We start from the raw sequence: 72,089 nt of genomic DNA, 5'->3' as shown, positions 1-72,089 counted from the left end.
GTAAGAATAGAGGTGTAAAATAGACAACACTATTTGTGGAAAGGTAAAGTTGAATCCTATAAAAAAGTGAATCAGAATGAGGACTAACTGGGCCCATAATGGTATATTTTGATAGGCATAATTTGGCCCTCAGAACTGTTTTATAATGGGAATCTGCCATACAGATGAGTTCAGTCACAGGTCATTTTAAATACACTTCAAAATGCCATTACCAGTAGAAATTTATATTACTTTTGATACATCCAATTCCATGGTGTTGCTTTTACACGGGAAGATAATTGGATCCATTCTGAGGAGTTTTGGCAGAATAAATCATGCATTGGATGAACTTCCTATGTGAAGGTGGAAATGGGAGCTCATTATCACACCAGGCAGCATATTGGGCCTTAAAACTTTGTATGCTACATAATGTTGCTTACTCCTCTATCACGGATATATATTCTCTCACTTCAGAAGGATCTGTTGAATGTTATGCTGTCTTCAAGTGTTTTAACGTGCTTTCTGGGCAATCGAGGACTGAGTGTACTCACTTGGCTGCTTTTTAGAAGAGAGATCTTATAGCCAGTTCCTCCAAAGTTCTTACCTGGTCTCCACAGCAATTCTCTGACGCCAATTGGGTGTCCTACGATTCAATCCAATTGTGACACTAACCACCAGAAGTAAGCATTAGGTCCCTCACGTGAAGGATTCAGTCTCACTAGTCTGCCCCCACGTCAGACACCAGTGCAAGCAAGTAGGGCCCCTGGGCCACCTGAACTTCTGCCTGGCTGACTACAAATTTGGGGTTTCTCTACAAATATCAAATCATCGTTTTACAACTGAAACTAATATAATGTTATATGTCAATTACACCTCAATTTTTAAAAAAGTCCCCCCCCAAAATTGGGGGTTTCCGAGACACCTTTCAGGTTTAATAATTTGCCAGAACAACCCACAGAACCCAGCAAAGTCTCCCCTTCCCCATGGTTTTGCTTTCCGCAGTTTCAGTTATCCCTGGTCAACCATCATCTGAAAATATTAAATAGAAAATGCCAGAAATAAACAAGTCCTAAGTTTGAAATCGCAAGCTGTTCTGAGAAGTGTGATGAAATCTCACACCATCCAGCTCTGTCCCACCTGGGACATGACTAGTCCCTTTGTCCATCGTCTCGACATTGCACACCCTCCCCACCTGTTAGTCTTTTAGTAGCCGTATTGGTTATCAGATGAGCTGTCACGGTATCACAGGGCTTGTGCTCAAGTCACCCTTATTTTACTTAATAATGGCCCCAAAGCGCAAGAGTAGTAATGATATTGGCCATTTAGAAATGCCAAAGGGCAGCCATAAAGTGCTTCCTTTAAGTGAAAAGGTATATATATATATATATATATATATATATATATATATATATATATGTAAAGGTATACAAATATATAAAAGGTATATATATTTCATATATATACATATATATGTATGTATATATATATATATATGAAAACGCACAGTACATATAGGGTTCGGTACTATTCATGGTTTCAGGCAACCACTCTAGACCTTGGAACATATCCCTCATGGATTAGGGGGGACTACTGTATTTATAATTACAGTTTTATAGATACAACTCGAGAACAGATAAATGAAAGAGATGAGCAAGGCAAGGCTTGGGGGTGGTCAGGAGGTGGGGCAGGGCCCAGAGGGTCCAGGTCCTCTCCACTGCTCCACCCTCCCAGAACCTCGATGAGGTCACCAACCTGAAAGCTCCTCAGAACTCTGTTTAAGTTTTTATCAAGGTTGCATTACTTAATCATTGGCTATTAGTGACTGAATTCAACCTCCAGGCTGTCTGCTCTCCCTGGAGGTTGGGGGTGAGGCTGAAAGCTCCAGCCTTCTAACCTCTTTCTTGGTCTTTCAGTTGTGACCCTTGAAACTATCTAAGGGTCCAACATGAGTCAACTCATTATTTTAAACTCAGGTTTGGCCAGAAAGGAGCTCATTAGGAAGAACAAAAGATACTTCTATCAGAAAATTCCACGGGTTTTTGAAGCTCTGTGCCAGGAACCTGGGACAAAGACCAAATACACGTTTTATTATCCCACAGGTCTGAAATGTGTTTTCTGGGTAAATCCTTTCACTTCAGTCTTCTCAAACATACCCTGAAATCAACATGTTTAACTTCCTTGACAACCATGACCCAGGTTTCTTCAACTCTGGGTCTACACATGCTTAACACGGTCCCTTGTGCAAAGCATGTACAGCAAAATGTGTGCACTTAGTGTGCTTCTCAATGAATTGATAGTGCTGGTATGTGGCACTTAGGCCAAAATGCTGCTGGTGTTAGTGGGAAAGCACTGCCAGGATCCCAGAAGACTGAGGGCTCTAGGAGAGTTAGACCAATTAGATTAAGCATAGGAATTGACTGTTCTCAAACTAGTGGTGTTTGTCCAGAATTCTTTTGGTATCAAGAGACAGAAACCTGATTTAAATTTTCTTAAAGGATATTTACAGGAAAAAAAAAATGTAGGAGACAACCAAGATGGCACAGTAGGTAAATGCTATGCTTACCTTCTCTCACAACCACATCAAAATTACAACTAATCTACAAAACAACCATCAGAATCACCTAAAATCAAGCCTTTCAACTAAGGACGTGCAGAAGAAGCCACTTCCAGACTGGTAGAAAGGTCAGAGACGCGGGACAGACTGGTCCCACACCCACGTGGGACCTTTAAGGATCAGGAGGGCTATTTCAGTTGTGGGTGTCCCCCTCACCCCCTAGAGGAGCAAGAGATCCCAGCCCCACCCCAGCCCAGGGTTCCAGTGCCAGGGAGAGAAGTCCCCATAAATTTTGATTGTGAAAACCAGCGGACATTGTGACTGAGTGAGACAGGACAGCTGCTCACAGGCGCTCCTCTTAAAGGGACCACACGCAGACTTACCCACCAGCGGAATCACTTGCTCTGAGCTCCAGAGCTGGGGCAGCAGCTGGAAAGGCGACAGGGACAAATGGTAGGGAATTGAGTTGTCTGGCTTGGGACAGGGGCTGGAGAGGCGGCTTTCTCCTGGATGAGGAACTGGCGGAAGCCATTGTTTCATTGCTGAGCACTCTTCCTTTCCGGCAAGCAAACACAGGTGTCTGCCATTTCTGAGTCTCTGCCATTCACGTCCCACCAAGGCGATTTGAAACGTGGTCCCACCCAACTTTCGAGCACACCAAGGCTGCTTTCAGTGTCTCTCTCATGCAGACCACCTGCTTTGGCTCAAGCTGCACTTTCCTAGGGCATCTCAAAGGTTTGCGGAACCCAGACAAGCAGCATCTGGCTTGAGCGTGTCCTGTACCTCTGGCTGAGCAGCCCTAAGCTCAGCACTAGTGGCAGCCGGCCTTGATTCGCAGCTTGGCCTCTCAAGGTGCTTCTAAGCACAGCACGGGCAGCAGATATCTGTGGATTTCTTTCTGGCTCCCGGTGGGTGGCCCTGGATGGGGCACAGGCTGTGGCTGAAGTAGGCCTACAGAGGATCCCCTCCAAGGTGGTCCTGGGGCTAGCACCCCCAGTGGCCAGCTTCAAAATGAGCTGGAGCATCACCCAGCCATCTCCAAGTACGACAAACCCAAGGCGTGGATTGGGCAGGCACCAGAGTCCTGCTGAGGCAGGTCCTACTCTGTAGGATGAGCCTCTGCACAACATCCCTTCCACTGTAGTCGAGGCCAGTCCTTACAACCAGTGAGCCCAAGGGTCAGTCCCTCACACTGATGTGCAATTATCAAACAAGGCTCAACTACAAGAGGAGGGCACACACAGCCCACACAAGGGACACACCTGGAGTGTGTGGCTCTGGTGACCAGAAAGAATGCGCCACTGAACCCCACAGCACACCTACTACATAAGGCCACTCTACTAAGACCAGAAGACATAGCAGCCCTACCTAATACATAGAAACAAACACAGGGAGGCAGCCAAAATGGGGAGACAAAGAAACATGTCCCAAATAAAAGAAAAGAACAAAGCTCCAGAAAAAGAACTAAGTGAAACAGAGATAAGCAATCTGTCAGATGCAGAGTTCCAAACACTGGCAATAAGAATGATCAATGATCTCAGGGAGAACTTCAACAGAGAGATGAAAACCATTAAAAAGAACCAGTCAGAAATAAAGGATACAATAATGGAAATGAAGAATATTACAGGGAATCAACAGTAAATTAGATGAAGCAGAGGATCCACCCAGTGATGTAGAAGATAAGGTAGCGGAAAACACCCAACCAGAACAGCAAAAAGAAAAAAGAATCCAAAATATTGAGGAGAGTTTAATGGGCCTCTGGGACAATATCAAGCATAACAATATTCACATCATAGGGGTACCAGAAGGAGAAGAGAGAGAGCAAGGAATTGAAAACGTAGTTGAAGAAATAATGACAGAAAACTTCCCTAACCTGGTGAAGGAAATAGACATATAAGCCCAGGAAGCACAGAGAGTCTCAAACAAGATAAACCCAAAGAGGTCAACACCAAGACACATCATAATTAAAATGCCAAAGCTTAAATACAAAGAGAGAATCTTAAACGTAGCAAGAGAAAAGCAGTTAGTTATCTACAAGGGAGCCCCAATAGGACTGTCAGTTGATTTCGCAACAGAAACTTGATAGGAAAGAAGGGAGTAGGAGGAAATATTACAAGTGATTAAAAGCAATGACATATAATCAAGATTGCTCTACCCAGCAAGGCTGTCATTTAGAATTGAAGAACAGATAAGGATCTTCCCAGACAAGAAAAAGCTAAAGGAGTTCATCACCACCAAACCAGTATTACAAGGAATCTTAGAGGGACCTCTTTAAGATGGGAGGGGGGTAAAGGATGGGTGGAAGGGGAAGGGATTAAGAAGTACAAATTGGTTGTTACACAGCAGTCATGGGGATGTAGGGTATAGCATAAGGAATACAGTCAACAATATGGTAATAACTAGGTATGGTGTCAGATAGGTACTAGATCTATCAAGGTGATAAATGGGAGTGGGGTTTGGGGGCAGGGTAAAAAAAGGTGAAGTAGAGTCATGGGATATGGAGTATAGCACAAGGAAGACAGTCAATGGTATTGTAAGAGCTATATAAGATGTCAGAGGGGTAGTAGCTTGGGGGGTGGGTTATCACTTTATGAGGGGTTTAAATTTCTAACTATTACATTGCTTTGCACACCTGAAACTAATAAAAAAATTATATATATACAAATTATATATATATATATATATATATATATATATATATATATATATATATATATATATCACAGAGTAAAAATAAAAAGAAGAGCCCTTTCTTCATCCATGATCAGAAAGACAAGAAATGAAACCAAGAAACTCTGGGACTCCAGACAGGAGAACCGTGACTCCAGCACTACTAGGCCTCTGCCATTTGGTCTCTCACTGTCTGTCTCCGTCTCTCTCTGCTCCCATTCTCTCAAATATTGTTTAATTTTGTATGTTAGCTTTCTTCTTTCCTACTACCACTATAGCAATAGCTTTGGTACTAGAGGGAAAAAGGGTTTCCCCACACCCCATCCTAAGACTTCAGTTAGAAACATCCAAAGCTTGGGCTCGGATCCTTACTCCTTAATCAATCACTATAGTTGGGGAGACAGAGGGAGAAGGGTCACATAAGCAGCAAATAATTAAAATGTCTAACATTTATTGAAATTTGCTATATACCATGCATCATTCTAAACGCTAGTTAGCAAGCATAAAGCACTCCATATGTGCCCCATTTTAGGTGCACTGTAGATATTAATCATTTAAACCTCACAATCCTTAGGCAGGTGCTATATTATTCCCATTTCACAGGTTAGCCAACTGAGACATGAAGAGCTAAAACATATTTTCAAGACCATATGGCTAGTAAGTGGTCGAGCTGGAATGTGAACCCAGGCAGTCTTGTTCCTGAGTTTATGTTTTCAATCACGATGCCATATAGTCTCCCCACTTTACATGTTTTAACCGACATGGGAAGTAAGTAGTACCTATAATTAACTCCATTTTACAGAGGAAGAAATGAGACTCAAAATGTGTCTGTTATGTGGTAGAATCAGGATTAAAACCCAGAGTGTGAACCCATGTTTTCAACCATTCTGCTGTACTGCAGAGTTGGGGGACAAGGGGTGCAGTGCCTTGGAGAAGTCAGAGAGGCATAAGAAAACACTGCATCTATTGCATTCACTACAGTTTGCTGAGCCAGCCACTCTTAGGAATCCTTAGTAGCCCCAACCCTAAGCCGGAGAGTCAGGCAGGCTCAACAGTAGGTGATGAGCTGTGATCAAGGCCAAGTCAAGGTCAAGATCAAAGAAAAGAAAGCCAACAGAGCCATGGCAGATGAGCAGGGTAAGGGTCCAAGGAAACCCTCCACGAAGAGTGAGTCGGCCTGGGACACTAATGGACATTACATACAAGAGTACAGAAGGCTGCATCCAAGAAACAACTGGAATTCTTTCAGAGCTCACACAGCACTGGTGTGTCCTTGCCCTAGAAAGCCACAGGACTGTGTCAGCTTAGATTTCTTCAGAAATGCGTTCACTGAGCTATGATGTACTGTCATGCTCTCAGCTTTTATCAAGAATTCAGATAAGAAATGGCCATTTAAGGAACATTTTGTGGTCTTCAGAAAATCTGCAACTGAATACATTGTTCTTACATCTTATATAATGACCTCAATATTCTGCCCATGATTTAGAGCCAGAGAAATATTTGCCTGTCAGGCAAATGTGTGTGCTTATTTTCATCAGACAATATGAACTATACAGCACATTTCTCTTTTTCACATTGGCTCCTATGAACCGTAATTTAAATTTAATTGTTCCAATATCATCCTAGGTTCTTGGATGCCGCCTAATGAGTTCTGATTTTCCTTTTTGTCTTAAACTATCTTAGTGGTGCTTTTCCTAATTTTTTAATTGTGAAGTAGAGCATATATACAAAGGAGTGTACAGAATAAAAACACAGCATGATTACCTCAAGATAAATATCCATGTAACCACTACCTGGGCCAGTGAACAGGAATGGCCAGCACCCAAAAACGCTTTCATCCTCCTCCCAAACACCACGCATCTCTCTTCACTACCCCTCCCTTGTTATTCTGACTGTTTTGCTTTTCTATATTCCTACTACCTAGGACTGTATCCTTCAACACCATAGCTTAGTGTTGCATTTTTTCTTTTAATTTCACATAATTAGAATCATGCACTATGTAGACTTCTGTGACTGGCTAACTCCACACAATATTACATTTGAGAATGTACACAATCCACGCTATTGTTTATATTTGCAGTTCATTTTTTCGTATCTGTATAGTACGCCATTATATGCCTAGATCCCAATTTATCTATTTTACTGTTGATAGTCATTGTGTTTTTTCATTTCATTTTCTTGGGTTACTAATACGGCTGAGCACCCATATAAATGTGGGTCATTTGGAAATCCTCTTGTTGACCACCTTTTCGAATTCCTCTTTTTGAACCAAGGAAACAGATTCTCTGGTACAGCCTGCAGAAGGATACAGAATGTGTCCTGCTAACACCTTGAGTTTAAACCAGTGAGACCCATTTTAGACCTCTGACCTCCACAACTGTGAGAAAATAAATTTATGTTGTTTTAAGCCACTAAGTGTGTGGTAATTTGTTACAGTAGCAACAGGAAATTAATACACAAGGAAAGGGAAGATATCTGCTTAATTAAAATAGCTTATATTTTAAAATAATGTAATGATAATTTGCATTACTAAATGATAGAAAATGGACATTATAGCATTGCCCATTTTCCATCATTTAATATTTAATATCCCATCATTTGAAGTAAAAAGACGATTTTTAAAATTGAGGTATAATTCACCCGTAGTGATATGTACAGATCTTAAGTGCATACACAGTTCGATAAGTTTTGACAAATGCCTACATCTGAGTAACCAACACCCAAATGAACATTTCCACTACTCCAGAAATTCCTCATGTCCCTTCCTAGTCATTCCCCAATGCCTCCCTGCTCCTGCCACCCCAGCAATCACTGATCTGATTTCTATTCCCATAGATTAGTTTTCATTCTTGTAGAATTTCAAATAAAAGAAACACACAATATCTATTCTGTGTCTAGTAAGAATGCTGAGTTAGAAGTTAAAGACTCCAATACAAATCCTGGTTCTTCCACTAACCAATTCTGTGAACTTGACTAAGTATCAGCCTTTAAGGGGCTGTTTCCATTTAGAATATAGATTGCCCACCTCAGAGCTGCTGTGAAGATCATAGGAGATCATATGATAAAAATGCTTTGTCATTTCTTAAATAGTATACATCTGTAAACACTTATTTCCACCTCAAAACAGAAACTGGATGCTAACAACCTTTGGGTAATGGCATAAGTGATTTCTTAAATACATACATACATACATATATACATACGTATATACATACATATATATACACATATATATGTATATATATATATATAGTACATTAACACATATTCCTTTTAAAATAGGAAAAGTCATTTTAAAATAACATGGGGATTGAACCAGCAATCTTGGTGTTATTAGCGCCATATACTCTAACCAACTGAGCTAACCGGCCACCCTCAATTCCTATTTTATATCACAACTTCCTTGTTAGATTTTTATTTGAATATACTGTTTCAATTAATAATTACAATCCTCAAATATGTATTTGTGCAAATCATGGATTGAGTTTTATTCATCATTACAGCAGAAAATAAGGATATAAGGATCCTAGATTATTATTTTCTAATTTTATAAATCTAAGGAACGCCTCACAACATGAAATATGTTGCTGCAATGCTGTACTTAAGAACAAGCCACATTACTGTACAGCACGTCCAGCTGTTCAGATGCAAAGTGCAGGCACAAGGCCTATGACCATTTCTTGTTTGTACCCTCTGAGCCTCCATCAGGAGCTAGCACATAGGAGGAGCTCAATGTTTGTGGATAAATCGGTTATAGAAATAATGACGCTATACTTCTAACCCGACCATCCTGTCATCAGCTAGCCCAAAATGTCCCTGTTCTAACAGCAGAACTTTCGAGCAACCTCTATTTCTCTAATTATCAAATACTACTTAGAATTGTGTCTAGATATGGGTACTAATCATTTCATTTTTACAAAACATGATTCAGCTTCAACAAACAGCACAAATAACTGAATGTTAATGATAGCAATCAAATATCAACTATTTTATTAGACCTTTATTCTTCACAACTTACAAAATGCTATTGCAGACTATCCATACGGATGTGGGTAACAAAATGACAGAATTGCCAGTGGCTGCAACCATTAGGTGGACTGGGAGGAAAGAGGAAAGATATTTAGTATTATGAATCAAGAAGCAATGACTTCCTAGAATTAGTCTACGTAATCCTTCTCATTGCTGCTGTGAAGAGAGGAAGAAAGGAGAGGGAGAGAGAGAAAGAGAGAGAAAGAGAGAGAGAGAGAGAGAGAGAGAGAGAGAGAGAGAGAGAGAGAGAGAGAGAGAGAGAGAATGTAACAGGGAGTAGTTGGAATTCATAGAAATTGCCCCGTAGAACAAGCCTCTAGTTTCAGAATTGCACAGATCAGAGTAATAGCTAACACAAACAGGGTCAATACAATAATGGTTAACATTTATTGAGTGGTTACTCTTTGCTAGGCACTATATTAAGCACTTTATCAACATTAATTCTTTCATTTCTCACCACAACCCTATGAGATCATGGCTATTGTGCCCCATTTAACAGAGGGAGGCCACTTGTTTGGTGACACAGCATGGCCTCAGAGCCCATGCTCTCAGTCATTACACTAGCTCACTTTCTAACAATGGCTGGAAAATGACTCTGCATTTAAAGTTTGAATTATAAGCAATTACAGTCAAAAAGACTGAACATTCTCATGAAGTAGTGCATGAGCTCTGAGAAAAAGAAGTGATTAGTCAAACACATACTCGTGGAGAATGTGTAATTACATGGGACACTTAAGAAGATCAAAATATACAAACTCAGGACAACCATAGAAGCAGTCAGTTGTAGGCAGGATGAAGAGGAAGACAGTTATCACGCTTCTTAAAAATAACGCCAATTCCCTATGGGAACGTAGTATAGTTAATACGGGAAGTAACAGCTATGCTGTCTGCTTACCATAAGAATTTAGCCAATAATACGTAGTTCATCCCATTGTCCACGTTTTGTTACTCTCAATTAATCCTTTCTGCTGTCATTTTAAACTCCTGAATAAAGGATCTACTTCCAAGGATTACTGAAGTTCAGTATCAGAACCAGGTGAACCAGACCAAAGCAATGAGCCCGCTTAAAGAATCACACCTTGACAAAGCTGATTTCCACCTGAGTGTGCACCTGTGAGTCAGTCACTTTTGCACCATTGTCTCTTCAATCCCCACAACAGGAGAACAGGAAACATACTACCATCAACCTCATTGTAAAAGGAAGAAATAAAGCGGTCCAGAGAGGCGAAGGGCTATACCTAAATGCACACGGCTCACAAGTCCTAAACCTGTGACTAGAATCCAGATTTCTCCATTCCTTCTCTAATCCTGACCCATTTTAGTGACAATTTCCCAGGTGTATTAATAAGCAACAAAACTGGCTGATTTGGCCTGCCCTCTGGTGAGTTACCAGTGAGCAGTGAAATGTTCTAAAAATGGACTGAGATAAGAAGGTAGAGCTTCTATAACAGACTAAAAATGCAACAGTCACATAATACTAAACACAGTTAGTTTTTAGCATTAGAATGTACTGGAAGTATGCAAAGTCATATATATATATATATATATATATATATATATATATATATATATATATATATATATATATATATATGTGTGTGTGTGTGTCTGTGTGTGTGTGTGTAACCTCTGTGTTTAAAATATCCCTGTGAAGTTATATGATTAGCTGTTTTAGAGACAAGGTTAAACAGGTTAACTTACCAAGGTAACTTAGAATCCTGTGTTGCGGGGAGTTGTGTGCTCAGGTTCAGAACTCAGCCCAGCCTAATGATTCCACCGAGACGGGTGCTCGAAAGCTGCCCTCAGGGACACGGGCTGGCTGACATCTCGCATTTAGCATACCCTCTCCGTGCACTGTTTTCCACTCTGCCTCTCTCTCTTCTCACCTGCCGGCTCTGAACGACAAGGTTATTTTTTGTTCAAGTCTTCACTTTGATGCAGGAAATCCCGTCAGGCGCTGGGAGGCTAGTATTTTTCTGATGCTTCTGTGATATTGCCCTCTCTCAGCTCAGAAGGATCTGAGCCAACTGTCAGAAGGATCTTTAGTCCCCTTGCGGAAAAGTTTACTGGGACTCGTGGTGGGACCCAAAATTTAAGAATAATGCTGTAATGTAATGTTTTTGAAAATCAAACTTAATGCAAAAAATCCATTTTAAATAAAGATGGGAGACCCGACCTCACACCTGGACCACTCACCCCACTCCCCTCACCTAGCCACAACGCTGTTGGATCCTGTCTACATTTAAATTCTTGACACTGTTTACCCTGGATGTTCTCTGCATTGATTTCTATTTTTTTAAATACACTAAAACGTTATTTATCTTGATGAGAGAATTTGGGGGGTTTGGGGGAGGAGGTGGGGCACAGTCCGCCTAAATGTTGTGCCTGAGGCCTCACTCCCTCAGCCTATCCTGGTTCTGGACTGAGTACATAACAGACAGAATCGCAGACGGTGGGCCCCAATTTCCAATTTCCAGTTTTCCCACGTCCTTCTCTGTCTCCTCTCCATGTTAGCTGTTCTCCATGTAACTCTTGCCAAATAAGTGACCACCACGTGCACTCAAATTCATACCTGAGCCACGGGGGAGAAGGAGGAAAGCAAGTCTTTACCTTGCACCAGAGCTATAGTTTTGCTCTGTTTCTCTTTCTTACAGGACATGTTTTATACCATCAGCTGAGTAATTTGCCGTGAGGGAAATTCCTATCTTTGACACCCTCAAATCAGTGTTGACATGTAATTTTAATTATTGAATTCCTATCACTGTTTCCTTAATGCAAGTGGTTCTCAATCTTTAAAAAACAAATCCCCGTGCCCAGGCTGCTTCCCAGATCCATTCAATTAGTTATCTCTGAGGGTGAGAGCCTGGTATGAGTAAGCTTTAAAGCTTCCTAGGTGAACCTGGTGTGCAGGCAAGGTTGAGAATGATTGCTTTATGAAAGGCTGGCTTTGTTTTCCTCCATCAGATAGGTTTCCCTGTGGTCCTTCCCACAGGACAATATCAGTCAGGGCTCCAGGGTCAGAGGGAGCTGGATTCAATTCCTGGCTTTCCCGCATAGTAGCGTTGTGACCTTGGAACAGATACTTGACTTTTGTTTCCTCCAGTGGATTATGGATTTAATATCAGAATCTACCTCTTGGAATTGTTTGAAGGAATCAAGTTGAGGCTAAAACACCCAACACAGCGTTTGGTGTGTGTGTGCCTGCACATACTCATGCACCCACACACTCTCTAGGAACTATTAGTATTGATAGTTATGAATCCATTTTGCAAACAAAATGGCGAGAAGCCCAATGGATAAGTAAAGGTGAAAGTGCTCTGTTGGAAGCCAGGGGTGGGGAGAGACTCAGACATCTCTCCTTTTCCAGGGTGCTCTGCAGAACCCTTAAGGGTTCTGAGAAATAATTGTAAGACCACTAGGATGGGACATAATGACATTATGGATGCAATTTTACTGTTTTGAGTGGCTTTTTCTGCCCCCAAACTGCTGTGGCCCATTTCTAATCTCTTGTCTGGTGGCAGGCATTCAGCTGGCTGGGTTCAGGGGCCACTCTGTGGCCATACCCAGCACAGCAGGGCTGCTTGGCCCAAGTGGCCTCAGGCTTATTAGTGGAGTAAGCAGCCACTGAGTTCACCCACCCACCCGAACGACGCTGCTCTACATTCCCAGTCCCCTGGCTGGATGAACGTCTCTGGTTTTTAGGTGTGTGGTAGTGGCCAGGAAGCTTGAACGTGTTTCCTGTTCAAAAGTAGAAGAGCAGTTAAGTGCTCTGTGCAGGAAAACCTTGAGGGCATCCTGGCTTGGCAAAGACTGCTCCCTTTGGGAAAGAGTAGCCTGCCTGTGTTCCCATCCGAGAACAGCTATGCTCTCTATTTGTTTCTTGGGCCGTGTTGTTTCAACCCAACCAGTCAAAAATCTCGGCCCAGTTCAGAGACCTCGGCCAGCCTCACGCTGATTCAGGGGGTGAGGCAGAAGGTACAGACTGGGACCAGTGTAACAGGTCGGCTTGGCCCCACATGGTCTGAGCCATAAAATCGGCTCCTCTGTGGTTCCTCTTCCCGTAGCGAGGCCCATCTGGGCCCTGCCGGTTCATGTGTGGCTTCCATTGCTTCCTTTCTTCCAATCAATAGAGTGTCTTTTTCTCATTTCATAAAGGAGTACTCCTTGTACCAAGCTAATAGCTGAACAAACTACTCGATAGTAAGAGTGTTTTGTTTTTTTCCTCCCCTGAGCCCATTTCCAGACTTGTTTGGGAAGAAAGTTGATATTTCACACCATCATGAGTTTAAAGTGTATGCCTTGATTGTTCTTTAGAGAAGCTATTTTAGTTAGGCTCGTAGTAGTTGGGCTCTTTAATTGCAGGTAACAGAAACCAACTTGTGCTGGCTTTAGCCACAGAAGGGAATTTATTATAAGGATAAAGGAACATCTCATAGAAGCAAAGACAGGAGTGTGGCCAGGCTTCAGGAAGGAACTGAGAACTGGAAAGCTGCCAGGACACCTCCACTGTGTCTCATCTCTGAAGCTTTGCATGTGTGCTGCTTTTGTCTCTCTCTGCTAACTGGTTTTTACTGCCTGTCTACAAGGAGAAATGTTGCTGTCACTCAGAGGGTAGCACTCATCGCTTCCACTCGGGACTCATGCTCAGAATGACTAGTGTCTTTCAGTATCGATTCACAGTAAAAAGCATCTAATTGGTCAGATTCAGCGGCGATGGTCAGTGGGCAGAGAGCCCAGGGGCTGTCTTCTCAGCCAAGGCTCCCAGATCAGGCTAATTAGAGACACTGGTGGGAGATTTTTGTTTTTTATTTTAAAATACAGATCCAGGCTCTACCTTAGAATCTCTAGTTTAGGGATTGGGACTCTCCATTAAAAATTCCTCAAGAAATTCTGATGATAAATGAGATTTGGGAGCCACTGAAACACAAGTCTTCAGTATCCATTAATCTTTTCACTAAGGTCTAACGAGAGACAGCCTTTTAAGCTGTCTACTACTTGTGGAGCCCATTACTGTAGGGCTGGAGTAAGCAACTCATTTCCGTGCAAATATACGTGAGTGGGAGGGGAACATCCTACCTTACAGAGCAATTGCTGTAGAACCTGTCTAGTGGAAATCTGAGAAGCCAGCTCAGAGCTGGACCTAATATCACTGTTCGTAGAGGCCTCACGGTCAGGACGTTAGACAGGATTTCAGGAATAGTTCTTACCAGGGCAAATCTGGCTCACTGTTAGCCAAGCAGGTGATGCAGGTATTGTGGGTCCGTGTGAGAGTCAAGAATAGGTGTCCAATCTAGGTCTTCACACTGAGGACACATAGTGCTCTCTTGGGAAAATAGCATCTCAGAGAATCAAGTGGTGTTTTATGTGCCCATGCTTTTATTTCTTACACATGCTGTTACTGCTGCTTGGTAAACTACCATGTTTCCCTGAAAATAAGACCTAGCTGGACAATCAGCTCTAATGCGTCTTTTGGAGCAAAAATTAATGTAAGACCGGGTATATTATATTATATTATTATATTATATTATAAAGACCAGTATTATATATGTTATATTATATTATTATTTTATTATATCACATATTAAAGACCCAGTCTTATACTATAGTAAAATAAGACCAGGTCTTATATTAATTTTTGCCCCAAAAGACGCCTTAAAGTTGATTGTCCGGCCACCTCTTATTTTCGTGGAAATGCTGTATTACCTCTCCTAACTTCTATTGGCTTGTTCTTTAAGACTTGTGTTTCCATGGAGAGAAAGCCTTCTGTGACTCCCTAGTCCATTAATCTTTGCTTTTGATCCTATAACATCCTTTGTATACCTTGACCACACCATGGACTGTAATCATTTTACTTCTCCCCCAACTCTACTTGATGATGGGTAGCTGGCACTTTGGTAACCGTGTCTTCTTAGATGGGGATTGGTGTGAACTGGCCTTCTACCGAATTGATGTAGTGATATGTCTGCTAATCTGGCCCCTGGCTTCCTTTCTGTCCCTCACATTCCCCTTATTCCCACAGACAAAGCCACTTTTCCTTTGCCCACAATCTCAGTGGCATTTCAGGTTCTGAGATCACTTGTCCCTTAATGATGGAAAATTTAAGGAGCCCTAGACCTGCAGCCCTGCGTCCACGATGCCATGCTAGTTGCGCCACCCTTTAACACCATGATGAAGACGTTTTATCTGTGTTTTACTCTACGGTACTCTAGCTAAATCAGCCATAATTCACTAGGCACAAGTCAGATAGTACTTGAACTCCTACATGAAGCCTAAAAAGAAAGCTTTACAGGGAAAACTGGGAGTCAGAAAGGTTAAGTAACCTGCCTAGGCCACACCACCAGTACATGTCAGAACCACGATCAAAACCTAGATCTGACCCCAAACCCTTAGGTTCTTAAACACCGGGCTGTACTTGAGGCCCCTTTTAAAACTTACTTACATAGTAAGCAACTTAGTCAGCTTACATTACGTAGTTAGCCATCTTTCCTTGTGTATGCCTTATTCTCTCCCTTAGAATTAAATAGTGTTTGTTGTTTGAATATAAACAATATAATTATGATGGTATGTCACTGATTTGAACTTTAAAAAAAAGTGACTAACCTTCTCTTAACAGTTATCAAGTTACAGAATGATTTTCTAGAAGTATCCATTTGAAAGTTTCCAACAGAATGTGGACTAGACCTATTTGTATCTCATTTACTTACCAGAGCTAAGGCAAAGATTTCTCCATTGTTGTCCTCATTTTCCATAGACATTCCTGAACTCCGAGGAAGCCCTACGTCCACGGTGCTGTTTGTTTTAGGCATGGCCCTGACATGGTACATGGCAGGGTCTGAGAATTACAAGACTGCATGTACCAAGACAGGGCAATGCAGCCAGCCACAGCTCTCAGCGTATTCATAACTGAGTCGCACAAGAGTCACACAAACTAAGCCTGAAATTGGGCAGTTAGGGGAGGACACGGCATACACAGGTGTCCCAAATACCCCACCTATATATCTGACAGCTCGCCACAAAAACACACTCATCACCTGTCTTAAAGGAGGGATGTTTAAGAGGACACAAGAGTTCTAGGAGATATCAGAAATGGTTTTCATCAGTTATAAGTGAAGTAGAAAAAAAATTGAAGTAAATCATAATTATGCAGCCCCTCCACACTCAAACATGGTTCAAAGGCTAGAAACCTAAAGAGATGCTCTTAGACATAAGAAGAGAGTCAAACCCCACCTATTCCAACAGAAGCCATGAAACTTAGACTGCAAGGAGAGAGTAGCCACGCCTTTTCTCCCCAGAAGCTAGAGGAGACTAGTGCAGAGCCTTGCAGAGATGACACACACACCAGGCAGGTAAGACCCACCATTTGGGAGCAATAGAGGGAAGGGCTGATTCAGGTATCGCCTCCTGAAAGCGTAACATTTTCCTCCAGTTTCATTACCAAACTTTTCATTCTAGAAGCAAAGGGTAATACATCGAGGCTTCTTCCAAGGGCAGAAAGCCACAGGATAGCTGCGGTGGACAAATGAAGCATCCCCATAAGCATAAAGGAAAGAGAATCAGCAGCTTTGCCACGGACTTTGAATGTGAGTGAGGAGCAGGTGACAGGCTGGGGGAGGGAATAACCACGTTTGTTTCTCAAAGTATTAAAGATACTTGTGGCGCTCTTGAAATATCCAGTAAGTTGGTAGAGAAGAACTTCTGGAACTCAAAAGAGAGGTCAAAGCAATAGATTTTAGGAACCATTTGCAGGAAGGTGATAAAATCTTACTCATCACAGGGAGACAACAAAGCAAGGTGAAGACCAATGACACGAGCTTAGGGAAACATACACTGGATGAGGCACTATGGCCATATAGTCCTCAAGTTCTCCCTCTTCTTTGTACAGAGATTCCTCTTAGCCCTGAGATGTCCTAATGCTTACCTTCTTTTATTCCCTTCTACCTTGAACATAAGTAGTAAATTTTCTCCCCAAAGCTGACGGTCAAATAGAGCCTGGAATAAATGGCTTTACTTAGCAAGGCCATCAACGATGTAGTAGGGGTGAGGTCTTTGAATGGATGAATAGCCTTTCTCAAGAATAAAGAACTGTGGCATTGTCGTGCGGGGCGGCCTGCGGGGTCTCTGCTCCCGCTCCCCTCATAACGCAGGATATGATGAGGCCAAAAAGGAACACCCACGGAGCCATAGGTAGGGGAGTCATACCACTATATTCTCTCTGGCGGCACTATACTCTCACTGGAGGCTGGATCCACACTGTCCGCAAACCGCCATCCACGCTTGCCAGCCCAGCCGCCATCTTCTTGCTAGCCCCCATTCTTTCTCCTCTCTCTCTCCCTCTCTAGCGTAGCCACAGCAGTTATATTAGTGGCCAATGGCTCACTGGTTACAGCTGACGGCCAACTAGCCACAGCTGATGGCCATGCAATCACAGTTGGCCATTTACTACCTGAGCCAGCACCTGTCTATGTGAGGCCGAGAGCCTGGAAACTACTTTTTGGGGCTCTGCCCCCACAGGCATCCAAACCAACTTAAGACGCTTATAGTGCCCCATTAATCCATACTTGAACAACAGCAATAAAAAATCACTTATAAGAAAGGTTTAAATTGTTAAGTTGGAAATTTATCACATCTCATTTTTAAAAGTTCCCCTTCCTTCTGTCCTGCCAACACTAATTTTAGAAGGAAGTTGCTTGGATGAGAAATGTAGTATTTTATGCACGCTTTATGACTTACGGCTTATTTATTATATTTTACCCATGTTTCCTGAATTGCCTGAATGATCACGTTATTGTTTGCAGTTCCCACATTTTCCCCACTATACACACAGAAAGAACAAAAAGCCATGGCCATTGTTCTCTGCGGCACTTTTTATATATTTGGAGCAAGCCAGCAGAAGTGCAGTGTAATCGCTGGAACACTCAGCAGAGCAAGTGACTGGGTCTCAGCTGTCTGCACTGAAAACTGTTTCCTAACATCATGCCTCGTATGCATTCAGTTTCAACACGGCTCAAGACTGAATAAGCACTAGACTGAGGTGGGAAGAATGCTAACCCAGGTGTTCCTGACATTATCAGATAAAGGGAACTCAAGAGGCTTGGTGTTGGCTGGTTGACAGATAAGCTTTGTGACGTGAATGAGGCAGGGGCAGGTTCCTTTGGTTCACACCCCTCCTACAAAAGATTAACCCAGTTTTCTCAGTCCTCGCTAAGGAAGTCCTGAATGAGAGCTTTTATCAAATGTGAACTCAAAAGAAAAAAATAAAGGCACAAATCACTGACGAAAACATTTTACAAACACACAGAAATTTTCAACACCCTGGACCAGGGATGTGGGGTACTCTAAGCCTATGAAGGGAACCTCAAAACCTTTCAGAGGGTCCCCAACAAGGGTAATTTTAAAGGACTCTTTCTCCACATTCTCGCCGTTATACGTATTCTTCTTCCCTTATACTAAGCAATGTGAAAAACCACATGCACAGTATTTCGTCCATTCTACAAACCAAAGGCACACAGTCCACGGTGCACACAAGCGTTAGTCCTTGGGGCTTCCTGACCTTCCCTGTTCTATGTTTCTGTTAAGGGAGATTTAGAGATGCTGTATTCGGGGAATTGTTAGGATTTCAAAATTTGGATTATGTGGTAAAGTGGAGTCCAGTGAAAGTAACGATGATTTTTTTCCTTAACAAATGGGCCACTTCCGTCTCCAGATTCCTGCCAGGGAAGAAATGCATCACTCCTGATGAAAGCCCCACCGGCAAAGCAGCAAGTACCTGTAAGAAATATTGAATGCTACAAATAGCTTTTCTCATAAGCAATTTTTTTTACTTAATTATTCATCTTTAGAACACTCACTGACTGGAAAGAAAAGGACTTTTGAACAGTCAAAACAAGAATAGTTCAGTGATGCTGAGTATTTTAAATGTAATTTGGAACATCTTTCAGGACTACCAGATTTTTCGTGATGCACTGAATAAAACCTACAGACAAAAGTTTTTATATTATCATGAAATAGTTGTTCCAAATACAGTCAAATCTCAATTTATGCAATCTTATGAAATGATTAATACTTCCTACCACCTATTAACAAAAAATAATTAGATTTTAGCTGCCATACCAGTTAGCTCTTAATAACATTCTACAGGAAAAGTCTGATCCTAACTAATAGTTATTTTTTGATTCTTAATTCTACTAAAAGCCAAACACCCTAGTTCAATATATGCACAAACCTTTATTGAAAGAACATCTTGCCTAATCAACTTATTTGCTTTGTAAATAACTTATAATTTTAGCTTACAGATGACTCTGATGACTTGTTACAAGTTAAATAATGAAATAGTATATTGATTTATCTTGTTTTCAAAAAAATTACGTTAAATCTATGTGATTTTAAACCCTGATTGCTTTTAGTAATCTCTTACAAGAAGTGTCATAAATAGAATGATTAAATCTGTAGCTCCAAAGTTTTGATGAATTACACATTTAATAAAATATGACGAAAATATATTTAAAGCACTAAGTGTATCAAAAAGTATATCTGAAAAGCTGTTTGAAAGTAAAGGTTGGATTTTCCAGCTGGATTAAGTATACTGGATTAAATAAAGTTTTTCTAAGTGAAAGAATAATGGGTACAATTAATAATCTCTTGACAGTCTTGGCTTTTGGGGTTTATGTTCCCCAAATCTAATTAAGGAACAATTCTAAGTAAAAAACTCTTCTAAAAGTTAGGCAGCTACCAATTCTGTTTTCAACAAAAAATACACAATAATCATATCAGCTGAAGGATGAGTAAAAACACAATGTGATGTTTGGCATCAAATTTTAAAAATTACGTAAAATTGTTTTACTAAAGCTACTTCCATTTCCACCTCTTTATTTAGGGGTTGTTTTTCAGCATTTACATAGATAGAAATGAAAGAAATAGAATAGATGCTGAATCCACTTTCATTCTAGCAATGCCATATTTATCCAAGGATACATAACTAATCATAAAAATTAATCTCAATAAAAGAGGACTTTCAAAAATTTTACATTTCATTTAATAAGTATCAACATTTTAAACATATTTATATCTTGATCAATCATGTAAAATAATTTTAAGAACAATGTAGAAGAAATTTAGCACAGTCTTACAGTGACAATAAATTTAAAAATTTAAATGTATATATTTACTTTTGTTGCAAAAAAATGTATGATAGTGTGATCAATATGACTTTCAGGCATAAAAATAAACAGTAAAATCCTATGACAACAAACTTCAAGAATATGAAATTCTGATTCGATGGAATTGGCCCCCATCCTCCAGCCCAGCCCCCTATTCCCAATATTCTAAGTTTCTCTGGAGAAGGTCTGTGGTGGCGGTTAGAAAGTGACTTACTCGTGATCAGTGGGGACATTCTCAGTTTAGTAAATTGTCAGTTTGTACATTAGGTTTCACTACTTTTATTTTATTTTTGTCCTTTGTGTGACAGTACAGACTAAAGCATACTCTTTTTTTCATTATTATTGCAATAATATGAGCCTGCATTTTCATAATTCAATTTTCTGGGTCCTCTCTAGGCCATTACGTTGTGTTACATTAGGATGAAATCTTGTGCAGAAATTGCAATGAAAATACAAGTTCAAGAAAAGGAAAGATGTAAAATTTTAAATATCTTTATGTATTTTCTATACGGTTGGTGGTACTAAATTTCTATGGTATTTGGACTCCACTGGATATATCTGAAAGAGTGATGAACATCTTGTTTTAAAATGTCAATATTTATACTATTTATACGCTGGAAATTATATCCTTTGCCAATATTTAAAGTTCGCTTTAAATGTGCAAAGGAACAGAGTTTCCTTTTACAACTCTTTTTAAAAACTATTTGTATAAGGGAGTGCTTGTGAAAAAAGTCTGAAAATCACTGCTCTAGACAGAGGAAAGGTTAAGCAATGACCTTTTTCAAGGCCAAAGATACTTGGAGCAAATTTTTTTTATCAGCAGTGCACAGACTGAACAAGCAGGAGGGAGAGCTTAACATTCGTTTGCTTTTCCTGGCACCTAGAGGGAAAGCCAAGCATAGACAGGATTAGACATTTCTGCTATTGAGTCGGAGCCTCTAAAAAGTTACTTACGGTGCATGGTAACAGGGAAGGGAACAGCTCATATCTAAAACTCGGCCCATGCAGCAACTCCTTCTTTATCATAGTCAAGACTTAAGCTCTCTACCCTTTGCAATTTCAGGAAAAGGTACTCATCTCATGGAATATATTTTACCACCACTAATAATTTTCAACTGAGCAGCCCTTAAGTGTTTGGTTCTAGGAATACAACATGGAGGAACCCACACTTGAGGAATTTACAATCTTGTTGGAGACAAAGAGAAAAAAACACTGAGATAAATACGAATCTATGTAGCACAAATTAAGGGTCCTGTGAGTATCACAAAAATGTAATGAGTGAATGGAGTTATTGCCTAAGGTCAGGATGGTCTGGGAAGGGGAAGGCTGGACTCAAAGTAGGTTTTTGAAACACTACAATCAACAGAGCAAGACAGATGGGCTAATGTGCTGGGGACAGAAGTAGGATGGTGTAGGTGTGATGCAGGTCTGACTGCCCAGAGCACTCAGATGCTATAAAACTTGGAAGGTAGCTAGAAACCAGACTGTGCAGGGTCTTAAATGCCAGTGGACAGCTGTGATTTATCCTGAGAAATGTGACAGTTTCTGAGCTCGATATGTAACATTTTAGGAAGTTTTTTAAAAATGACAATAGTATATAGAGATAGCGAGAGAGATGAGTTTGTTCAATTTTAGCAACTGTCTAGGTAGCTAGGATGGAAGCAGTGTGGGGTAAGGGTACTGTGACTGGAAAACAATCAAAGCAAATCAAACATTGTGCTAAAAGAGGAGGTGAAACTACAAGTAATTCCCAGGTTTCAAGCCTACGTGACCATGCTAATCACAGTCCCACGACAACAATAAACCCAAAGGGAAAGCAGGTAGGTTTATGCTCGAGGGAGCAGGGTCAGCAAGCCAGAAGGGACATGCGAAGGGCAAGGTTCAATGTCTGACTCACCTGCCATCACCAACTAAACAGAAAATCATATGCTTTTTCATATTTTGTTCTCTTGCTCAATAGGGGGGTAAAGCGTTCGTATTCCTTGAGCACACCCATTTAGAAGTATAAAAACAGGTCTAGCTAATGCCTCAGACTCCTCAGCCTCTTACTTACGTCCTGCTGCAGGAACTGGCAAAACATTTACCTCCATCCACCCCTCTGCCCCTCCTCAGCCAAGCTTAAGCCCTTCGGCCTCTATGTCTCATTACAGACTCATTACAGTCCTCACCTCCAGAACACAGAAAAATTTAAAACATAAGTCCCTTCCTTTCCCACTGACCCCTACGCCCAACAAGCCTTGCAAGCTTGTTACCTATGAAGCGAACAGTGTTTGCACGTTTCTTCCATTCCAAGAATGAACATCAAGCTCCTTCCTGATATGTACAGTACAATCAGACACTGAAAATCTCTAGTTGACACCACAGCAGGAAGATGTTCCGACTATGTAGGACAACCTATCTGTTCACAGAATATCAAACGCGCTGAAGTCCCTAAGGCGAGGTGGCATACATAGCAAAGGGGAAAAGTGCAAAGGCTCACGTCAGACTGCTTGTTTCAAACTCCCACTGCTTAAACTTTGGCAAGTTATCCTCTCTGTACCTCAGTTTTTCCATCTGTAAAATGGAGATGAAAATCCTGCAGGGTTCTCGTTAAACAATGGATTAAGTGTATTCACAGTATTCAATGTTAACGTGCAATTCTTCCTGTACCTTCACATTCAGCTCTAGGTTATCGTGTTACCACTGTTGATTTCTTACTTATTGATGGAACTTTTATATTGCTCTAGATCAAGGAAGCAGGGGGTAGGCAAACCTTGTCTGCGAAGGGCAAGACAGTGATATTTTTGGCCTTGCTGACCTGATGGTCTCTGTTGCAACTATTCAACTCTGCTATTATAGCACAAAAGCAGCCGAAGATAACACGCAAACAAATGAGCATGGTAGCTGTGTTCCAATAAAACTTCATTCATAAAAACTGAAATTTAATTTTATGTAATTTTCATGGTACAAAGTACAGGCTTCCCCTGCTATCCAAAAGTCTGGTGTCCCTACGACACCTGTGGTAAACCGAAATGGCATAAAGCAAAAGAGAATCCCTGCTTTCTGAAAATTCGAATTATGTCCCTTCGCTTTTACAAAAGACCTACACTGGTACCTGTTTTTTGCTAGCCAAAAGAAATCCGAAGAGGACTTTTGCTTTTATGAAAAAAGTCATTACCGTACTAACAGAGGTCTTTCATAAAACGTGGGCATAACATGGACTTTTGAAAAGCGAGGGATACCTATATGATTATTCTTTTGATGTTCTTCAACTATTTAAAAAATGTAAACACCAAACTTCTAAGTATAATTTTAAAAAGGGATTATTTAATTCTGTCATTTATTAACACTGGACTCAGCCATGTGCAGGACACTTTTGGAATCACACACTGTTGGAATCAAAGATGGAGAAGTCACAGTTCTTGCTCTCAAGAAGTTTATACATCTCCACATTAGTTAAAGATGCTGAAAGCCTTCCTTCATGATAAAATACATCCTCTCAGGCCTGTACGGCACATAGAGGTCAGCTCATACAAGAGAAAGGCCGTTTCTCTGGTGACCCCACCTACGGCCCAGGCCAAATGTGCAGCTATCTTGACCACCCTGCTTTTTCCTCTCCTCAATTTTACTATCAGCTCTTTTCCTCTCCTTCAAATCAATGTTTTGCACGTTCATATTGGGGGTAATATTCATGATGATGTACTAAAGAGAGCAAGGCAACTGGTGCCACCTTTAAAAAAAATGACAATTTAAACTACTCTTCAAAGATACCATAGCCCTTTTAATAGACAACAGGTTAGTAACTCCTATGGTTTTTAATTTCAATCCAGGTAGAAACTTCTCCCTAAGAGGCAGTTAAACAGATCTGTTTTTATGCAAAAAAAGACACTTCAGAAAAACATTTTTTTCATGGCAAGTAATTTGAAGTATTTCATCCAAAATAAAACAAAACAAAACATGGACAAAATACAGTGCCTGGAAAATACCTCAGTTTGGTACTACAGATTGTGGATTTGAAATACTACAACAAAAATCCAGTATGTCAATATAGCATAACAAGTTAAAAGCAGAAACAAAGAAATTAACATAGTTAATGGTTAAGGAAAACACAAAGGGTTGTTTGTAAGTAATAAATAATTATTAATAAATATTACCATTATACTATACAGTATATAACATTAATAATAAAAATTGACAAGAGTAAAAGATTACTAATACTGTTGATTTTCTGGAATACTAAATGGCATTCATCTCTTAAGCATTTTTCCTTGCAAGAATTAGCAGTACTGAATACCTTAAAGACAACAGAACATAACAAAAATCAAAAGGTAGAAAGCAATACTCCCAGCGTTTAAGTTCCTCTCATCAGAACAAGCATAACTGACAGTCTCAGCAGAATCCAATAAAAAGTCCCTGATACAAGATATCCCAAATTGGAGGGGAGGAGGGAGACTCAACAGAGCAATTGAAAATGAGTTAGGAAGAGGGTAAGGTCAGCAAAACGGACTATAATGAAGTAGCAACCCCTCCTCCCCCCCAGCTCAAAAACCAAGGATGGCGCATAGAAAAGCATAGGAAACGTTTTAACTGTATTACATCATCTCCTAGTCCAGAGCAGCATGGCACTAGGGGGAACCCCTCAGAGAATTTCACCCCATGGGGAAAAGGAGAATAGGAGAACCCCGGCAAGCTTTGCTGCTGTGGAGGTTTGAAGCCTTTGCTTCCGAGGAACCCCGTCTTCACCAATGCTGAACTCTGCTGACAAAACTGCCCAGAGCCCCCACTGCTCCTTAGCGCTGGCACCGTCTGCTCCTAGCCATGTTTGAGTTGCTGCTGTGCCCACTTTCTGAGATCAGGATGCCACAGCGCGTTGCCATATACAGGACCAAAGCTGCCATTGCTCTGCAACCTTCCCCCTGCTCCTAACATGGGGCTCTCATGGGCTTCCACCAAGGACGTGCTGCTGCTATTCTGAGATTGTCCCCTGGGGCCAGAGTTGGGATTCTGACCCACCATCCCCAGGCTGTGCTGCTACCGCACTCTGCCCCCAGCCTGAGCTATCATTGCACCTGTCATCCCAGGGCGGTGCTGCTGCCGTATCTCCCTTTGCCCCACCCCACCTGAGTCACTGCAGTGTGCTCCGAGAACCCAAACCCTGGTTCCACAGATCTGCACATGCCCACAACTAGACACCAGTGCCATTAAGGCTGCAAGTGCACCTGTGCTCAAGAACACAGGCACTGTGGTAGTTCCACAAGCACCTGATTCCAGGACCCCACCCCACTACTGCTGCTCTGAGTGCCAGCATGCTAGACTAAGTGCCAAGAAGGATCCCCTTGGCTAGAACTTTCTTCCATGGGCAAAAAAAAAAAAAGGAGGATTCCAGCAGCCTTCGCCTCTAAGGGATCTCAACAGCCCAAGCCACCACTACCACCTGCAGGACCTCGGCTTTGGTCACAGAAGATCCCTCAGTCTGCACCAACACTGACCTCAGCTAACAGAGCTGCATGGAGACGAGGCCACTGTGCTCTCCCAGCAGCAAAGACGCTGCTTCCCACTCAGCCAGTGGCCGCACAGCCACCTTCAGGGAAAGTCTTTCCCACCGAAACCAGGACGAAAAGGCTAGAAGAGGTGACTGCTCCTTCAAATGCACAAAGATCAATGAAATGCCATCAGGAAAGTGAAAAAGCAAAGAAAAATGATATCACCAAAGGAACACAATAATTTTTCATTAACTGTCCCCCCAAACATGAAGATCTGTGAATTACCTGAAAAACAATTCAAAACAAACAATGCATAAACAAAACAAGACATTCAACAAAGAGATAGAAATCATTAAAAAGAACCAAACGAAATTCTGGAGTTGAATACAATAAATAAAATTAAAACACACACACACACACACACAAATGCAAGAGCTGCAATAGCAGGCTAAATCAGGAAGAAAAAAGAATCTGCAAACTTGAAGACAGATCTCTTATTATTACCCAGAGAAAAGAAAAAAAACGATACAGATTAAAGCTTACATGAATTATGGGACACCATCAAGTGAAACAATATAGTCATCTCTTCATATCCATAGGTTCTGCATCCACAAATTTAAGCCACAGATCAAAAATATTTGAGAACAAAAAATTCCAGCAAGTTCCAAAAAGCAAAAATTTGACACATGCTGAGCAGTATGCTGAATCCACACGAAGTGAGATGTAGGGACACCTTGCTGCAGCCTCCTGCCACTTCACAGATCACCAGTCTCTCTCCAGCACTCTTGCCTGAGCCCCATATGCCTTTCATCTCATTTGTTTGCTAGTCGCATTTTCTCACATCCTGTGGGAATGTTCAAGTTAGCCTGGTGTCTCACTCCTTACCAACAGTGCCATGCATCTTGTCACCTCACCACTTCAGCACTGTAGGCACCACACAGCAAATCAGCATCAGCACCATCACACAGGGGTTATCAAGAGACAAGAACCAGGGTTTTGGTGAGTGTTAATACAGTGTAAGAGACAGAATCAATTTATATTTTCTTTATGTACTTGTATTTTAAATAGTCTGTGCTTTATTCTGTGTATTTCTCTTTCAGGTCATGAAACGAAAGCAATCTGTAAATGTTGAAAGAAATGTTATGTTGTTGCTGACATGCAGTTAGTCCTATAATGGTTGTGTCTGTACTGAACATGTACAGGCTTTTATTATTATTATTCCCTAAACAATACAGTACGTTGTATTAGGTATTATAAGTAACCTAGAGATGATTTAAAGTATACGGAAGGATGTGTGTAAGTTACATACAAGCCACCTTATTTAAGGACTTAAATATATGCAGATTTTAGTATCTACGGGGATTCCTGGAACCAATCTCCCACGGATACTGAGGGACAACGGTATTTGCATTATAGGAGTCCCAGAAAGAAGAGAAAGGGATAGAAAACTTACTCAATGGCTGAAAACTTCTGGGAAGAGATATGGCTATCCAGGTATATGAAGCTCAAAGACTCCCCAGATTCAACCCAAAGGGATCGTCACCGAGACACATTATAATCAAAATCTCAAAAATTAAAGGAAAAAAAGAATTCTGAAAGCAGCAAGAATAAAAAGATTCATTATATTCAAGGGAATCCTGATAAGGCTATCAGCAAATTTCTCAGTAGGTGTCTTGCCAGATAGGATAGAGTGGGATGATATATATAAAATGCTAAAAGAAGAAATTCTGAACCAAGAATACTTTACCCAGCAAAGCTGTCCTTCGGAAATGAAAGATAGACTTTACCAGACAAACAAAGACTGAGGGAATTTATCATCACTAGATCTGCTTTACAAGAAATGCTAAAGGGAGTTCTTCAAGCTGCGATGAAAGGATGCTAATAACATGAAAACATATTGATAATATAAAATTCACTGGTAAAGGTAAATATACAGAGGGTGACCAAAAAATGTACACAGATTTTAAGAAAGGAAAACTGTATTAAATTGCAATACTCAACATATTCCAATAACAGAAGATGATTACAAGTTACATTTGACTTCTGCAATCACAAGAGGTGCTCAAAGTGGTTACCATCAGCGTCCAGACACCTGATTATATCCAACTACTGCTTGAGCAACACTGACCAAAGTGTCCACTTGTATACATTTTTTTGGCATCCCCAGTATATTCAAATTCAAAATACTCACATATTGCAATGATGGTGTATAAATCACTCTGAACTCTAGTAAACAGGTTAAAAGACAAAAGTGTTAAATATAACTATAGCTGTATTTTGTTAATGGATACACAATATAAAATGATGTCAACTGGGACATCAAAAACATAAAATGTGGGGGGGCAAGTAAATGTGTAGAACTTTTTTATGCAATTGAAGTTAAGTTGTTAGCAGCTTGCTGAAAATAGACTGTTATAACTAAAAGATGTACTATGAAAGCTTCATGGTAATCCAGAGCAAACACCTATAATATTAGATTGGTGCAAAAGTAATAGATACACAAATGATAAGAAAACAATCAAAGTATACCACTACAAAAAAAAAATCATCAACTCACAAAGAAATACAGAAAAGAAAGGAAGAAACTACAAAGCAATCAGACAGCAATTAACAAAATAGAGATAATAAGTCTTTACCTATCAAAAATTACTCTGAATGTAAATGGTTTAAATTCTCCAATTAAAAGACATAGAGTGGCTGAATAGATACAAAAAGAAAACTTGTATGCTGCCTACAACAGACTCACTTAAGCTTTAAGGATACACACAAGCTGAAAATAAAGGGATAGAAAAAGATATTCCATGCAAATGGAAAACAAAAGAGAGCAGGGATATCTATACTTAGATCAGACAAAATAGACTTTAACTCAAAAGCTGTAACAAGAGACAAAGATTATTACAAAACGATAAAGAAGTAAATTCATCAAGTGGATATAACAAATGTAAATACACATGTACCCAATATCAGAGCACCTAAATATATTATTATAAATAATTACTAACAGATCTGTAGGCAAAAATAGATAGCATTGCAATAATAGTAAAGGACTTCAATACACCACTTTCAACAACTGATACATCATCCAGACAGAAAATCAATCAGGAAATAATAGACTTGAATGGCACTTTAAACCAAGTAAACCTAACAGACATATAAAGAATAGTCCATCGAATAACAGCAGAATACATATTCTTCTCAAGCATAAACAGAACATTCTCTAGGATAGATCATATATTAGGTCATAAAATAAGTCTCAGACTGAATCATATCAAGTTATCAAGTATCTCTTCTGACCACAATGGTATGAAATTAGAAATCAGTAATAGGAGGAAAACTTAGAAAGTTCACAAATATATAGAAATTAAACAACATACTTCTGAGCAACCAATGAATCTAAGAAATCAAAAGGGAACTCAAAAAATATCTTGAAACAAAAATTATATATATATATAATATACATTCTCTCTATATATATAATATATTATATATATATATATATATATATACATATATATATATATATAATATATATTAGACGATTATTCAGCCACAATAAAGAAGGATATCCTACCATTTGCAACAACTTGGATGAACCTAGAGGGCTAAATGAAATAAGCCAGATGGAGAAAAACAAACACTGTAGGGTCACATATGTGGAACCTAAAAATAAAACGAAACACAGAAAGGCCGGTATCATTGAAACAGAGAATAGAATGGGGTTGCCAAGGGCTGGGGATTGGGGAAGTGGGGTGATATAGGACAAAGGGTACAAATTTTCAGTTATAAAAAGGGTAAGTTCTGAGGATCTAATGTACAGCAGAATGACTATGGTTAATTATCTGGTATCATATACTTGAAAGTTACTGAGACTGCTCGTAAAGCATTCTCAGCACCAAAAAAAAAAAAAAAAGTTAACTATATGAGTTAATTATCTTGATCTTGGTGATCATTTTACATTGAATAGCAAATCATCACTTTTACACTTTAAATGTATAAAATTATAGTTGTCAATTATATCTCAATAAAGTCTTTTAAAAAATGAGTTAGATAGCAAAGCATCAGCAGATAAAATATTTGGTTGAGCCAAAGGATATTGAGAGCTTAAAATGTTAAGGATCTCAACAAGAAATACAAAATGAGCTTTTTGGTACTTGGCAAAAAGAAAAATGGGAAAAGAAATCAGCAGCTTGACTTAAAAACAAACGAAAGAGGAAGGCAATGTAATACTTCTTTGCCATTCTCAGATTTGCCACTTGGAATTTTAGCTACTGATGAGCAACTTGTAAACTGGTGAGATAATTACAGCTTTGCTATGGCATGAATGTGGCTATGTGGGAAACACTCACCTGAGGAACGTACCTAGAACTCCTGGCATCCACCTTTCAGCAGTGATTTCCTATTCTCTACTCCTCTGCCCTGGCACAGTAACTCAATAGGATTTGAAGGAAGTTCTTTAAAACTTTCAGTAATACTTTATGGTATATTATATGGTGCTATTTCGGATTCACAAAAATAGCATATACCCATTTCACCTCAAGAATTTACTGTATAAACCTAAAACATCTAGATTTCCTCGTTTTACTATAATCAATATCAGTCTGTCTAAGGGCATCATATACCCTTGTGCTTTCTGTTATCCACTTATTCTTTATTATGCTGATTCTACAACTACTGCCCAAGAGCAGAATTCATTTTTCAAGTAAGAAACCTACAGCACTGTGTATTCTCATACCAAAAAAAATACCTATTTTTCTCCTATGCATCAGGTTTGGAAAAACCTCTATAAAACTCATTTGATTACAATATATAAATCATTAAAATAAAGTAGCATCACAATTATTATTAGAAAAGAAAAGAAGCAATGTCAATGAAATTGCCCCATGAAAGCTGTGGGAAATTCAATTCCGAAAATATGTATTTTTCGCTTCTAGATAAAAAAGTTTTGTTTTCTCAACCCACATAGTGGCCACTCACTATGTAAAATCAGTTTTTAATAATAAAAACATAAGATATTGTAGAAAGCATTATTTAACTTTATTAACCTTACTCATAACGTTGAATACAAATGCAAAATTAAGTGTTAATCCTTAATTTTAAGTCTACTTCAAAGCATGGTCTCTTAGATTTAAGAATAAGGGCAGATATGTCACAAAGAGGAGGGAAACTAAAATGCCAAGTCCCAAAACCCCACTAATTTACCTATGCATTATAAAGTTTGAGCTACAGCCTTTGTACTCCTTTACAGGTATTTTCTTCTGACTTTCCATTAATCTCATTTGAATTTTTAACCAGACCCTATAATCTATCACAAGCCTTCCAATTATGAATTGAAAAGAAACATAGGTAGATTATGTGTATGTACCAAGTACTTCATGAAATTCACCACCACATACAGCTGCACTTCACATATAAACTTCAAAAATCAAAAGGACTATAATATTCTTAAAACCCAAAGGCCTATCTTCCAATTTTTTCTTCATTTTAAGAAAGGATTTGATCTAATGATGTTAATGTAGAAATACACCATATATTTTAACATCAATAAGAGATGACATTCAAAGTGAGAGCCAATAAATTTTTGCATTTAAAACCAAATGGAACATATCTTGGACACCTTAAATTATAAAATTCAGTTCTAAGCAGGAACTGTTACTGTGTAACAAATACTGCTCATATCAAAAGTGCTGGTGACAACTAATTCAATATGCCCTCCCCACAGAATCTGTTCACACACATATATGTATCTATAACTGTTAATAAGATTTCAAATGTTTAAGGTGCTTAAATTTTACACCGCAAGACTAATTCAATAAGCATTCATCTGCTACCTTTGTAGCAGTTAGAGTGAATGATCCATGGGCAAAAGGGCAAAAATGCTGTCATTTTCTAGAATGTGGCATTTGTGGAGGTGGAGTGCCCTCTATTGGTAGTGAGGAGGACACACTCATTAGCTGTCCTGCATGCATTTTCTCATTAATTCGGAGTTCACATCCATCCTGAAGCATTCGAATTGCTATTCGGGCAATATTCTTAGAGTCGTCAAGGCCACTGTGAGGCCGCCCATCATAATCCATTCCTAGTTTTTCAAGCATGATTGTTAGTTTGGTTTGGCTTCTAGGAACCTAAAAAATAAACAGTAAATATTCTTTAGTATTCTATAAGTCACTGTGAAGTAGCAAAATATAAACTGAAAATTAATAGTAACAGCTAAATAAAGTTAGGCAAAGGGCAAATACTTCTATCAACTGAACCAAATAAATAAACATTCAGAGCTTTAAAAAAAGTGATCTTAGAGTTTTAGACAAAAATATGTATCAAGAGATGGAATCCTCAAGGCATCTGAAAAGTTTGCAGTTTTGTAATTTAACAAATCATTTATGAAAGAAAATGTGTTGTTTTGAACATTTAAATTGAAGCGCTACCATTTTAACCCAAACTAATGCTTTTTTGCATGGTATTTTTCTGTACTGTATTATTTTATCTGAACGACTCTTTTGACAGATACACCAAAAAAATATTTAGCCTGTCTAGATGACTAAAGATAATGAAGATCAAGAATGAAAGACAATGTGATGTGGTATTTTTCCACCTACTTAACAAATACCCACTCCCTTTTGATAAATATAAAAATCTCACACATTCTCTAAATTTCAATATGCCCCTCTACTTTTGAGAACCACTATTCTATCTTCAGTATATCCCTATCAGGAAGAAGGTTTATTAAGTTTTACATTATGTATCTTGTACAGCTATGTCGACTCCGCTTCTTCATCTGTACATGAGAATAACAGTTGTACTTTTTACTCATTGGGTTAATGGAAGAATCACAAAGCAAATGACATAAACTCACCATGACAAACATCAATAATTACCCTAAGCTGTAATACCGCAATGCATTCTGGGCCTTCCATTAAATATCACCTAAAAAATGCGCTTCTGAAAATAACTTTTCCAACATATTGAATAACTTAGGTGAAATAGACTATTTCTAGAAACACACAACTTACCAAGGCTGAATCGTGAAGAAAACAAAATATAAATAGACCTACAATAAGGAAGACTGAATCAGTAATCAAAACCATCCCACCAAAGAAAAGCCCAGGACCAACTGAGTTCATTGGTGAATTCTACAAAACATTTAAATTTAAAGAAGGGGGCGGCTGGGTGGCTCAGTTGGTAAGAGCGCAAACTCTCAACAACAAGGTTGCCGGTTCAATTACCATATGGGATGGTGAGCTGCGCCCCCTGCAACTAAAGATTGAAAATGGCAACTAGACTTGGAGTTGAGCTGCGCCCTCCACAACTAGATTGAAGGACAACAACTTGGAGCTGATGGGCCCTGGAGAAACACACTGTTCCCCAATATTCCCCAATAAAAAATATTGAATAAAAAAAAAACATTTAAAGAAGAATTAACACCAATCCTTGCCAAATTCTTGACAAAACAGAAGAGGAGGGAACACTTTGTAACTCATTCAATGAGGTCAACATTACCCTGATACTAAAGCCAGACAAAGACACTACAAGGAAACTACAGACCAATATTCTGTATGAATACTGATGCAAAAATCCTCAACAATACTAGCAAACTGAATTCTGCTGTATGTTAAATGATTTATCCACCATGACCAAGTGGGATTTAGTTCTGGAAAGCAAAGATTGTTCAACATATGAAAAACAATCAATGTAACATACCATATTAATATAATGAAGGGAAAAAACAAACGATCATCTCAGTTAATGCAAAAAACGCACTGGACAAAACTAAACACACTTTCATGAAAAAACACCCAACAATCTAGGAATAGAGGAAACGAACTTAAAATAATAAAGGCCGCATATGAAAAGCCCACAGCATATTCAATGGTGGAAGACTGAAAACTTTTTCTCTAAGATCAGGAACAAAATAAGGATGCCCACATTCACCACTTCTATTCAAAACAGAAAACCCATGTTCACTGAAGCATTATGCACAACAGCCAAGAGACAGAAGCAATCCAAGTGTCCATCAACAGATGGATGAATAAACAAAATGTGGTGTATACATACAATGGAATATTATTCAACCTTAAAAAGTAAAGAAATGCTCAAACAATAGAATATTATTTAGCCTCACAAAGGAAGGAAATGCTGACATGTGCTACAATACATATGAACCCTGAAGATACCATACAAAGTGAAATAAGCCAGTCACAAAGGGACAAATACTGTATGATTCCACTTACATGAGGTACTTAGAGTAGTACAATTTATAGAGACAGAAAGTAGAAGGGTGGTTGCCTGGGGCTGGAGTAAGGGGGAATAGGGAGTTTTTGTTTCATGGTTAGAGTTTCAGTTTTGGAAGATGTAGAAGTTCTGGACATGGACGGTGGTGATAGAGGCAGATAATGTGAATGTACCTGATGACACTGAACAATACACTTAAAAATGGTTAAATGGTCAATTTTGTTACATATGTTTTACCACAATAAAAGCAATCTCAGAGATAAAGTGAAAAGTCCTGGACAGTGCTAGAAAAATGGTTAACTCTTAAACAGAGGCCAGTTCTCTCACTCAATATTTAAAATCTGAAACCTGTATGAAAACCTGGATAAAGAACACATAAACCTCATGCTTCCTAGGGCCTAGCAAGAAAAAGTTCTGAGAGGTGTCTGACCTGAAAAGTGAATGGTAGAAAAATAGGAGGTCAGATTTTACTGAGTGGCTTGAAGAAGAACTGCCAACAACAGTCTACTTAGCAGACATTTTCATCTCATAAACCAAATGAACAAGTGCTTATTATAAGACCACAGAGAAAACATTTGACTTCAAGTGACAAGAGTCTTGGATTTTCAAAGGAAACTGAGTCTTTGTAAAAATCACATTGCAGAAGGAAATCTTAAATGTTCATGCATTGAACTGAAAGCCATCTGGAAAAACTGTAGAAAACTAGACAGTATTTTTCCTCCCGTTCAACACCACGACATGACTAAGGCTAGGACCCTTTCTCTGAATCTTCTGCTCAGCCAGAGAATTTGACTTTGAGAAAAGAGCTTTGTAAAGTACAGTCCAACTACATACTAGAGATGAGATTTACTGATCTGCCTCTAGAGAAGTTATGGATTTCTGTAAAAGAAGAAGGTTCTGTCATTCATAGGAAAGCAATGAATATTTCACTGTCATTTTCAACTTTTTATGTATATAAACAAGTCTTTCCTTGTTTAATAATATGAAGGGCAAGGGCACAAGTTGTCTAATTTCAGTGGGAAATGATACCCTCGTGAGCTTATCTCAAATTCATCCCAAAATTGAGTGTTTATACAGGAAAAAACAAAAACACAGGTTTCACTTTAAGATGTATATTTCATTCTTTACTTTTACTTCAAAAATGACGTTCTAATGCATATGTAGAACCATAAAAGAAATAAACTAATACATTTGTATAATTTTGTACATGCTAAACCTACTTCTAAGTCTTATTAGTCACACAGAAAGAAAGCTTTTATTTTCTAAAATCTTGTTTAAAATTGTTTCAGGCTGTCCTTTTATTCATATTGTTTCAGCCTACTTATAAAAAAAAAAAATCAAACTCCGTTTTAAGTTAAAGCCCGTTATTTAACAGAACTGTATTGTTTGCCTTTTAAGTTTTTTACATTTATGAAAAGGAAAGAAAGAATAATTTAAAGTTTAATTATCCATCGCCACCCTCCACTCCCAAAAAAGGTTGGTTAAAAAGTCATTTTCAGTTTTAAAAAGGAGGAAAGAATACTTTGTACATACCACCTACGAAAGACGTTACATTGTTAGCATTGTATATAGCAGAAATTTGTGATAAGACTTTTTAAGTGTACTTGGATAAGACAAATAAAAAACAAAACAAAAAAAGAGGAAACATTCTAAAGAAAACGTAACTAGAAAACGTAAGTTTCCTCAATTTACACTAATTGACATTATAGTTGGTATCTATTATGAAGAGGGGAAAACAAGAAGAAAAGAGCAGTCTAAGGAATTGGTCAACATAAACAGATACACAGAAAAATATTCTCTCCTCAAAAGAGCACTGGCAATTGCGTTAACGTATCTACAACTTTCTGATCACTCTAATGTACTGTGAGCTGTAGGTATTTTTATGCAGACCTTGAAAATTATGGTTTTATTACCCTTAGAATAAACAAGTTATTCCTCTAAGTTAAAGGTTTGAAAAAGACACCCTAATGTAAGAATTCATTACAACTTGGTAGTTGTTGGAAAAAAAAATAAGAAACTAAATATGATCAAGCCCTTCAAATTTACAGGAAATACAGAGGACAGCGGCACATGTGAAACTATATCACAGGATACAATTAGCAAACTCTAGACTATGGGAAACTATAGAACAAATGGCTCAGTTTCTTGAAAACACATAAAAGGTAAAAGAAACAAAATGTCTATGAAATTTATGATGATTAGATGACATTAGGACTTTTCAAAACTTTAATTTTTTAGGTGTGATAATGGTATGGTGGTTATATTTTTCTAAAGGAGTTCTTATCTTTTGGAGTTATTATATAGAGAAATGTTTACAACATCAAATGAAATAATGTTTGAGATCTGCTTCAAAAGAATATAGATGAAACAAGGTTGGACATGAGTTTAACTGATGAAATGGGCAATGAGGGTTCATTGTATCTACTCTAGTATGTTTATAATTTTTCAGAATTTGTTTTTTAAGAACGCATTTTTCATAACATGTTTAAGGAATCACAAAATGAGTAAGATGATAAATCCACAAGAAAGAAATATTTACCAAATATAATCAAAGGACTGATATCCAAACTAAGGATCTACAAACCAACTACAAAAGGAAAGACTACCCAATTTTTAAAAAATGGGTAGAAGATTTAAACAGACTTTGCAAAAGAAGAAATCCAAATGGCTAATAATCAGAAAAAGAAGCTCAACCTCATTAGTAATCAGGCAAATGCAAATCAGAACCTCAGTGAGATGACATCAAACATCTATCAGAATTACAAATATTTTAAGTATCTAGTAATACCAGATACTGACAAAGACAGGGAGCAATTGTCAGTTCACACATTCTTTTTGTGAGCGTGCAAACTGATGCAACCCCTTTGGAAAACTCTTTTGAATTACCTAATAATGCCAATGATGCACATATCCTGTAAGGCAGCAATTCCACTCATAGGTTTACACCCTGGAGAACTGGGTCTACACGGCACTAGAAGACACGCACAGGAAGGCTCATAGCACTTCTGTTCATACAAGCCTCACACCAAAAACCGCCCCAATGGCCAGCCAGAATAGACTAGATAAGCAAACTGGTATAGTCACACAATGGAATGCTACACAGCAATAAAATAAATTAACTTTTATTAATTTATAAAGGTAATAAATTAACAGCTACATATACAACATGGATAAATCTCAACTATAATGTTGGAAAAAAAGCTCAAAATAACACAGCCAGTATGACACTAATTATATCATGTTTAAAAATAGGCAAAACCTAACTACATGGAGTAAGGATAAACATATAAACATTAAAGCTATAAGGAAAAACAAGAAAATGATTCCCATGAAAAGTATGGATTATGAGAGTTCTGGGAGGAAGGAAGGGGGTTGAGTAAGTGGAAGTTACAAGGGATTTCACTTTAAAACAATCTGTCAAACTCCACTTTTCTGTATGCATAGTTAAGAAACATTAAAACCACACACACAAAAACATTTTAAAGAAAAAACATCTTTTCTCATGAATCTACCGTGTTTTCCCGAAAAAAAGACTAGCCAGACAATCAGCTCTAATGCATCTTTTGGAGCAAAACTTAATACAAGACCGGGTCTTATATTATACAGATCTTATATTAATATTATATGAATATTATAATATATTAATTATAACATTATATAAATATTATAATATAATATTAGATTAGATAAATATTATATTACATAAGACCCGGTCTTAGAGTAAAATAAGACCGGGTATTGTATTATATTATATTATATTATATTATATTATATTATATTATACCCGGTCTTATAAGACCGGGTCTTATATTAATTTTTGCTCCAAAAGACGCATTAGAGCTGATTGTCCAGCTAGGTCTTATTTTCGGGGAAACACGATACTTCAGGATGTGCGTCACCAAAATGAAGTTGTAAAGAGAGAAGATGACACAAGATCTAACACATGATAGAGTAGCAAAGGAAATCGCCTAGATGATTTTAGAAGAAGCCTGAAGAACAAATAGTTCAGATTAGAACAGGATTAAAGGCTCTAGGAAGGTAGATCCCAAAGGGGGAAAGAGAAAAAAAAAAAAACCTGACAGACTACCTGAATGTTTTGAGTACAGATACTGAGAAGTGATTTACAGTTTGAATGGAAAGGAACAGGATAAGAAAACAACTAAAGAAATCTATTGTTGTATTTGGGGAAAAGTTATGAACCTTCTCCATTGTTATAGGAATGTAAACACTGGATAATGACTTGATTATAAAGGTAATAAAACTATATTAGAAAAATGCAGGGAGGGGAAAGATGTGCAGGAATGGTGGCTTTATAACAGAGCTAAACTTTCATCTTCTGTTGCAGGAATTTAATAGATATCTCAAACTGAAATTCAAGAAATATGTAATTTAGAAATGTTAAGGTCATTATTAGAAGAAATAGCTTTAAAAAGTTGAAAATGTTTGCCTCGGGAGAACAGGAGCCAATACTGGTGAGGGCCATGATGGAAGGCTGCCAACTGTTACAAACTTTGCACTGTATTTTAAAAATTTACACTACACACAGAAATTTACGTTGATAAAAGTAAAATTCAGTGTGGAGCAGTTGTTCCATAAACAACCCACATACTGAATACCCCTATAGTTCCAAACCTGTTATTGAAAATTGTATTAACGTACTTAAGCAACAGGATGAATGAGAAAAATAGCTTATCTTTCTAAACTCAGATGAACATAAACCAATTTGGAATCTGAAAAACAACAACTAATCATGTGGCCTTTTTTCTGTGAAAAGCACCTTGTAAATCACAACTTAATGTACATACGAAATATGATAATTTATCATTAACAGCATTAGAGTATAATCAATAAAATGTAGAAATTTTACCTTGTAAAAGTTTCCATATGACTTTCGAATATTGATCCACTTTTTAGCAAAAGGAGGATATTTGAGCCTGTTTAGCTGGCACTGAATGTTCAGGAACTTACTCATATCCCATGAACTTATAAATCAAAAACAGGAAAAAAAAAAAAAATGGATAAAATACATGCTATAATATTCTCACAAATGAGTATTTAAGTCATTCTTATTTGTTTTTTTATTTACACATATCTTTCTTTTTTATATTCACACATAACATCAAGCTTAGACAATAACTTCTCTTCCTCCAAAATAGTAATTCAAAAATAAACTTTAAAAAACAAACAGAAAGTCTGGTATATTAAATCTTTTCACAAACTAATTCTTATTAGGCTCATCTTGATCATTTTTATGATTCTGATTATCTGGGCAGACCTCTATCTTGTAGAGAATTTTTTTATAATTCTAAAATAACTCTGCTAACTTTCAACATCAGGCTTATCATATAGGAAGTTATTTGAGGGTGTAATGGAAATAAAACAAAAAACAAAAACAAATGAACAAAATACTTGAAAGGGACAAAAGGAGTTGGTATCAAGTAGTCAGAATATAATTTGTTCTGCCAAAGTATGTTTCTACAACACTAATCAACCAAGTAGTTAAGGAAATTATTGACTGTATAATGTGGAAATTGTATCGGTTCATACATGGGTTTTCCTGGGCAGAGGGAGTCAGAATAGCAATCAGATTTATAACCTTCAGCAGGAAAAGAAAAAAAGCTCTCAACTCAGCTGCTGTACTGACAACAGGAGTATTTTAAGAAAATTAGATACAGTGGCCTGTCACCAGTATCCTATTGCTTCTGTGTATTTGTAATATCCTCTGAGGCAATTTCACCTACCCTGAGCTGCTTGCCTGGGCTATCCAAATTATTTCTAGATGTATCGATTTTGTTTTTGTTAGTGCTCTGCTTACAAAATTGCACAGGTTTTGAATGGTCTGTCCCAAAATGGGAAGATATTGCAGAATCGCACAGACTCTGTTATGACAGAAACTCCTGTATACTTTAGCAGGGACACGCTCATTCATGCTGCAATCAATAAGAGATTTCTAAAAAGGCCCATCAACATTTTCCCAAACTTCTACTTTTAAACACAATTATGATGTGATTAAGTTCAATGCTCTTTTTCCTCTTGTATGTGAGGGTCTCTAAACCTTTTACGTAGGTGACACTGTAGCTTTAGTGTACAGTCTGTCCATAGTTTGAAACAGAAATTGATCAGGACTTTCAACCTTAACAGCACTATGGGAGAGGAGCTGCCTTGGCACAATGCCTGTAACCCTTGTTTTGATCTTTCTCATCTTTCTTCTTATTTTTCCATTTCACAATAAGCATACTTTTTGAACTCAGCACTACAGCAAGCATAATGAAGACTACAAAGTAGCAAAAGTCCTTGCTCTAAAAGAATTTTAATCTCCTTGCAAACATAAATCTTACACACCTAAAGTTTAGATATCAGACTATTTAGTCAGATGCCAACAGGAATGGTACATATCTCAGAGGCTACAAGATTTTAAGCCAAAACACACACACACACACACACACACACACACACACACACACACACCAGAGCAATGTGAATTGTAGTGTCTGTAATAAAACATGAAGTTGGCTTTGAATGATAAAGAAGTTGTCAAGGAAGACAGTCTTCCAGTAGAGAGGAAACCATGAATAAGTACAAAGAGAAAGGATAAACCATGTGATTCATGGGCCAGCCTAACTAGAGTAAAAAAGAATGGCAAGGTGAATTAGGCTACACAGGTAGGGTGAGATTAGATGAAAGAAACTCGAAAGCCAGACTGAAGTTTGTACTTTTCTGAGCAAGGAAGTGTCCTGGTAAAAACAGTTTTAATAAAGACATTTTAGTTTTACATATTAATATTCATCTTTCTCTAGTCTTCTTATCCTGGATTAGTTATCATTGCTTTCGTTCCTCTCTTTGATCCCTAGGATTCAAATTTAACTAGGAACAAGAATATGAAAGGAAATATACTGTCTCCTTTATTTAGTAAGTAATATTTTTGTGGTTATTCTAAAAGTTAAATAAGGACATCTGTAATCTTAAAAAGTATATAAAAAAGATAATTTTCCTAAATACTTACCCATCTGTTAATATGCAATATTTATACTTTGTTCCTAATTCCTTCACTTTCATCCAGTCAATTACTTTCTTCAGTACCTGAGGGAAGGTATCAGCTCCGTCTACCTGATCCTGAAGATATAAAAGTAAAATATATAAAAATCTGAGTAGCTACTTAGAGTTCTACAAAATACCCAGACATAAACATTATAGGGTAAGTAACAGTAAGAGAAAGTCTTATCTATGATTTTTTTAAACTCTTCATGATTTCCTTGGCTGAGCTCTATCTAACAGTTCACTTTTAAAACAATTAAGAATTATTTATAGCGAAGTATTAGGGACTGCTCTCAAGTGAAGTACATAATCCTCCCAAAATTAAGATTTAAGATCAACCCCAGTGGTTCTCTTTTTGTTGTTTTTTTTGCAATTCTATTCTTAATTTTTTCTTATTAGTTTCAGGTACACAAAATATATACAACTATATATATATATATTATATAACACATATATATTATATGTTAAAGTACAGCTGACATTATTATTCAGCTCCAGCTTCAGGTGTACACTGCAGTGGTCGGTTACCTACACCGTCCATGAAGTGGTCTCCCTAATGAGACAAGTGCCATCTGACCCCCTACAAAATCTTTACATTATTGATTATATTCCCCAAACTGTCCTTTGTATCCCCGTGGCAATACTGTGACTACTAACATGGGCTTTCTAATCTCCTCACCTTCTCCCTCATCCCCACCCCCCTCCCAACTACAACCGTCAGTTTTACCTCTATATCCCTGAGATTATTTCTGTTTACTTTGCTCATTTATTCAGTTCTTTCGATTCCACATATAAGTGAGAACATATGATACGTGTCTTTCTCCGTCTGACTTATTTCACTTATGTAGTATGTGGTAGAAAGATGTGAGCTTTGAGATAGGGAGACCACTTTAAAGGGCTATAGCTCAGTGAGAAGAGATTTCCCTTTTCTCCACTCTAGAGAATCTGTGAGCAGCAAGGTTGAGGCCTAAAAAAAGAAGAACCATGTCATTGCAAAAAGAGCCAAAGCCCTTTAAAGTGGTCTCCCTATAGACTCACCTCCCCCTAAAATGTAAATCTGTTCCATCACATCCCTTTCATTCATACTTAAAATCCTCCAAACACTCCCCCGGGCTTTCAAGATATAAAGACACACAAAGCTCTTCATGATCTGGCTTGCCTTGGCCTACCACTTTGGCTTTATTTGTACTCATTTCCTTACCAGCCCATCTGCATTTGAACCATCCTGAACTACTTACAGTTCTGCCACTCACACCCATTCAGGACCATTCTTTTCCACCTATTTACCTATGTGACTCAGCCCAAGTTCACTAACTTGAGGAAGGTTTTCCCAGGACAGCCCTCCATCCCTTCTGTCATAGGAAGCCCTTTTTACAGATGCCTATAATACCCTGATGAAACAGACTTACTTGTCAGCCTTCCTAACCATACTGAGACCACGGTTTATTCTGTGTCCTCCTGAATAAGACTGTTAACTGAGCGGAGGAGACTGACTTGACCATCTCTGTATCCCTTAGTACACTGGCAAATACTATAGTAGGCACTCAAATATTTGTTGAGTGAATGAATGAATAAAGGAACTAAGTAAATGAACAAAGGGTCTGCCACATTACAATACACCCAAAAATCAGAGACTTAAAAAAATTAAGCTATACTATATATTAAGTCAAGTTGTAAACAGATACATTTTAAAACTTTAGCTCCAAGTTCAGCATGGTTAAGACTTAACTTTACTAATGTTCCAAACAAATGAACCTTTAGATTCATCATTACAACCCCTTGAAAGGAAAAGCTGAGAAAAATTTTATCAAATGTAAAGTTTGCTTTTCTATTTCTTAACTACTACAATATGAAAGATCTTTACCAAGCATGGAAAGTATCACATTAATTTAAATTGTTTACAGCAATAATTTTTTAAAACTATGAAATAAATCCCTAATTTCAAAACTTCTTTCAAATTCCCGAAAAAGGAACATAGAATTATAACCTGAGTAATTCCAGTTAGACTGATGCAGAAATCAGAAAGTTGTGTGTTAATCTCTGGTCTCACATACTGCTGAAATGTATCTTCCTACAAGGGAAGGACAACAAGTTAAAAATATTTTCTATGACTTAAGATATATGACACATGATACATGACAAATTCAGCCACACAAAGTTGTAATCTTATTGGTGCTCACTGCATAGACCTTTCCAGATTTTTAACAATTTAAAGGTAATTCCCTACTCCCAAAGCACTGATTTTTTTTAATTAAAAAATTGTATTTCATAGTTCAAAATTTAAGATAAAGCAAGTATCTGAAAGCAAGCCTTCAAACCGAAGTTTAAACATATTCCTGAGGAGCAAAGTGTTGATAATTTTGTTTGTAATATTTTGAAACTATAAAGCCTATTAATGCAACCGCTACTTCCAGATAACAAATACTTTTCAAATAACTTTTTTTGAATACCAGTCTTCAGTTATAATGAATTAGCTCCAGTGTACTGCTCTCTCATTTACTCATGAATAGCCCTTTTTATTAGACTAAGATTCCATTAAACTGAATTCTGAATAGTCAAAATTTGACTATATGGTATCTTGTAGTTTAAAGGGAGACACTACTGTATTTTTTTAAGTAATTTTTAACATCTTCAAGCCTTCAGGTTTGCCTTCTTATTTTATGCTGACAACTCTGTGAACTCAGAAAGGCCAGTATTGCTATCATCAGGCTCAGACCTCTAAGTGCTTTTTTTCTCTAGCCCAATACTGCCTTCCTAAACCAGATCACACTCAGTCACTTGTGAAAAATTAGCAACAATTTCAAAGCCTAAAGATTTATAGGCAGCAACTGTTAATACTAGGTAGATATGGAGAAAAAGACAAAGAATAGTCTTTGTTATAGAAGACTTAAAAATTAGGAATTAAAAATAATTGTTCATATTTCCTACAAATAATTTTTACATGCTAGCATTAAGCAGATGAATTACAGTTATTAATATATTGTAAAAGAGCAAAAGTAAAGAACAGCAGAGAACATTGGAACTTTAAAAATTAGATGCTCTTTACTGACTAGACATATAAAAGAGAAAAAAATTCTACTTAATTGAATTTCAGAGATAAATGAAGTCTATATTCTTTTAAGTATTTTGTTCTATAATTTTAAATGAAAAATTTTCAAAACTATGCTGCAACTTCTAAAAAAAGGAAGTTGCCATTACAAGCAGGTGATAAAATGTTATTTATTAAATGTTTTAATACTTTCAACAGAATAATGCTATAGAGAACTATGCATTCATTGATCAAATATTTAATAATTATTTAAATAAATTACATAGTAAGTTAAAAGGTAACGAAGGTTATCAGAAAATAGAGTAGGTAAGAGCGATGAGAAACACTGGGTGCAGCGGTGTTTAAGCTACACTGTTAAACAGGTAACCAGTTAGGCTTTATTCAAAAGCTGAGAGCTAAGGAAGGACTGGAAGGAAGGAAGGGAGAATGGGAGAAAGGGACAGGAAGGAGGGAGGGAGGGAATTAGCAGCAAGACCTCTGGGGGAAAGGAATTGAGAGATAAAGCCCTGGGAAGTGACGAGGTCTGACATTTTTGAGAAACAGCAAGTAGGTCAATATGGCACAAACTGAAGTAACAAGAGGCCGGATCATATTAGAAATGCAACTTTTACTGAGTTAAATGGGGAGCCACTGAGGATTTTGAGCAGAGTGATATGATCAGCTTGTATTTTATAAGGATCACTCTGGCCCCTATGTTGAGAACTGGCTGGAGGGGACAAGGATAGAAATACAGAAAATGGTTAGCTGGTGAGTACAGCAAACCCAGACAAGAAATGACAGGGGCTCAGACGAGTCACTGCAGTGCAGTTATGTGGCTGGATTCTGGACATATTTTGAAGACAAAGTAAATAAGGGTTGCTGTCAGTCTGTACATGTAGAACAAGTGTCAAGGATGAACTGAGCATTAGGAAGACAGAGCTGCCCTCACTCAAGCTAGGGAATGATGCACATAAAATAGGTAATTCAGGGTAAATTCAATTTGGGACATGTTGAGATGTCTGTTTAGATGCCCAAGTAGAGATAGATGTTAAGTAAGCAGTCTGGCAACAGACGTCCAGGTTGGAAACATGTATTTGAAAGTCATCAACACTTAGTTTCTAAAAGCCACTAAACTGGATGACAGATGTGATCATTAGGGGAGAATCTATATGGAGATGAGACCTGGGATTGAACCTGGGGCATCTGATAGTAGGAAGCTGGGAAGAATGTATACATTTTTTGGCACCCTCTGTATATATCCTAAACCTACACCCTCTGTATAATCTTAAACCTGAAAGAGAAATGGAGGAAACAGATGTATAAATAAGTAACTTTTTCAAAGAAATTTGCCATAGAGAAACAAAGAAACATGGTAACTGGAGAGGAAGTGGGATCAAGCGAAGGCTTTTCATGGTGTGAAAATAACATGCTTGAATGTGATGGGAACAATATAGTAGAAGCAATAAATCATCAATATCTAAATGAGGGAGAATTACTAGAGCAATCTCCTTGAGTAAGAGAGAGGAAGTGGAATCTAGTGAGCTATGCAAGATTACATGCCTTCGGAGCTATCATTTTTACTTTTGATTTATTGACCTTTAATTTGCTTTGGACAAGGAAATTATGTAAATAGGCTGATTAAAAATATAACTAAGAGAGGTTCTGAACAACAAACACTAAGAAAAAAACTATGCATTTTAATGCATAAAGCCTTTTTATACTTATTCCCAGTGCGTTGGTGACAACTAGGGATACTACAGAAGTAACTATGGATAGATGAGATGTTAATACGTCCTCACTCAAATTTTACAAGGCACAGTAATAGTTTGGAGAATTCCTGTTGACTTCCAACTAGCAATGCAATGAAAACAAACATCTAAAGCATACATGTTATATGGACTAGAAGCAAAAATTATGAGAGTTGTTTCCCCCATAACTTTTCACCAGAAAGATGGCCAGTTCTAAGTTGAAAGGTGATTTCTATAAATTATCATTTTCAGAGATCAGAGCATACATTCATTTATAGCAGTTATTCTCAACCCTGACTGCATATAAAATGAGAAGCTTTTTAAAAATGCTGATGCCAGGGGCCCCAGCACAGAACAACTAAATCAGAATCTCTGGGATGAGGGCCAGGCATCTGTTTGTTTGTTTTTTACCACCCCAGGAGATTTTGAGACCCAGCCAGAATCTTAGCAAATAGTAAAGAACACTATAATTTTAGCTACTGAAAAAGGAGAGAAGCAGACACTGAAATTATTTTATTATAGCTTTTCTATTAATCAAGCTGATACAAAGCATACAGCAAGAGCAAAAAGCTCACTTTAGAACTAATTCTAGCTGAAACAAATGAGATCCTCTGCTTTACTCACCAACCCCAGAATAGTTGCTGCTAAAAATAAAATTAAAATATAACAATTCACTTACTATTTCTAAGGTATGAGTATTCAGTAAAACAACAGGAAATTCAATTATTTCATGTATGAATTCAGGTGGGTTACCCTCTTCACAAGTGGCTTCAAAGTCAATAATACAAATGTAGTCATAATAACTGTCGGCACAATTGCTTTCTTTCAACATCAGCTTCTGCTTCTTATAGTAGTTTTTCAGCCTCTTCTTTAGTACGTCCTTTACTCCTCTAAGGAAAGTAAGAATAAAATTAACTCTTAGGTGAATTTCAGTCAAGGTCTGAATTCTTACCTGCTTGCACTGGGTTGAACATTGACAAGCAAAGCATAATTTAGCAGGTGTTAACTAAAATAAATATAAACAAAGCAAGACTCAAAGCTAATTTAGCAAAGAATTAATTAAAATGTAATGTCAATACAGCATCAATTATTTTCCTTCACAAGTAACTTTTCGTTTTTGTAGTTTATTATGAGCACTTTCTCCCATCTATACTGATACTTCACACCATGAGCTTTGTTGGCACACACCACCTACACGACGACACTACCTTAAGTACCAAGATGACATACATGGTACAAAAACTGAAGTTTACACTGAATTATCCTATGGGCAAATAAAAATTTCAGAGTATGAAAATTCAGGTAAATTTAACATATTGTGCTTTTTTCTTTCTTTTGGCTTCCACAGGTTAAACAACTAAGTCCATACGAATATGAAAACATTATGAGACTGGTACATAAAGTTGAATGTCTGTTAGCTATTTAACGAGGAAAACTCATTCAGAAGACACCTTCTGTGTCCAGAAAAACATAGCAATATTCAGTAAGTTTTTAATTGTAGACTTCTAATTACCATGAGTAGATATGATGTTGGAGATTTCAGTATTACAGGTATTTTAAAAATACATGTTCCACAAATGGGGGGTTGGGAATTGGTGGTTCTAAATAGAAACAATGGCTGGTAATGGTGGTTACATTCTTCAAATACTATGTATTTCTTCAAAAAAATTAAAAGCAATAGCCAATGCTCAGACTTCCTTCAGAACATATTTAGCTGAGTCTATAATTGTTTGCAAATACATATGACAGTAAAAATAAGATCTAAGTTGTAATTAATGTGCAGTGACAAGCAAGGCATTTTGGTCACATCACCTATTAGTGACTATTAAAAAATTTGTTTTAACCTTTTGTTTTCCTTTCTAAACTACCACTGAAAATGAATCCTATCCACGCCAATACTAATAATTCATCAGTTCATTGTTTTAAGACAAAATGTCTTAACATACTTATTTGCTTGAGATTTTCCAAATTACCAAACCTAGCAAGGAAACCCTTTACCTCCTTTCATATTAAGGTATTGAGTGACCTCTGTCATGTGACAGCTTTGGACTACTTTGTCTTAATTTCTCTCCTCTCTCTCTTTTTTTGGAGAAGCCGTATTTTACTAATGGGTTGTCAGTAAACCAAATGGCAACACAAACATATAACCAGTTGCTCCAGAGAGACTTGCATCTTTAACATCTCCCTTGCCCGTCCACATCCAAATCCTCACCATGTTTGCCTGTGCAAACTTAGTAAGACATTCAGACTCTGTTTCTCCTTAATTCTCTTTGGTATGGCTCTCAGTAGCGTCCTGGACTCTGGCAAATGCCTCCACTCCCACAGCCCTCCTTGTCACTCTGTGCCTTACTTGAGAATGAAGCACTAATGTCAATTCCCTGCTGCAAATGCCTTCAGTGGCTTCCTTCTGCTTACAAAGTAAAACGCAGACTTTCGCGCAGGGTTCTCTCACAACTTGGCTATGACTTACCCTCCTCAGGCGCTCCCACCCCCGATGCATGGGGCGCACTGCAGACAAAACCTGGGGGCAAGTCATCACCTGAACCTGCAGTACGCTGTCATGGCCTATAACTTTGGTTAGACAACAGCTGACGAAAAAGCAAGCTCATGTAGCAGTAAACATACCCACAGAAATTAGGATTTTTGAGTTCTTACGCCTGAAATACGGTCTCCCTTTTCTGCCTGGCACATCAATTCAAATGTCATCCCTGAATTCCTAAGATAGACTGTCTACTGTATTCTCATGCTATACTTGGCCATACCTCCAATATAGCATTGGTTACTCTGTATTGTGATTTGTTTGTGTGCTTTCTCAAAAGACCATGAGTTTTTCAAAGTGGAGAATATATTTGTTTTACCTTTATAACTTTAAGGCCTAGTAATGCTTAGAATTCAGTAAATGCTTATTGAATAAAGTATAGACATGCCTCTAGATCACTAGCTCCCCTGCAAGTCAGGAGTAAGCGATTGGTCTTCACACCCGGGAAGAACAAATATGTTGCTCAAAAAATCTTCTGTAGGCTACAGGTTGTATCTTCCTAATGGAAAGAGTTGGGAGAAATGAAGTAAAGCTTTTCTCCACAAATTAAAATGTAGAAAATCTAGGAGAAAAAAATATGTATGTGCTCTTTTGAAAAGTAGTGAAGCTCTACTTTAAAGCAAAGAGGAGGAATATTCCTTATAAGAAGGATTCAGGGGTACCCAGAAACAATAACAATTTTCATCTATTGTATATAGTCAATTTTTTCTTGATGCCTAGAAGTTCTATTGTTTATCAAAAATCTTCACGTTTTTCTGGATTCCTCAAGTCATTCCTGCCCATGGTCAAAGTCAAAATAAAGTGATTTGCTTTACAAAAAAATTATCAAAAACCTAAGTGTGTATATATCTCACTGAAGACACACAGACACACACACACACACACAATTGGCTAAGCTGCATTCATTTCTCATTCAATATACAGTTAAACATAAAGCATACTATTCTGCATTTTTAGAAACAAAAACGGGAAAAAAAAAATACTTCCTGATAGGTGAATGACTTTTTTAAATTACCTGGTTACAAAGAAATCCTCTTCATAAAAATAATACAAATGGACAAAAGAAAATAAAAAAATTGAAAATATTCAATCTCATTAATAAAATATTATCCAACAATGAAATGAGCAACTAAAAAAAATGTTTAAACATATTTGGTGTAATAAATACTCCTATGCATTGCTGGTAGATTGTCAAAATAGTCATAGGCTTTAACTCAGCGATCCTGGTCTATCACCTAAAAGACTAACAGAAATAATTTCTCATTCAAAGTACACACAAAGATTAACGTACAAGAATGCAAATTACAGTTGTTACTTGAATTGTTAATAATGGTTATTTCTTTATAGCAGCATAATTACAGAGTGTTTTTAATTTTTCCAGTGTTTTCAAGATTTTCTAGGATGAGCATGTACTACCTTTATAATTTTAAAAAATTATTTTTATTTACCTGGTTTCAAGCTTGAATTCTGAAAGTTTAGCTCTGAGTTCTTCCTTACTCATTCTATTAATGCAACCATTCGTAATAGCAATCTCTTTATAAACTGGGTCACTGAAATCACTGGAATTGGAGGTAATGAACTTAGATCCTTTTGTTTCTTGGCCATCAAATCTACATCGTTGCTTTTTCTACAAAAAACCAAAAACCATATAGTTTATGATTAGTACCAACATCTTAAAGATTCAAACTCCTGAGGGAAGTTCAATGAAAAATGCCCACTGCAGCTACTGGAGGGAGGGCAGGACAGGAAGAAGAGATACTTGTTTCCAATACCATTGACCCTGCTCTCCTCTGAGTCATGAAGTTCCTTATAGGCAATGAAGCTAAGTTAAAAGAACACTGATGTTGGGAATCAAAACCACCTCACAACAGAGCCCCAGCTGACCATTTACTAGCAGCATTACCTTAGGTAGTTATTCATTAGTCTCTGATGTCTGTTTCCTTATCTATAAAATAAGCATAATAATTGTCTCAATGGCATTTAGTTTGTGATGATAGTAATGGTAAATAGTATTTAGACAAGATTATTATTATAAGGGTTAAATGAGATTATGTATATCAGACTCCCATACTCACCGTAGCTATTAATAAATGGCAACTTTACTTACTACCATCACAGACTATAGAACAGACATTTTAAAATTTACAAATGAATTAATTTTTTAAATTAATCTTTACAACATTATGCACGTATAAATCAGTGACTGCCCAATAATTTTTCATCTGATTACATTGCACAAAGTTAACAGAAATTGCCCAATGTAAAGCGGAAAAGGACTAGAAATCTACTTCAAAACTTCCTAGTACCTAAGACAAAGGAGGAAATGTATTCAGTTTCAAAACACAAAATCGCCAAAAGTTATACATACAACAGTTATTCAGGATAACTAGTTACTACATTATAAACCTTTTCTCTTTTCTTAAATCAAAATCTGTGTTAAAAAAAAGACTCAATTTTAATCACTCTACAGGTAGTCCCAAAATATGTTAAATTTCAAAGATTCATTTGTAAGTCAATTACTTTCTACATGCAATGTAATAAATATCAGGTATGTTCCAGAATTTTCAAAAATACTTTGCTACTTACTATTAATCCATATTAAATCTTGCTAACTTAGTTATAATTTACCACATTGTCCCCACGTGAACTTTACAGATTTAAAGAGGGTTATAACCATAAACAGGCCATAATCTTTGTCTTAGGATGGATCCTAATGGTTCAGGGACTATTTCTCACTCTAAGTTCTCAATTTAATGCAACATGCACTTACTGGAAATATAATGCTAGGCACTGTACTGGAGCACTCAAGAATGACTCACTCCCATTTCCTCTGAGGAAGAGGTCAGCAATTCTAATGTGTGAATTGTCCATAAATTGAAACATAACTGCACTGAAGTTCCTTGTTGACAAATGTTTAAAAAGCTTTATTACACTGATCTTTGACTAAAACTGAGAAAACATTAGCTTTCAATACTATATTAAATTTACGTTACCTGGTTACTTTATCATTAGAACTTAATCAGGATAATTTATCCTTTGTCTTTAAATTTACATTGCATTTTAAACTTCATGTTCAATCAGGTTAAAATTTAGGTCAACAGTGAGTAAACAGTTTGACTACCAAAACAAATGTTTCAGTTAATTTAAGTCAATTTTCTTTTTGGCTAAATCCTCTCTCTCATTCACTTGCTTAATTCGTATCTAAAACTGTAGCTACAAACATTACCCACAAGTAACACTCAGGCCTCTTCTAGATACGCTATAAAGCATGATTTCTATAAAGAAAGATCTGTGTCCTCTCTTAGGTTCCACTTGAGCCCTTTTCCTTCAGGGAAGTTTAGGGCACAGTCAAGATCCAGTACTCAGTGATCAGTGTCTCTTCCCAAATTTCAGGTCTACACTAAGTTTCCAAAGAAGGATGTTCAAGTCACTCCACTAAGGAGCAGAAAGAAAATATTAAAAGTCCTACATTGATCATTAATCTACAATAACAAAATTAGTTTACTAAATAATACATAGATTGACAATGGCATCCTCCCCACTATCTGCGTCCACCAGTCTGTCACATGTCACACACAGTACTAGCCACATGAGGAAGTAGGGCAGACTCCACAGTATGGAGAAGAATATTCACCTTCACAGTACTGTGACATTTTGCAATTTTCATGTCCAAGTAAGTGGTTTTATGGTTTATATTATCCCAAATAAGAGAATCTTTACATTAGGGAGAGTGACTACAAAAATCTTTTATACCAAACAGAAGCTTACCAACGATCTTGTGGCAAAGTACTTATTTAAGTGCTGTTGAACTTAAAAAAATGTTACGTATTTTCTTTTACAAAGATAGGTAATCCAAAATCGTTGTCCTTTTCCATGATAAGAAAGGGATTGACAGCTTGATCCTTAGAAGTTTTGGGTCTTTTTTAATGAACATAATTTGTTATTTCAAGGTGAAATAAAGTGTTTTAACAAGTAAGTTACACAGTAACTGCTTATCAAAAGAAAATTTTTTTCTGTGGCAGTAACATTTGAAAATAGATATTTTCGAAATGTTTCCATTATCTTACTGCCAAAAAATTGTTCATTATCTAATTAAAAAAAAAAACACAAAAAAAACCCTCTCCGTCTGCTCACCAAAAAAAGAGAAAACTTAGAAGCAGAATTTAACTTGATTAAAATTATACCAAAGGAAGAGTTCTGATGATATTTGAATTGTTAAAAATATAAAAATGAGACATCTATTAGTTTACAAACACAACTGACATTAGAGAGAATGGAAATGTACTTCGCTAAATTCCAACAAAAATCCTGCTTAATTGAAGTTGAAAAAAAAAACTGTATCATCGTTTATGAGCATCCAACAAAAGATTTTTAACAAATATGAGTCACTAAAACCAATTTGGAACACAGTCCCAGGCCTTGTATCACCATATTTCAAAGTTTTCAGACTCAAATATAATGAAGTATATTCAGTCACACTTCTCTTATTCAAAATAAACTTTAAAAACTATTTTTTAACTGCCTTAACATGATCTTATTGACAGTATCTCAGATTGAAGAGGGAGATGAGGTGGAAGAGTGCTTCATTAGACGGGACACGGAAGGCCCTTTTCAAAGCAGTATCATAAGGACAATGAGATAACTATGCAAAAACCCCGAGGAAGCTCTTGCAGGGCAAAAGGAGCGTACAAAGGAAAAACTTGACACCATAAAAGAAAGCAAGGAAGCCAGAGGCGCTGGGAGCAAAAGGGGAGAACTGTGTGGGATGCAGTGAGCTAGGGAAGTAGGAGCCAGGTCCTGCGGGACAGCAAATTGAAGACTAAGGAGTGGAGCAAACCAATCAGATTCGTGTTATTAAAAGACCAATCTAGCTGCTTCGTGGAGAACTGGCTGTAGATGGAAGGAGCAGTAACTAGGCAGCCTCTTGCAAATACCCACTCTAAGGGGTGCTCAAAATTTGCTTGTTGTTGATAGAAAAATGACCAATTTTAGTCTTAGATTGTTTACAACCTTCAGCGTTGGTCAAAATAACTATATTCATTAAATGAGTAAATAAGCTCATTTTGCCACTGTAACTAGGATCTACCAGTGAACCGTAAAAATCATTAATAAAATTAGCCATGTATCTATATGAAATAGTGGTAAATGGACAAAAATCAGGGACGAGGTTACAACAGGCACAATCACCTTTTGTTAAGGCTGGAAGAAGATGGGCTTCATGATCTTAAGTGACAGACCTGGAGCACATTACGCGATGGAAAAACAACAGCCCACCAATGACCGATAAGGACTAGACAGAACGGCAATAGCAACAGTGTGCACAGAATGTTTAGATCAGAATTCTCACTCATTACTTACAAAACCACAGTTCACACTTCTCTTGACTATTTACTTTCATCCAGAAGTTAATTCTGACCAGAGGGGGCTCAATGACAACCACTCCGAGTAAAGACTCCCAGAGCTTGGGACAGGGAAAGCGGCAGGGGCTGGGATCCAAGGACACGCAGGCTGCGGTTTCCGCGAACACTGCAGAAGAAAGGGGCGCGCGGACAGGCGCCTCACCTCGGGATGCGGATGCTGCCGCTCCTCCCTAGACTCCAACCGCGGCGACTCCTGCAGTGCGGGAGCCACGGCCTCGCCACCTGCCTGTTTGCTCTGCTCATCCTCCATGCCGGGTGTCAAGTAAGAAGAGACCTGGCTGGAGTGCGACACTCACTCACTCTCACTCGGCCAAGCCCAAAAGGCTCGCCTTTCTCCGTCGAAAAATTACGGGCTCCCGTTCCCGCGGCGGCGGCCACACAAATCGAGCGGACACCTCCTACTTCCGGGAGCGTGTGGCGTCCACACGTCGCGCAGGCGCAGTGGGCCGGCGCGCGCGGAGCGCGAGCGCGTCGTCCGACTTGGGCGGGAGGAGGAAGGGAAGGGAGAAGTGCGCGGGGAGTGGGGGAAGGGGGTGGGCGTGGGGGAGGGGGTGGGCGGGGGGGTGGGTGGGCGGGGGGGGTGGGTGGGCGGGGGGGGGTGGGTGGGCGGGGGGGTGGGTGGGCGGGGGGGGGTGGGTGGGCGGGGGGGAGTGGGTGGGCGGGGGGAGGGGTGGGCGGGGGGAGGGGAGAGGGGTGGGCGGGGGGAGGGGGTGGGCGGGGGGAGGAGGGCGGGGGAGGGGGCGGAGGGGAGGGGGGAATGGGCTTAGCTGACCCTGCGCGGAGGCAGCGCGGGTTCCCATTGAAGTCACTCAAGAATGTGAACGTTAGTTACTAGAGGATACCAAGAGTAAATGATTCCATCAACTTTTCCTGAGAAGAAAAACAACAAGTACCATAGAGGGGAATTTTAATCATAGCAAATAACATTTATAAAATAGTTAAGACGTCCTCTTTTGGAGAAGAAGAAATGAGTCTGGACTTAACTGAAAAACTGAACAATGTACGAAACAACTGTTTTCAGACATTGGACAAAAGTCAGTCCTGGACTGTTGTACCTGACAGAAAAGAAACAAGATGAACCCTATGTCACCCTGCTTTCTGCCTGGAGGCAAGTTCCAGTTTGTGGTGCAGGGAAAGGGAACTCAAGCAAAGACCTCGGGTCTCACTGAGAAGACAGGTCTTACTGACTTAAGAAGACAGGGCTTGGCGTTTAGGGGACTTGAGGAGGACAAGTTGGTTGGAACTTATGAGGTGGAATTCAAGAAGAAAGAGCTTCAGAAATCTGCAGAGGAGTACCCTGGCATCTTTATCTGAATAAAAACCAGTGACTATATCATGTGAAACCACAAGACCAGGAAAGACCAGTTGTTGGGGAGCAGTAGGCCAAACAATTCTCCGAGCTCACACAAGACTGAAAATAATCCGAGTTCCCTTCAGCCAAAACAGAGAGACTGTTGAATATGTATAAATCTCTCTAAAAGACTATGACAAAATCGAGGACTCAACAACATTAAATTCAACAAATCCAGTCAAAAATTAATAGACATGCCAAAGAATAGAAAAATATAGTTGATAGAAACATTTCCAGAAAGGACAAAAATGATGGCATTAACAGATAAGGACTTTAAACACCTATTATGAATACACTCAGTATGCTCAGTAGGCTTTTAACGGAAAAGATGACAGGAGAGAAACCGAAGGAAAAAGAAATTTTTTTAAGAAGCAAATGGAATATTTGGAGATGAAAAATACATCTGAAATTTTTAAAATCTCTAGATGGGATCATTAGCACATCAAGCACTACAGAAAAAAAAATAATGAATTTGAAGACAGCAATAAAAACAACCCAAAATGTAACACACAGAGAAAATAGACTGGGAAAAAAAAATGACATGTAGGACAATATAAAAAGGGCTAATTGTAGCCCCAGAAAGGGATGGGGGTAAAGAAAACAATATTTGAAGAAATAATGGGCAAAAATGTTCCAAAATTAATGAAACGTATAAACCACAAATCCAAGAAGGTCAAAGAAGCCCATAAATATAAAGGATAAATATAAAGGAAACTATACTAGGCCATATCATAATCACACTGGTGAAAATCAGTGATAAAGAGAAAATCTTAAAAGCAGCTAGAGAGAAAAGATACATTATAACAGAGAATAATAAGATTTTCATAGACTTCTCAGAAACTATTCAAGCCAAAAGAAAATGAAATGACAACTTTAAAGTGCACAAAAATAAATGAAACTATCAAATTGGGGTTCTATACTCAGCAGGGTGAAACAGAGTTTTTCAGAAAAACAAGCCCAAGAAAGCTATATCATGAAGTAGAGCCATCCCAGCAGACTTGCAGACCTGTGAGGAAGAAAAATAAGTGCTTATTGTAAACCACTGGGATGGTTTGTCAGCAGTACTATAAAGATAATTAACAAATACAGGATCACCTCAAGTCACATGGTAATGAGGACAAATAATTCCTAATAGAGAAAGAGACAAAATTGGAAATCTACTACAGTTGTTTTACTTCTGATATCACCTGTTTCTTCCTAAATGGACTATTTTTTTCCCTTATAACTACAGACTTACCTCTGTGTTTATAAACTAAGGTTTATAGGCTCAAAAATTATATAGCATTTGAACGCACAACTTCTGAACTAATAATCTATTTTTGCCAGGATTTATTTATCTTCTCTTTGTGTAATGACTTAGAGTTACTGATACACAATTGCAGAGAAATTTATGAGAATTGCTGATCTCATCTCTCTTTCCCCTAAAAGATATATTTTCTCTCAAAAAAGAAAAAAATGACCCAGTGAATGCTATCAGGATCTACATTACATGAATGAGCACTAGTTACAAACTATTTCACTTGAAATGTTTTATTTGATAACATGTGTCCCAACTGTTCAGTAAAAAAGATTCACTATCAAGGACTGGTAGTTTATGTACACTGCAAATGATGGGCTTATACCTTAGTACTGTTCCCCGTATCTATGGGAATGCTAAGCTACAATAAGCATTCATTCATTCAACAAATATTTAATAAGTAACTTCTATGTCCCAGGGATGAGCTTTGAACAACATGACAAAAACTCTTTACCCTAGTGGAGTTTACATTCAAGAAGTGGATACAGACAATAAACAAAAATAAGTAAAGTGTTTACAATATGGAGAAAAATTAAGCAGATAAGGGGAGTGGGGACGTGCCCACGTGGGGAAAGGGGTTGCAATTTTAAATAGAGCGGTTATAGGAGGTCACTCTGTGCTATTTGAGCAAAGACCTGAAGGATCTGAGGGAGTAAACTGTGAGGATATGTGGTGGAAGAGAATTTCAGGCAGAGCAAGCAACAAATAAAGGCCCTGAGCTGCGAACGTGCCTGGAACGTCCAAGAAATACCAGTGTCCCCCTCCAGAAGCTCCTTGACTTAAGATGGGGTTAGGTCCTGATAAAGCCATTGTTTAAGTTAAAAATACCATAAGTCAAAATGCATTTACTACCATACTGTAGAGTATTGGTTGGTCACCCCAGTGATCGTCTGGCTGAGTGGGTGCTGTGGCTCATTGCCACTGCCCAGCACAAGAGAGTATCTTATCACATATCGCTAGACCTGGAAAAGATTAAATTCAAAATTCAAAGTACAATTTCTACTGAATGTGTATTGCTTTGACATCGTAAAGTCAAAAAATTACAAATTGAACCATCCTAAGTCATACCATTGTATTTCCCTTTGATTTTGTGATATCAGCATACACAGGACCCAAATGTTTTTGTATGTTGACTCCCCTGTTCCTTTTCTTATACCACCAATGGAGAAATCCCAATGATGCTAGTGCCTTCTGCCTAAAAATATGTGCCCTAGTTGGACAGTTAATGAGGAAAGCCTCCCTAAAAGAGAGGGTTTAGAACTGTTTATTCTATCATTAACCCCAGTTGAATTTTGCATTATCCACTGTCTGTTTTGTATTTTCAATCATTTCCTTGCAGATAGACCTTTCCCTTCTGTATTTAAATAGGCTCAACTCAAAATTTTCCAAATTAAAAAGATAAACCAAACAAAATACCTCCTTCAGCCTCAGGAGTCCTACAGCTACTGCATTCTTTTGCTTTCTCTTTTCCCCTTCGCAGCTAAACCCCTTGAAAGAAGTGTCTCTTTTCCCACACCATCCATTTACTACACAACTTACCCGAATTTGGATCCCACCTCCACAGTCCAGCGCCTTTACTTCATTAAAGTTAACAATTATTTCCATGTGGTTAAACCTAGTAGGCTCTTGTCAGAGCTTATCGTAGGTAACCTTTCAATAGCATCCAACATTGTTGGCTGTTCTTTATTTACTGAAACACCGTCTTACTTTGGTCTCCATAACAACACAGTTGCCTGGCTTCCTTTCTTTCTCTCTGGCATTCCCTCTTAATATCCCTGGTCAGTTCCCCCTCTTATATTCAATTGTTCAGTGTAGTAATTCTTTCAGGGCTGGATTTTATACCCTCTTCTTTTCTATTACATGATTTTCTCAGTGTAGACTTTCACCCTAGGTGTTCTTATCCATTCTTGTAGCTTTATTTACTATCCATTTGCCAATGGCTCCAAAACTTATATTTCCACCCAGGATCTTCATTCTGAGCACCAGGTCCACATATCTAATCGCCTACTCACTCACACTTCAAACTCAACATACCTGAAAGTGGACTCATCTTCCCACCAAAAGCTACACTTCTCTCTAGTTTCTTTTCCCAGCAAATGGTTCTACAATCTGCACAGTCGATCAGGCCAGAAATATGGGATTCGCTTTTGACTTTTCATCTTCTTCATGTTCCTTAGTCAAGATGACTGCAAGGTTCAAAATAATCTGAGTTGTGCTTATTTTTCTAGGTTTAACGGGAAATACGTTCTATTTCCTTCCATATTAACTTTTTTCAGTCCCTCAGCCCCCTGTGCTAGTTCTCATCTCAGGGCTTTTTCAGGCTTATTTCTGTGATTTTTTTTAGATTAGAGATTAAACTTTACTGCTCCAGAATGAATATTGAAATAGTCAATATTCAAAACTGCAGATTTTGTTAGATTCTGCCCCTATGAGACCTGCTTCCTTCCTTGGTATGTTTTTTTAGAATAAAGATTGGACTGTGTAAGAAAAAGATCTTAGATACCAGTGGTTTGAATGACATAGAAGTTAATTTCTCTCAGAAGTTAAAGCTTGGCTCTGTAATGTGAAGATGTCAAGGACCCGGAGTCCTATTTTGTTGCTGCACCATATTCCTAGTATGTTGTTCTCATCCCCGTATTCCAGACAGCTCGGCATTCTGTGTGTAGTCCAGCCAGTGGAGAGAGGGAGAAATTGAAAGGGAGAATGTGCATTTCTTCTAGGGTCACACCCAGAAGTCATGCACGTTATTTATGCTTATATCCCATCTGTTGGAACTTAGTCACATAACCACACACCAGTTGTAGAAGAGGCTGGGGAAATTTTTGTCGTGGTTCTGTGAATAGTTAACTATAAACTGTTGAAAGTCTATTGTTGTTGAAAAGGGGAAGACCAAATATTCGGACAGCTAACAGTCTCTGACACAGTCCTGGTGAACACACATATTCACACACACCCTTCTTCCTGCATATAATGCACACTCGGCCCTGCCCCGATGGAGACAACCCCTAGATCCTATTCAGCTAGTGCATCCAGCTCAAGGCCTATAATCTTTGAATGATGTTCAATCCTCTCCATCAGTACCAGATGGGACTTTGTTGGTTCAGCCACTTATAAACCAAAAAACAAGTTATCTGCTCTGACCATACCCAATATAAAATGGTAGGAGCTGCAGCAAGGTAACTAGAATAAGAATGCTTATTTGGGGTGGGGAGGGGAGAAGGGGAAGAAGAATGGAAACTATAGACAATCACTGGGTCATAGAAATGTCCAGTTTCTGCTGAAAAGGAACTGAAAAGACTCTGGGACCAGATTGGTTAAACTCAAGTGACAAACATGGTGTGGGGACAGAGTCCCAGAGAGAAGTTTCTAGGCTCTCGGCCTCACGTGGGGAGGTGCTGGCTCAGGTGGTGAATGACTACCAACTGTGATTGGTTGGTCATCAGCTGTACCCTGTTAACCAATTGGCTACTGATGTAACTGCGGGGCTGCGTTGGTTGGTTGGTTGGTTGGTTGGTTGGTTGGTTGGTTGGTTGGTTGGTTGGTTGGCAGGCAGAGAAGTGAATGGTGGACTGCGGATCGTGTGGCTACTATTGCGTGTGTCTCGCCTGGCCGCCAGAGAGAATATAGTGGTATGACTCCCCTAACTATGGCTCCATGGTGTTCCTTTTTGGCCTCACCATATCCTGCGTTCTTATGTGGGGAGCGGGACCAGAGGCCCCGCAGGCTGCCCCGCAAGACACATGCTCTCAGGGAAAATGGGTAGGGGAGGGATTTTTCTCTCCCATGTTTATCTTCTGTGGTTCCCATCTGGCAATATCCATTTCTCTTACATTTGCTTAGCATGAACTCCTTTGCTAGGTAAAACATTTGAAAATTTAAATAATTTATGTATATAATTTGTGAGTTCAGTAATTCCTTGTTCTAATAGGTTCTCTTCTTGTCTGATATTATGCAATTGCTTGGAAACGTTTATGTGACCTGGTACATATCATGAACTGTCTCATCTTGAACACAAAATGAACAGGGCCCTCTGCTCTATCACAGCATGGGGAGCTGCAGCCTGGCTGACAAGCACAGATCTGGGTTCAGTGACAGGGGAGGTGTGTACAAAATTTGGCCCTTTTGCTAAGTAGATAATCCAAGGAAGTTTATTTTTCATATATATATTATATATATATATATATATATATATATATATATATATATATATATATATATATAATATATATATATATACACACACACACATATATATTTGTTTAAATATGTTCAAACATGAATATTAAAGATTTCAGATTTATTTTGAAATTATTTTGGGGGTTTTGATAGTAAAAATGCAATGGATTTTTTATTATAAAGAACTTCAGATATTTATTTATCACTTGAATTATAAATAATTCATTTGAAGTTTACCACAATTCAATTAAGTCAGATTGAAAAATAAGAAAAACAAAGTAAACTTCAGAAATAGATAATATAATTATAAACACATCCCTAATATCCTTATGTTATATAGGAAACTCATCAAATTATTTTGATAATTATAGTTTTTCTCTGTTTACAAAAGTCATGCATATTCAGTTGGGAAGATGTAAAAAATAGAGAGGTGCATTCCATTGAAATTGTAATGGCAATAGCAGCAGATATCCTTTGTGTGAAGACTACCCACAGACTACTTTCTAGAAATGCCACAAGAGGGCGATCAATGCAAAAATTGCTCTGATAGATAAACAGGCTTCTTTGCTGTGCCAACAGTTTTTCAGTTTTAGTTTGGGGAAACAGCAAAAAAGAGAAACTGAAACGGTAAAAAGTATATCTGAATAAGTGTTCAATTTTTGAAAAGGTTTATCACTACTCTTTTTGGAACCTAATTATGCATTCCTGAATATAGCAAACATTTATTGAACGCTTGCTGTTTAGTGTGATAAGTGCAGTTGATAAAACTTGGTCCTGATATCTTAGGATTAATATTTTCTCTGGGGAAAGAGGCATATGAAAACAAGTGGCTTAGAATCCACTTTGTGTGTACCACACTAAAAATCTTTGAATGCAGTGAAGGACAGCAATAATTCTGCTAAAGGTAAGTGTTTCAGAAGAATGCTTCACAGAACTGGAGCTTACAGAATGAGTAGATACTTTTGCACTTCCAGGTTGAAGTGTGGATTGAACATATGCATTTAATTTTCCTCTGTCTTGAACAAACATAAAAATAGGGAGTGTTTTGTTTCAAGACCTAAACCCACAAAGAGTAGGAGAATAAGAGAGAAGACAACAGCAACACAACTTTGGAAGCTGAAAAACTGATGGATCAGTGGTAAGTGATGTAACAGACTTGAGAAAAGAAAATCTCAAGCCATCAGTGGGAAAGCTGAGAACCAACTATATTTACACAGCAAAATCTTCAAAGTGTACAATTCCTGGGCTCCTTAAGTTAGGACTGAAAGTCCAGGACTGGAGGTAAAAGGGACAGAAGAGATAATAAAAGGAGGACAAAGCTGTTGGAGAAGAAATTGGAGCCATACACCCTCCATCACCCTGGCAGAAGTCTGGATATTGATTTTCATTGAGGAGACTAAGAGATCCCTACCCCCCAAACCTCTTCTCCAACTTGGTCCCCAGAGCGCAGCATCTAGATCTTTGCTCTTTAAGTAGGAGCATGAGACTAGGACAAAACTGTATTCAAACATACAAGGCCTGAAAATCTTACCTTCCGTCAATTTCTTTTCAAGTTTCTACTGAGGATATGCTCCACAAAATGTGAGAGTAAACCAAGAAAGAGGAAAACATATGATTCAGAAAGTAAGTGTAACAAAGGACAGAAGCAAGGGGAATCCCCAGGATGATGGAGAAAGAAGATTCCAAAATGACAGCTGTGCTGCAGCAAGGAGCACCAGTCAGGATCAGAGCAGTGCAACTCAAGAGAGAGGCATGTTGAGTGCTAGTATCACCGAGATCCTTGACGCTCTTGTGTATTCTACTTAACAAGTGAAAAGAAAGTCTTGTGAACCTGGTGAAATTTTCATCTGTACTTGCTTTGTCTTGATGAAGGGCTGATGAAGTTACTGCTCTTTCTTCCAAGTCCTACTGCCATGTTAGTTTAAGATACTCATTTCACTCCACAGGAATATTCAGCTTTGAACTATGTGAGAGCTGGAAGTAGAACTTGGTAAGCTAAGAAAGAGAAAATACAGTGCAGCTCACTCTCTCTAACCATCTTTCCTCTGGATGTCCTGTCCTCTGCTCTGTGGTTCTGTCAGATGTCTAAAGGCCCTTTCCCAGGACTCATTTATGGCTTTGCCCACCGACTTAAAAAGCGTACCTGTCAACAGTCAAGGAAGATGAAAGCAGACCATGACTCAGAGACTGTTCCCATTACCTGGGAGCCTTCATCTAATAGGAATCATTCTGCCTTTCCTCACACAGCTAAATGTGTGTTTGCCTCTTAATTTTTCAAAGCTAAACAACATATCAGCTAGGTATGTATTCCTAGATGGAAAATATGTTTTTAAAAGGCAATAAAGGAGAGACACAGAAGAGGCTTCTAATGTACCTTTAAGTTCTATTTCTCAACCTGGATGGTGTCCCCACCATTTGAACTATTATTATTTTATGTCTTGTGTGTGTATGATACATTTCACAATTTACAAAAAGCACAGAAGAGAAAAACATCATTTGCAAAAAATTATAAACATCTATTCTGCTTTTAAACAGTATAAATAGTATACATTTGTATGTTTTATTTAGCCATGACAAAAATAAATAACAAGGAGGTGGGATTTTCCAGACAAAGGAGGCAAAGGTACATTACAGAGCACATGTAGAACAGTAGGAGTAAAGGTGAGGAGGCTTGAAGGTGTCTGGTGTGGTACTCACCAGACTGATAGTCAAAGATGCAATAGAAGGGAGTTATCATATGCTGAAGCCATTCTTAGCATTATAGTAATTCATGTTATACACGCTTAGTAGTACAACAGGCGAGATCAATGGCACAACTCAGCAATTTTTAAAAATTAAAATCATGAAAGATTATAGAAGCATACAGACTTATTAATTAATACTTATAAATCAATACTAGAACTCTAAAAACAGAACAAAACTTAGGCTGTCCTCAAATTTCTCAGATAGTAAATCCCAGAAGTCAATTGACAATATCTACAGTATTTGGGGGGAAAGTTTATACCCAAGAATTTTGCACTCAACCAAGCTTTCTGTCATGTGTCATGCAAACGGAAATACTCAGGCATACAAGGGCCCATAAAAAATACGTGAATAAGTGTTCCAAGCAATTGGAAAATAATTAGATTAGGATTTCAGGATGTAATTTTGTTTGTCTTGAAGGCATTTCTTTGGTCATCAAAATTACCAAACTCAACAGGCTAGAAACCATGTAACAAAAGCTCTTAAATTTTAGTATGCGTAAGAGTCACCTGAGGAGCTCGGTAACAATGTAGCTTCAAGACCTGGTGTCAATTTTTTGACATCATAGATCTGGAGAGCCTCAGGATCTTCATGTTTACCTAACATTCAGAGATTTTGAACATGTTTTAGTAGAAATGAGAGGAGAATAAACTGCTAAGCTTCAGACTTGGTTACAAAACAACTGATATTAAGACAAGCACTATATATTTAAATAATATTTAAAATCTGGAATCAGAGGAGCACTGTGAATCTAGAACACTGTTCAGAGAGTAGCTTGATGGTGAAATAGTTTTATTAATACATTTATTTTGAAATAGTTCCATACGAATAGAAAAGTTGCAAAAATAGTTTAAAGAATTCCCACATTCACTTCACCCAGATTCTCCAGTTTTACCTCCTTTGCTCTTGTTTCTCTCTCCAATTTACTCTCACCTTTCCTCTCTCCCTCCCTCCCCCATTTTCTTTAGTCTTTAGTTTTCATCTTTGGTCCACTTTTGAACCACTGAGTGCAAGCTTCACACAAGCTACTCCATCACTTCTACATGCATAAATGTACTTCCCCCAAACAAGGCCACTCTCAGATATCTCCTGAAGATAGTGATTTCATTTCCTTTGGATATATACTGAGGAGTGGGATTGCCGGATTATATGGTAATTCCATTTTTAATTTTTTGAGGAACTGCCATTCTGTTTTCCATGACAGTACCAATTTACCAGTATTTGTTTGTTTATATCAGTATGAACTCGTGGCTTCCTATTTTATTCAAGGGGTTGTAATCTATTACTAGCAATTATTTTATGGTCACATTAACCCATATTTGCCCAAGGGGGTCCCTTCAAACAAGGTCCTGTGTTCTTTTGACATGTTCCTGTCATAGTTTAAGCATTTCCCTAGTTTCTTGTGCAACAGAATGTTTCAAGCTCACCATATATTTACCCTGTCCTGGCCCTTGAATCAGCCATTTCTCTAAGGAGTCCTGGTGCCTTTTAATGAAGAATCATATTTGGAAACTAGTGTGCTCACTTACTGAGATGTCATCGCTTATGAGCTTTCTGATGAACATACCAGCCACAATTGCTGCCACATAAAACTTTGCTTAGTGTGGCTCAGTTTCAAAGTATCACTGGCTAGAAATAAGAGGTCACAAGTCCATTGCTCTGCTTAAGTTTAACTGTAGTTAATTTATTCCAAATAGAGGAAAATCTCTTCTACTCTGAAAACATCAAATTGATTATCCAAGACTATTTGTTAGAGAAAGACAACATGAGTGACTCTTTTGTTTCGGTTCCACGTACTTATTCCAAAGTACCCACATGTCTTGTTTTATGTCCAGGATAGGAGTATTAATAGTTAACATTTTAAAGTGTTCTTCCCATATAAAAGATACAACAATGGGTCTCTTTCCCAGTTTTGGCTAAGGCATGAAGACAATAGATATTAAATGCTAAAGTGAGTCGTAAGACAGACCACCCCAGAGGGCTTACAAAGTAGGATTTAGGAGAGAACTGTTTATACAACTCTTGACTATATAAAAGAATTGAAATTGAGAAAAAAAATTTTGAAGTAAATGTATTTGGAGAGATGTGCTCTCTGGGTCCTTTCCCATATGCACCAAAGAATGGGATGCTTCTTTCTTCATCTCAAGTCAAGAAGGGCTTGCCTGGAACCATCCAGAGCATGGCACGTGTTTCCTGCAAGGAGGAGGCGTAGTGAACAGCTGTCTGACTTGCACGTAGAGCGTCTAGAGGGCAAGAGAGAAGGGTGGACTAGGACCATCATTAACAGAGTGAAGGAGAGTGGCTGCTATATTAAAATCAGCTTGCAGACCCAGAATGGCAGGACAAAGTGTCCGTGTGTGGACCATGAGACAGGGAAGGCTGGCTTGGAGCCTTCTCAAATCCTGGCCAAGGGACTGCCTGGAGAAACAACGGGTCTCCAGTAAATACATTTCCCTCAACATGGGAAGACTAGTTGAATTGTGGGGGACTCTGAAACACCATTTTAAAAAAAAGTCACCTTTAAACATTTGCCAAGTCCAGAAAGTGAGAAGCCATCTTTCAACAGTATCAATTAAGAACGTTTCTGCCACCCCCTACCTTTCCTCCCACATCAACTGATGAGACATCCTGATTACCAAATGGGAGAGTGAGAGTCGAGGGGTAAGGTGAGAAAATAGGGTAGAATCGTGAGCCCTAAACCTAGCTTCTCAGTAGAAGACCCCAGCTAGTGGGTACTTTGGATGAAACTGGAAGCCCTTGTTATTCTATGGAACATGATTTCCTAAGCATCAAAATGAGGTTTGTGCTTTGAAACTTAATGGAGTTATAGAGCTTTTTATTATCTAAGGATAGTCAGAAATTTTAGGGAACTGCCTGATTTTTTGTTCAGGACAGACAAAGACCTTGTCCCACCGAATAAATTTTAAATGGACGATGAGAAACAAAGGTGCTTTCTGATTATGTCACATGAATCTTGATTATCCAATATCTTGGTCACATATGAATTACTGCATTTAGTTCACACAGCAACGCAATTACGTAAGTCTATGGTTGTTCCCATTTTATAGATGAGGAAATGAGGCACAGAGAGGATAAGTAACTTGCCTAAGGCCACACCGCAAATAAAGGTAGAGCCGGGATTCAACTACAAAGCTCAGGCTTTTAATAATCATCCTATACTGCTTCATGATGACAACAGAGTATAAATATCTGTAAAGACAGGTCAGCCTGGCCTGGTAGAATGCATCATGATACAGTAAGTACATACAGTAAAAAGAAACAAAACAAAACAAAAAACTTCTTTGTTCTGTGTTCCAGAGAAATCTCCTCACTACTCTATAATTGTTTCCCTATGAGAATGCTCTTATTTGCATGATCATAATACTTTGAAATTAGATAGCTCTTTATTAACCTTAAAGCAACCTAGTAACCATTCAGGTGCTTGCTACAGTTCTGTATGGTAAAGAAGACAGTGTTACTATTTTTTTAATTATTATTTTTCCATTATACAAATAGTAAATCTGTATCAGTTATTGTCCTTTTAGGAAAATTGTTAGGGAATATTGACAAAGGTGTTGAAAGAACTGGAAGAGCAAAGAGAGAAATGGTGTTACCCAGTAATCAGAGATCAGAAGCTGCTGCTTCTCGGGGCTAGAGACACTGAATGTCTACTGAGGCCCACCCTCCCACCACACTGAGGATGAGCAGCAGCTGACCCTGTGCCACTGCTGGAGCCTTGGATGCTGTGTGGGACCCCTGTTGTATGAGGTCGCTGCTACTGCCACTGGTGGAGCCAGGCTCTTCCCTGGCTCCCACCTGCTCATCTTCACCTGGAGTGGGAGAGCTTGGGAAATGACACAAAGGAAAGCAGAGGAAGGTGGGAGGGAGAAGGGAGAACCAACAGACCCTTTCTGTAGTGGACACAGAGGCTGGCCTAGCATGGTGGCTTCTGTTTGGGGGCTGCTCCACTTCCAGAAGCTGGGCGGTGGGGAAACCACCTACAGGTGGACCATGGCAGCTGGGGGAGCGATGTCAGGTTCCCAAAGGTGGTGGCAGTCATGCCTGCAGCAGCACCCATTATCTCACGTTAGCATCAGTGGTGGGTGAGCTGTGGGGTCTCATGTTTGGTGGCAGCAGCAGTCATGTCCTCGTTGGACTGGCTTGGGGTCCTGCCAGCCGCCTAGCCTTCTTTGACTTTGTCTAAGCGTCATCCTCTAACCTTCTCACATGAGTGGGAGCTCCCAAATAGCCTTCTAATAATGTCTTCCTTCCTAAGTCACTGGAGTTGGAATTTGTTACTGGCCAATAAGTGGCAGATACAATTTAGAGAGATTGGAGGCACTCTGATCTAGCTCTCAGGAGGGAGCACACGCCTTCTTCTTTTTTCTTGGGTTTGCCTCATCACATTAGGCTGCTGGGGAAGCTGAGACTTGGACTGAGCTTAGAGGAGAGGGGGCCCCAGAGTCTGTTCAGACCACTGTTAGGATAAAGCCCCTTGGGCCTGTCTCTAATCAGGCCAAATGAATCCTTCTCATCATTTAGCCATCTCACAACCCTAGAGGCTTACAGCAAAAGCTTCTCTCTCTCTCTCTATCTCTCTCTCTCGTCCCCTGATGGTGGGAAAGGATTGAAGTAATTAGGAGCGTGGCTCTCTCAGCCTGTTCTTTCAATCTCAATACCACAGCTCATCTTATCCCCTCACACCAACCCAGTAGACTATGTATTACATATGAAGGTCTTAGTCCATTTTGTGGAGCTCTTAGGGCCAGAAAAGTGCTGGCTATGCAGGTCTGGAATTAGTATTTATAGATCACAAATGGACAGAAATTATAGATGTGGGATATTCTGAAAGAAAATAAATAAAGCCTTGTGTGGGCTTTGTGGAGGAGGATTAATAAGATAGAAGTTCAGGGCTGGGAATGACAAAAAGAAACTGGGAACAGATTCATAATTGAATATTGAAAACCTATTAAATGGTCCCCACACCCATGTTCAAAGGAGCAACCCTCTAAGAATATGAAATGATTTTTAATGATTTTTTTGTTTGCCTTTTAGAATGTGTACTTCTTCATGGAAGCAAGTATGCTGTGTATGAATCTTAAATCCAATATTTTTTATTCCATTAAATAATAAGATGATGAAATAGCAGTTGCTTATTGAGCACTTTATATCAAGCATAGTGCTAAGTGATTTACACATATCATCTCATTGTAGCATCACACCTGTACAAGGCAGGTGCTATAACTAACCTCCTTTGATATATGACATTGTGTCTTAGAGATATAAATTAACCAGCTGTGGGGGCAGAGCCCCAGAAAGTAGTTTCCAGGCTCTCGGCCTCACATAGACAGGTGCTGGCTCAGGTAGTAAATGGCCATCAACTGTGATTGCATGGCCATCAGCTGTGGCTAGTTGGCCGTCAGCTGTAACCAGTGAGCCATTGGCCACTAATATAACTGTTGTGGCTGTGCTAGCAGAGAGAGAAAGAATGGGGGCTAGCAAGAAGATGGCAGCTGGGCTGGCAAGCGTGGATGGCGGTTTGCGGACAGTGTGGATTCAGCCTCCAGTGAGAGTATAGTGCTGCCAGCGAGAATATAGTGGTATGACTCCCCCATCTATGGCTCTGTGGGTGTTCCTTTTTGGCCTCACCATATCCTGCATTCTTGTATGGGGAGCGGGAGCAGAGACCCCGCAGGCCGCCCTGCACGACAAATGGCGCAGCGAGCAGGGTCTCCCGCATGACACCAGCCCAGTCATACTGCTAGTGAATATTTCAAAATGTATACAATGACATCGTAGCCAAAACCTCCTTTGTGGAAGCAACAATAGGTATGTAATTACTTCATAAAATCTACAGACTGGCAAAAGGGACAAATGTTTACTTTTTCATTTCCAGTTGTTGGATTAGTGTTTGCTGCCCTGACTGAGCATTAGAATCATCTGATGAGTTTGTAAGATTATGGCTGAGGTCCCACCTCCAACCAATACAGTCGGAATGCCATGGGTAGATATCACTATAGAAAACGTTAAGCTAGCTGCGTGGAATGAGATGGGGAGAAAGGGGAAAGGCATTATCATTGCTTTGAAAATATCATGGTAAGTTCCTGACTAAGAAAATGTGAATTAGAGGGTGTGGGGACAGAGCCAGGAGTGCAGTTTCCAGGCTCCTGGTCTCACATGGAAAGATGATGGCTCAAGTAATAAATGGCCATCAACTGTGATTGGATGGCCATCAGCTATGGCTAGTTGGCCGTCAGCTGTAACCAGCGAGCCACTGGCTACTAATATAACTGCTGTGGCTACGCTAGCAGAAAATGGTGGCTAGCAAGCAGATGGGGGCTGGCAAGCACGGATTGCAGTTAGCACGGCGGCACGGCGGAGTGTGGGTTGCGAATTGCAGAGAAGTGGATGGCAGGTTGCAGACAGTGTGGCTCCTGCTTCCTGTGTCTCCAACCCAGCCGCCAGCAAGACTATAGTGGTATGACTCCCCTATCTATGGCTCCATGGGTGTTCCTTTTTGGCCTCACCATAGCCTGCGTTCTTATGTGGGGAACAGGAACTGAGACCCCGCTGGACGCCTTGCACGACAGCATATAGGCTCTGCGTGTGATTTATATTAGTTCCAGACAAGGAAATGACTTAACCCTACAGAAGAGATGCTGTGTCCAAGCCAGCTTGACATGGTTTCTGCAGGAGGCAGCTGTCTGGAGATGGAGAAGCAGAGAATACTGCCCCTCATTGTTGCCATTTCATTCAGCTCATCACTGGTCACGTGTTCTTCCCATGACTGAGCTCCTAGGGCATCACCTGTGCTTGCAGCTGTACATCCCAAATGCTTCGAAAAGCTTTTGGAGACCTAGCTCTTTTTGTTTGTGAGTAAACTAGTTATCTCTGTCCTCTGCCAAAGTGGGAAGCATTAGGAAGAGACTCCTTTCATTACGATCAACTTACCACCCTTTGATTTTAAGACAGTCTGGTTTTCAGCAACTTTGCCTTTTATCCTTTGATTCAAATCTCAAGTCAATGAATAAAATACATCAACATTGCGTTCCTGTTGGAGTAAGTGTTCTGTCCGTTGAACAGTGGTTTAAAAGGTAAGGTGTGTTGAAATTGTCCCAAGGGATGTTATGGAAATCTGTGTAGGAGGGAGGACTAGTTATCACAATATTTGGTTAGCACTGTTGGCATGGGACAATTCTGTTAACTTCCACATACCCCATCAGAGACTTGCGTAAGAAAATCAGATAAACCAAGCAACCTATTTGTGATTATCCGAGCCTAGGACTCAGCCCCGTTTACATATAAACACAAAATATCTTTTGCATGGTTTTAACATATGCTGAAGCCCATGAATGCAATTACAATGTAAAAAACAGGAAGATAATATTTTGTTTTGCTTACTTTACTAGAGCTTGCTTGCCATTTCAGAAAATCCTATCACCAGTTTGGGACATTTCACTTGCCAATATGAGACACCTGTATTAGCCTTCATTGGTAGCTGTCACTTTCATATGTGATGCTGCAAATAAGGGCAAACATATGTCTACTTCATTATGTCTTCTCTTGTAGTGCCCCCGTATTTTAGCATTATTAATTCCTTTTATTTCTCCTTTATATTTTGGTCAGAGCCGTGTATTGACTTTTTAAAAATTATGTTGTAGGGGTTTACAGGTTTATACAACCTATAAAATGCATTTGTAAGATAGAGAGTTGTTAAAAATATTTATTGTAAAAAATGACTATTGGGTCTAATAGGGTTAAGAATTCTTCCTTTAGAAGGTAATGAAGGCTTGCTTTTTAGGCTGGATCCTGAAGAATGTTGAACTTCAACTCTATATTTAATATAAGAACTTAAGATAAACTTCAAAGTATAGAATGTGCAAGTGTTTTCCAAAGAATATCCACTTGGAAGTACAAAGTATCAAAATAAATGGACTGCTATATAATTACATCATATATAACACATTATATATACTATATATTATATGCATTGTATTCATGTATGTGTATGTGTGTACATATGTGTGTGTATATATGTGTATACGTATATATAAACAAATGGAAGCCAGCCTTGAAAATTCCCTGAGCAGACAAAACCAGTTTAGTTATACAAACAACACTTAATTTAGCTTGTTTTGCAAGACTAACTTGACCTGGGTCATTTCTTGCTTATGCCTCTGGAAATGGTAAACAAAAGAACTGTTTCCCAAGGTTGATATGAAGTAACCACTGAAAATTCTAATATTATAACCAATCACTCAGAATAATAAACAGTCACTGCCTTCTCACCATATAAGCTGCTTTATGACAGTATACCCCTGAGTCTCATTCCATGTTTTGATTTGAGTGTTCCTGGTTTGCAAACTGTCCTTTTGATGTGTGCACAATAACCTTTTACTAGTTACTACTTTAGTGAGTCATTAGTTTTAGTTCTGTTATTTCTGAATTTTTGCATATATATTATGTAGACTATATAGAGACTATATAATATAAATAATATCAAGGATAACGCATACAATTGTATGAATAAGCACTAAGGTGGAATACTTGCATGTTGCCGTTTGAAATAAGCATTAATACTGAATTGCAGTGTTTCCTTCTGACCCAATGGGTGTGGCACGCTTTGTAAAAATTTCAGCTGAGTTAGCACAATGCAGAACTTAATGAAAACATCGTC

General features: G+C 38.5%; 1 protein-coding gene across 2 annotated transcripts; it reads right to left on the bottom strand.

Annotated features, from left to right (window-relative positions):
* Nucleotides 1-30,862: 30,862 nt before the first annotated feature.
* On the bottom strand, nucleotides 30,863-58,186 carry ERI1 (exoribonuclease 1). 2 transcript variants are annotated; one of them, XM_019750518.3, is made up of 7 exons: nucleotides 58,034-58,186; nucleotides 49,875-50,053; nucleotides 46,567-46,777; nucleotides 43,099-43,182; nucleotides 41,080-41,189; nucleotides 38,944-39,058; nucleotides 30,863-31,972 (listed from the first exon to the last, which is right to left on the bottom strand). In XM_019750518.3, exons 1-7 carry the CDS (start codon nucleotides 58,097-58,099, stop codon nucleotides 31,730-31,732), a joined length of 1,008 nt encoding a protein of 335 aa, XP_019606077.3. In that variant the 5' UTR covers nucleotides 58,100-58,186; the 3' UTR covers nucleotides 30,863-31,729. The 2 variants fall into 2 exon arrangements, with proteins under 2 accessions (XP_019606077.3, XP_019606076.3); XM_019750517.3 differs by lacking the exon at nucleotides 58,034-58,186 and adding an exon at nucleotides 53,989-54,243.
* Nucleotides 58,187-72,089: the final 13,903 nt, after the last annotated feature.

The sequence above is a fragment of the Rhinolophus sinicus genome, chromosome 16 (genome assembly GCF_057876585.1).
Source record: "Rhinolophus sinicus isolate RSI-liver-muscle chromosome 16, RSI-T2T, whole genome shotgun sequence".
Lineage (NCBI taxonomy): Eukaryota > Metazoa > Chordata > Mammalia > Chiroptera > Rhinolophidae > Rhinolophus > Rhinolophus sinicus.
This window is presented reverse-complemented; position numbering and strand designations above follow the sequence as displayed.

What these genes read in the sequence shown, in the direction of transcription:
- ERI1 (XM_019750517.3), bottom strand. Translation starts at nt 54,096, where the DNA reads ATGGAGGATGAGCAGAGCAAACAGGCAGGTGGCGAGGCCGTGGCTCCC. An exon ending in GTCTAACTGGAATTACTCAG is followed by an intron (nt 41,190 to 43,098) that starts GTTATAATTCTA and finishes TTATATCTTCAG; the next exon opens with GATCAGGTAGACGGAGCTGA. An exon ending in CATATGGAAACTTTTACAAG is followed by an intron (nt 31,973 to 38,943) that starts GTAAAATTTCTA and finishes TTTATTTTTTAG; the next exon opens with GTTCCTAGAAGCCAAACCAA.